We start from the raw sequence: 72,089 nt of genomic DNA, 5'->3' as shown, positions 1-72,089 counted from the left end.
TAGATTTTGGCTACGTTAGCCTAAAACAAATAAAGAAAAGTGGTTTGCTTTTTTAGAAGATGTTGGGCTCGTTTTAGATCATTAGAGTTTAATGTTAACATTTGAAACCATTCCTTGTAGTTTCGTAAAAATGAAAGTCTATCCCCATAAGAAAAGCTATGTAATAAAAGTTGTTGAATCACATCTCATTATGATTAATCATATTCTCTTCCTCTCCCTAGGGTTCATGTCATAGTGGTAGTAAAATAAATTTTGATTTGATGATAACAATGATGTGGATCAATCAATCATGAAGTTCTTTCATGAAAATAACCTAAATGTATCAATTGTATTTGTTATTATGTCGTCACAATATTATAATTGAGTATCATATGTCATCGAACAATAAGCGTTCTTGGTGCAATTGGGTGACGATATGCCCATTCCAACTTAAACATCCTCCTATGATCATTTGACAACAAAACAATATGGAGGAAAAAAACATTTTCATTGGAAAGAATTGACTCATTGAGTAAGAATATTCCAAAACAACAAGAATTGCTCAATAATTGAAGTTGCCTCCTTTCAAAGATCAACTCAAAATAGTAAAGGTGCTCCAAGGGAAGTGTTAGTTGTATTCGTTGACAAAAAAGTCCTTTTCGAAAGGCCCACTACTAATCGGTGCTTGACAAAGAAAAAGAGAAATCCAAGGACAAATAAAGAGAGCAAAACCAGTAGAAATATGACAAGAAGCCGAAGAAGACGGTGAGCTAAGGAGTGACGCGAAAAACGAAAGATGTTGGAACTTGGAATCGCTCAAACCACAATAAATGAATGCAGGTAGCACCACAATCCTAGTGATGTACTTGTGGGCATTGTTAGCACTACTAGCACTTGTTGAGAGAAATTAAATTCTCAGGTCTCAGGTTACCAAATCACGAATACACAAAACATATAAAGAACATCGAAGAAAATATCGGGGGATCGACCTGACCTCAAGCCCAGAGCAAACGAAAGAATGTCGTGTCACAACATGTGGCTCCACGAAAGAAATACATATAGAAGTCATGATTGACTGATCATCCCGACAAAAGGAACACAGCATGCGATCCGATCCGACAAAACTTGTGTGTCTGGGAGATCAAACTAGTTAGATAGACACGGGACTTCTTCTTCAAACTAGTTAGATAGACACATTTGGTGGTTGTATGTAGTAAATAAAGAAAGAGTATGGGACAACCACATTTGGTGGTTGTATGTTTTATTATGTATGGGGGACTTTCTTCTTCATTTGGCCCCACTCATTTTGTTACTACGACAAGACAGACACATTTATTTGGTTGGTGATTGTGATCAATAATAAACAAACAGTAGCTAATTCATATTATTATTAATTGTTGGATGATGTTCCTCCGTTCCTAAACTTTAACGAACATGAATGTCGATCGCCCAACATTTGAAGAGAACAGAAGAAGATTCATTCATTCATTCATTGTCATTAAATTCTTTACTGATGTCGGAACGAATTGGCGGAATGAATTGTCTTCCTTTCAATATTCGTCGTCATCATCTGAATTGGTGTGTGTATTTATTTTATTTTGATATCCAATTAGGGGGATTCGCGGTTTCATGTTAGATTTTTGTTCCAAAAAAATTAGGGTTTCGGTTTTATGGATCGATATCAATGATCCAACTCGACATGGACAGTAATGATATGACAGCAATTTTCCGAGACAAATCATGTATATATGCAGGGGGCTTGGCAACGTTATTAAATCGCAACAGAAACCCTAAAATCTACGTTCTAGCAACAGTAGATCAATTAACCTCATCACCTACTTCAAGCAAAATATAGAAGAAGAAGAAGAAGAAGAAGAATCTTTCTTTCTTGCCAATTGAATTATTTAAAAAAGAAGATCAATCATGACAATGAATGGAGAGGAAGAAGACAGTTTTTTTGGTTCGATTGCTAGAGGGGAAGCAATCTATCTGATGAACAAAGAAAGTAAGTGGCTAATGGTATGGTGCACAACATACTGAGAATCCGAATTTTCATTGACAGCTTTCATTGACAGCAAAGCAAGCATCTCGAGAATGGCTTAGCTTAGCTTTTAGTGGATTGATGATTGATTGGATGATTAAGGGAACTGGAATGGCTGGATCTGCAGGCCTCCTCCCGAAGAAGAAGAAGAAGAAGATGAGGATGATGATGAGATGGAGACCCACATGAGGGAGATAATGATTGCGAGGAGACCCGACCACACGAACACGATGGTCGGAGTCCGCCTGCGGCGTCCCATGAGGCCCTTGGCGAAAGGATAGAGATGGGCGAGGACCCAGAAGCTGAAGAACACGCCGCCCAGGAGCTTGCTCCAGTCGGGGACTCTGCTGTACAATGTCCTGCCGACGGCTATGGCGATAGCTATGATATTGGTCATGATGATCGTGAGGGGCGGGATCATGAGCGCGGACCAGCGCACCACGTACAGCTCTGCATACTCATCTATGGCATCCTCCGAAGTGGCCGCCTTGGCTGTGAGCGTGAAATTGATGTCCACCCCGGCCACTACCTTGAGCAGCCCCTGCAGGACGGCCGCCAGGTGGGCCGACGTCCCGCCCGTCAACCAAAACTGCTCATTCCTCCACCACTCGTGGAGCGTGATGCCCGACCACTTGATCTCCAGCAGGGCTAGCGAGCACATGGACACGGTGATGGCGAGCAGCAAGACCAAGAACGTGAGGCCCACGCTCTGCACGATGAACTGGCCGGTCACGAGGGAGAGCGCGGGGAGGAAGCAGTAGACGATGAGGAAGAGGCTGGTGAAGGGGTAGAGGCCGACATTGAGGTATGCCACTCTCTGGAGGGGCTTGAGCCGGCGGGATGCGAAGAGAGCATTGTTGCGGGAGAAGAAGATCTCGACCGACCCTGTGGCCCAGCGGAGGACCTGGTGGAGCCGATCGGTGAGGTTAATGGGGGCCGTGCCACGGAATGCATCCCGCTTGGTCACGCAGTACACCGACCTCCACCCGCGGTCATGCATCCGGTAGCCCGTCACCACATCCTCCGTGACCGACCCGTAGATCCACCCCACGCTCAGCCCCCACTCCGTCTTCTCCTCGTACCAACACGACACCACGTTGATGGCCTCCGCCACTGTGCCCGCATCGAGCGGCTCGTGGGGAGAGGTCAGGAGGCCCGACGGACGGCCGTTGGCAGCCCCCGCATAGTCCGCCAGAGGCTTGCCTTCCAGCTCCGCCACCGGTATGGAAGCCACCAAGGTAGCCGAGCTGCCAAACCTGCGGGGAATCAGCTGAGCTTCCATATCCTCGCTCTCGCCTTCCTCCCCCTCCATAGCCTGACCAGAAGAAGACAGACCATTGCCTCCTCCTCTCGGCAGACGCAGCCGATTCAGCCAAGACGATCTCTTGCACTGGACCTTCTTCTTCCTCCTCCCACAGCAGCCTCCGGTCTCTGTTGCCCTGGGGGGGTCGAAGCCGTAGAGCGCGATCCTTCGGAACACGCACCCTGTCCCGACATACATGGGACCCTGCAGTCCATCCAAAGCCCGCATGTTCACATCGAAGAAGACCGTGTTGTGGTTCGCATAGCGATCGTTCGGATCCACGCCTTCGAACCTCTGAGGGAACTGGACATAGCAGATGCGATCCCCGCCTCTGTCCATCATGAAGCACATGGCCTCCTTCATCGCCAGGGAATTGTAGACGTAATGGTCGCAGTCGAGGTTGAGGATGAAGGGGCCATTGGACATAATGGCAGAGGTTCGAACCAGAGCATTCATGGCGCCTGCCTTCTTGTTGTGGTCATAGCCAGGTCTCTTCTCGCGAGAGACGTAGACGAGCATCGGGAGCCTGATATCTATACCGGACGTGTCGATCAGCTGATCTTCTGAATTCCTGATGAAGACGGGATCGCTCGCAGGTGGGGTGAGCATGACCTGCAGACAGAGCCATTACCTGATGATGAGCTCACACATACATAAACCCTAAACCTAAACCCTATCTTTCCACTGTGTTTTCCTGAAACAAGGAGCTTACCTGAATCACAGGCATTCATTACCTGATGAACCAACCCACACATACCTGAACCCTCATCCCTAATCTCTAAACCCTTTCATTCTACTGTGTTTTCTTGATCTTACCTGAATTACACCGGCATGGTCTCCTCTGCTATGATCTTTCGCTGCCACGTTCCATGTTCCCGGCCAGTGGGTTCCGTCGGCCATCCACGTCGCCTTCACATACTTAGCCTGCAGAGAAGGATCGGTAGCCATCTCTATCTGCGCCCGCTTGGCTCTGATTTCCTCATGGGCATTGTAAGCATCCGATCTTCTTCTGATCGACTCTGCAAGGCCATTGATCCTCACCTTGAACTCGTCGTATTCTCTCTTCACCCTCCTCCTGTCACGTACAAAATCGGTCCTCACCTTGTTCTTGGTGGGGTCGCCTCTCAACAGGAAGTACGTCTCAGGGTTGCGAGGCTCAATGCTGTGCTTCCTGCAGAAGGGGACCCAAACCCTGGCGAAGCTGGCCGCCTCTGCAAGGGATTCGAAGCTGAGCAGGGCGCCGCCATCATCAGAGACATAGCAGGCGAGCTTCTCGACGGGGTAATCTGCAGCCAAGATGGAGAGGACGGTGTTGGCTGTGACCAAGGGGGGCTCCTTGTCGGGGTCTGCGGTGGAGACGAAGACGTCGATTCCCGGCAGATCCGACCTTCCTGCAGGGTTCGATGGCGATGGCCGCCGCTCGAACTTCTCCGCGAGAGCACTCAGATCGGTGCTCCGAGTTACAGGCGCGAGCTTGGGGAGCTGATCCAGGAGCCAGGAGAAGGCGAACCATATCTCGCAGACGATGGACATGCCCCACAGCCACATGGCTTCTCTGTTGGGATGCCGGATCCGCCATGTCAGGAATAGGCAGATTGCAGCGAGCCGGAAGAAGGCCAGCAACCTGTAGAAGAACACAGAGATGTCACATAACAGATTCTGTCTGCACCAAAACCCTACCATGTCTCTGATTCTTTACCTGTATGGGCTGATGATTCCTGCAGAGATGCCCTTCTTTCGCGACAGAGGCTGCCTTCGATGAGCTTTCCCGAAGTCCGGAGGCGCGCTCCCTCCTCCCCCCAGGTACGCCGAATCCTTGGGCCACACAGCGTTTCCATAGCCGTAGGTCCCTTTGCTCTCGAATAGCCATCGCGCATGATCGAACTCTGAGGTGTGCTTCCCCATCAGCAGAGGTGGATTGCTCGCTTTGAAAGATTTCAGCAGTGACAGCCTTCGCTCGAATGCTTGCTCTTTAGACATGGGAGGAGGTACTCTGAACGAATCAGACTCATCTTCTTCTTCTTCTTCGTCGTCGTCGTCGTCGTCTCTGCTGCGTCGGCGTAGGTCCTGTCTGTCTGGATCTGCTGCCTTGTAGAAGTGCTTGCATCCACTGCATTTCCCACCCGATCCTAACGCTTCCATGTAGCAGTCCCTGCAGATGGCGTAGCCGCATTCGCAAGGAGCCATGGCCTCGCCTGTTTCATCGCACATTACCTTCCCATCACAACCAAGAATCTCGCACACAGATGGGCATTTGGAGCACGCCATGGGCGGCTGCGCCGAGCTCCCACACTCTGTCATCTTCTCCATGACATGGCCCCTGGTCATGCTCTGGAAGCCCCCCGTGAAGATGGTGTTGGAGACGAACTCTTGCTGCCGAGAGACAGAGGTAGGCGCGGCGGCAGAAGGCTTGGATCCATCGCCATGGCCGCGCTGTTGCAGTTGAGCGACGGAAGGCGTGCAGGACATGGGCCGATTGTCGGGAGTGGGAGGGATATGGACTGTGTAATTGAGCGTCGAGGTAGCTTCATCCTCCTCGCCATGTTGATGATGATGATGATGCTCATCACTCTGAGAGACAGGGACGTAATGACCGCTGAGCGATGAGCGACGGCCCCCTGCACTGCCTGTGGGTGATGAAGCCACGCCATGGCTCTGCTGATGGAAAGGGCTGAGAAGGCCACGGGGGCTAGCTATGCTAGCGAACGATAAGCTGCCCCTCTCCCCGGCTATGGAGAGAGAGGAAGCAGGAGAAGGCGCCATGGCGTCCTCCTCTGTTTCTGTTTCTGTTTCTGTTTCTGTTTCTGTGATCCAATGGAGATTTGAAGAATTTGGAGTGCCGTTATATGAAGATCTGAGATGAAATTTAGAGGCTGAGAATGGGAGATGATCAGAGCAGGAAAGAAGGATCTCAGTAATCCAGCAAGATTGCAGAAGGAGAAGAAGAAGAAGAAGAAGAAGCAGCAGAAACCCTAACCCTAATTGGAGTGGGAGAAATGAGAAATTTGAACGTTTTAATTTCAAGTAACGGAACTCTAATCTCCACCGTCGGATCAAATCCCCTCCGATGGCGACACGTGGCCGTCCATGGAGTAACTAAAAATGTCTCTCTCTCATACATACATATTGGGAGCTTTTTAACTAACCGTTGGTTACATGATCTTCTTTGCTTTGCCATGCACACGTCGATCGATCCACATGCATGCATGCATCCATCCATCCATGCATTGATGGATGCATTAATGGATGAATGTATTAATGGATGGATCATGGATGGATGCATGGATCCCACACACACACATACACGCATCCTCCGCTCTGGACCAATGCGAAAGGCCAATGTCAATAGTTCGAATGAAGGATACTCCGAAACTAGTTATCCTATGCCTTACGATTGACCCACAAATGTGGACCTCTATTACAAAATGGGTACATGTGTTGGTTGGCCTCGGACCATAAAAAGAGTTGGGCTATATATATGTTAATGGGACCAACTACCCCTCTTTCATTACGGCCCCTTGAGATGTTGTTGAGACTCTTATCTGTCGGGCAAAGCTTTCTTCGTTTGGATTCGTTCATCAAACTTCCAAAGTAGAACATAATGTTTGGATGCAGTCATGTCTATCTACCACCAAATAGTTATTACAGGTAGCTATATGCAATTTGTGAGATGGACGGTTTAGAGTATGATTCGAGATTCGATTGCAATATGCACCATTGTATCAATGTAGACCTCTAAAAGTGTGAATCATAGGCTTCACATTTTTAACCTACATTGTTATTTCTAAACATATTGCGGAATGCGTGGTCCTCTATTTGTAGCTTGATAAATATATAGTCTAGCATTTGTGTGATTTTATGTGATTCTATATCTAACCCCACAATCATGTTTTATGCATGAATTAGATTTGGGTTGACCTTTGCAAACCAGGTAAAAATTGTGTATAATAATAGTTGGGTTAGATCATAATAATCGGGTTAGATTCATGTGATCTTGAGTTATGTGTATTAATCCACCCTCGGTTAGATGACAATATCTGGATTAGCATTAGATTTGAACTTTACTCTAACCCATCTATCATAGTCTAATCCTGGTCTAGCCCGATAAAACGCTTCTAACCTAATAAAAGTCTTCTAACTTGATAATGTAATAGTCGTTTGCAATTCGAACCCTAGGCCTAGATAATGTGTTAGTAACCAATATCTAGCTTGACCAATTTAAACCTAATCCACATGGAACCCAATGTGCTCAAAACAAACCCATGCTTAGAGTTTGACCTGGTGAGCATATTGTAAACATACAATCTAGCAACCACGTTAAGTAATGTATAACGTTGCAAAAAATTTAAAAAGTGAAGCTAGTTTCAAAATCCAACGCCTTTTTTGAAATTCTAAGGGCATTAAACACAACCCTCCATTCTACAATTTTTGCCAATGCTCGTTTCATACGTCTAGTTACCATGAATCGATCCTCTCTCTTTATAGCTCTCACTTTGCATGCTCTCTCATTTGCAACATAGATTAGTAGAACCCATGAACATTGAGTGTCAATGCGCAATTCCACACTCTACACAACAATGCTTCATTTTTTGTCTCATATGTCATATTCAACAACTTTAGGGCAATAGCTAATCTTTCTTTCTCTCTCTCGTGTTGTGTTCTCCCATGAAAACATGAGCAAAAGATTTTGAGGAATTTCATCAACGAGTGCTACAACTAAGAGTAACAATGAAATTTGAAGTATATAAGGGATGCATTAAAAGATGTTGCAACCATTTCAAAAAGCTAAAAATAAAGTATATGGCATGTACCAATTTGTTTTTGTATATACTCACTTTAATACTAAGCATTGCTTTTGTCTCCTCAATGAACAACTAGAACAGTTGTCAATCTTAAGGTTGAAGAGTTCTTACATCATCCAACCTAGAAAATAATTGTAAAGCTAAACAATCTTAAGACACTTTTCAATGTTACATCACCCATACTCAGTGTAGGACGTAGGTTGATAATGAAGTTGTTAGTGATCATCAAGGTGGGAAAGTACAAGAAAGTGGAAGAAGAAGATTGACATTGATGATGGGGTTGTTATGAATAACACAAAGTGAGCTTTTGATGATTGTCAATGGAATGAGTGGTCATGTAATATTTTGTGTGTGTAAGTTTAGTACTTTGCAAGATCACATCATATCATTTGCTCGGATAAAGACTCTTTACCGCTTTGTATTGTATGCCATTGAGGACACACAATAAAGTAGTTTTTCCTTCTCCACAATCACCCTTAATTTGCATGAAAAGTAGTTTGGTTTTATCCTTCTCCATTTCTTTGGTTTTGATACAAAAACTGGAACAATTACACCCCATCTACATTCAACAACTACACTTCATCTCATGTTACTGAGGAGATGAAAATGGAGGAGATGGTTAGATTTGTATGGATAATTTGACTAAGGGATAGTTGTGGGCAAGCCAACACGGCCCATTGCGTTCTATGTCAACATGGTTCATCATATCTCATGTGACATTACATGAGCTGCATGTTGGAGAATAGGGATAAGAATTGGAATAGGCCAATTGCTCAAAGAATTACAACATTTCAATGATGGTTCGACATATAGTTGGCTTCGTTTCATGGGGCAATGGTTTTAGGATAGATTGGCTCCAATAGTTGCACAATCTCTATAGAATGCATGGCAGGTGTAGATGTTTGAAGGTCAAATAATTTGTTGTACTTATTACATGAGAGGTATAGATTCATGATATCCTCCACAATATCAATTTGTTGTTTCTTTGTATCTCTTTGTACCCCATTCTACATGGTATCAATTTGTTGTTTCTCACACCCTATTCTATATAATACTTGGAGAATATCTCAAAATGGAAGGGCTTAATCTTTGTACATAGTGTTGAGAATCAAGCTCAACATAGTGCAACGTGTGAACACACCCTTTGAGAATCTATGATCACTCAAAGGTCAAGAGTCACACCACTACTCTCTACACATTAACTATGTGTCATAGAATCATATTCTATGACACATATTCTATGACACATAAATACAGTAACCATTCGGTTAAGTGCGCATTTTATAGAGGTCAAAATCCAGATCAAAAAAATTACATTGTTCATGACATAGAATGAACCATACGTGCATTCGCGTGCGCGAATGATTCAATCATACGTGTATGGTAAATCATCTCCAAGTTGGATTGGATTGACACATTTGATTGGATTGAATATGGCCTATATTATATATTGATTCACTCTCAATCCCAACAAGTGGACTATGTCATTATAAACTATCATCAAAGATTCAAAAACTCATAAAGCTTATATTCGAGAATACGAAGAAAATATGACACTAACAAAAAATTCTACTAGTTCAATTGACGTAGTAATTTGTTTGAGGACTCTCACTAGAATGTGCCTCATTACTACCAACAACATAACTGTCTTCAATGTCCTCATCTTGCATACTATTGAGGATATCATTTGAATTTTCAGTATGTAAAATTTCTCGCTCTTTTTGCAAGTTCAATAACCTTTCAACATCTTCCTCTTTATCAACCATTTCCATTGTAATTTCCAATGGGGTGTAACCTCTTTCTTTGATGCTCTTGAGAAGCCATAAATTAGTGTGCAAGTATGTATAGATCACATGCATCTGTCGCCATGATGATGATGATGATGATTAATCAAGCATCTTTCTTGTTCTTCTGATTATCCAATTAATCAAAATCCCAAGTGAACAAAAAAGAGACAAAACACAAAAAAGGTGTTTCTTTTCTCCCCTGTGCAGGAATGATCCTCTCTCTCTCTCTCTCTGTGCCTTTTTCTTGCTAATTCTCTTTTTTTTTGTTATAATAATACAGACATAGCCCACCCCCCACCCATTTTCTCTCTCTTCTTCCAATTGAGCTTTGCCCACACCCCACCGAAAGTCCCCCATTGGATTGGTGCAGCAGAAAAACCAATGAGAGTGTGGAGTGTCTCCTACATCCTCATTAGAGAAATGCCCCCCTTTAAGATCTCATATCGCATCAGAATTGGGAAGCCATTCATTCCTTTGTGGATCCATTCATTACTAATTAATTCGGATTACAGAGTTCATTCACCTCCCACCCAAAAAAGTATGTAGGTTGTGATTGTGTGTGTGTGTGGGGGGGGGGGGGGGGGGAGAAAGAGAGAGAGAGAGGAAGCGACAACGTATCTTTAAAAAAAAAAATACAAAAAAGGGGAAAAAAAAGGACCACGCATTTTTCCCCTTTCAAACGTGTTCGTTTCCAAACGTATTCAAACATTTGGAAGCCTCCACGAACATGAATATTACGTTCTATGGTTCATGATGAAATTACATCAAACGAAATTAAAACTATGTTTCAAACATTCACAAAATAATAAAAGAAAGGAGTTTCTACGAAAAAATAAAATTAAAAGATTTTGTTACGTGATGGTGGGTGGCAGTCTCTCCAGTCGTAACGTCTATGTCTGTGTTATGTGTTGTATGTGTATGTGTGTGTCTCCAAGTTGGGATTTTGATTCTCGATTAGAGAAAATAAACTTTCCTACTTACCAAATTATCCATTTCCTTTTTTCAATTCATTCATTCTTAATTATGTTTCTTTCTTTCTCTCCCTCCCTTCCCCCCCTCCCCTCAATTCTTCAATTCATTCATTCTTAATTTTCTCCTTTCTTTCTCTCCCTCCCTCCTCCCTCTTTTTCTCTTTCTGTTCATCTTGTTTATTTTCTTTCTGTTCCAGCCTACGCTTTCTCCATTGCTCCTCTCTCTTTTCTTGTCTCCTCCATCTCCATACGATTCCTCAAACCTGTCGCCAATAGGAAGAGAATGCAAGGAAAAATCTCATCGCATCCAAGGAAGTTCATTAGGTAGGCCTAATAGAAAGACAAAAACCGAAGGTAATATGGAATCGGGAAATAAATGATATCCAACAAGAGTATGTTGAAACCATAAACATTTCAGGTCAATTATATCACATTAATTGATCACTTTTCGAATCAAGAAACATATGGTTAGAGAGTAGAAGGAAGAAATTTCAAGAAAACCTAAAAATTTTCAAAAAACCCCTTTTTTTGGTGGAAAACCCCTAAATGCGCAGCATGGGTTAAGTGCGCACTTTACCCATGCGTTCAAAGTGCGTACTTAACCGAATGGTTACTATATTGAGTTCTATATTCCCCATGACTATGAGACTTCACATTCCCCAAGAGAGAGGAGTTGTTGTAGTGAGTTAATGAAGAGAGAGGGTGACCTTATATAAAGCACCTTTCTCCTACTTCATACTAAGTAGGTTGTGACTCCTTGTAATGCTACATTTTGTATTTGGTATTTTACTTGTCAATATATACCTTCTTCTTGAGTATTCTATTTTCCATTCTATCTAATCTATCTTGTGTTTCTCTTCTCTCTTCTCTTTCCTCTCACATATACACATAATACACATCTCTTCCGCTTCACAAGAATCATATCTGATTCTTTACACATAGCATAGACTATGTTGTTCCTTTGGAAACTTGACTTCATTGAGAATTTTATAGTTAGATTTTGTGTTGATACTAGTTTATTTTATGATCATTTGTTTTCATTAAGTTGAGTTTATCTTCGCTTTTGTGTGTGTAAGTTTAGTACCGTGCAGGATCACATCATATCATTTGCTTGGATAAAGACTCTTTGCCGCTTTGTATTGTATGCCATTGAGGACACACAACACAATAAAGTTGGAGTTTTTCCTTCTCCACAATCACCCTTAATTTGTATGAAAAGTACTTTGGTTTTATCCTTCTCTTTTCTTTTCTTTTTGATACAAAAACCGGAACAAATACACCCCATCTACATTCAACAATTACAATGCACCTCATGTGACTGAGGAGATGAAAATGGAGGAGATGGTTAAATTTGTATGGATAATTTGACTAAGGGATAGTTGTGGGCTAGCCAACGCGGCCCATCGCGTTCTACTTCAACATGGTTCATCATATCTCATGTGACATTACATGAGCTGCATGTTGGAGAAATAGGGATAAGAATTGGAATATGCCAATTGCTCAAAGAATTACAACATTGCATGATATTTATAGAATGCATGGTAAGGTGTGGATGTTTCAAGGTAAAAAAAACCATTGCTTCCATTTGGTCAGAGTTGATGAGTTCATTAAAAGTTGAATATGATAATATTCTTACACATATGGATTATGGACTACTACTAAAAACAAGTTTTAGGAAGCTTTGGAACTACATTCCAATCTTTCGATTGGTAGGTTGTAAGATAATCTGGTTGTTTTCCATTACTTTGGATGTATATAGATTCATGTCCTTACCTCATTTAAGGGAAGGATCCATGGCTAGCCATTGTCTTACACAAGACCGGCTTTGGAAGGATATTGGTTTCCTTTACGTTGTAACTAATATGCCTTTTTTAAACTAATCGAAGGATATTTTGTTTTGGAGAAAAAAACTACACGCCATCTACGTTGTGAAGCATAGTCTAGTATGAGCATAAAATAGTTAAAAGAGAGGGGGATCAAGGCTTGGCTTTATATTACATTGGAAATAATTCGGCATTTAACCATTGTCTACAAGACACAACAACCTCAAATTATTCCAACAAAAGTCAAATCTTTGGACATGCTAAACGGAACAAACACTTGATCTAATTATTCCAGCAAAATTCTATAACTCACGATTTGCTTCTCATCGTGTATCTTCGCAGTCACACTAATGACGCCATTGTTCATGAGCTTGTTGTTAAGAATTGGCAATGGTTCGGTACTGAACCGTGAAATTGTGACTTAAGGGCTTAATGGTTTAAACGATTCGATTCAAGTTCAAGTTTTTTTTAAACGGTTCCGTTTTAATGGTTTGAAACCACGATTAAAACAATTTGATGGGTTTTAAATATTTCTTTTAAACAAACTTTTCATTTTTAAGCCTAATTCTCACATTTTAGGAAAAATCCTTAAATTTTGAAATAATGAAAATTCTTTAAAATTTAAATTTTGATTTTTGACCTAAGTTGAAAACTAAAACCAAACCAGGGAAACGCGGTTTTAACGGGTTGGATTTTTTTCAAACGGTTCGGTTTAAACGCTTTCGTGGTTCGGTTCGATTCAAGTATCAAACTTCTCAGTCACTACCTTGTCCATTAGGCACTCGTGCACCAAGTATCTTGGGGTTACCCTCATGAATCATCAAGGGCACGACCACACTTTCTTCACCTCTTACCACTCTACAGGGCATCCAAATACCCACTTTCCATGTATTCATATATGAGGAGCTTGTGCATGACGATTTTCCGACATTAGAATCAAGACCTCAGCAATGAACTCTGTTTGTTACACTGTTGACCTCCATCAATGAGCTGCTTCATGGCTATGAGACAATCAATAAATGTCTCTCCTTGTAGATTCTAATTATGAGTTTCACAGCTTAAAAGCTTAATGGTTTTTACATCTTTAATGATGAAACCACAAGTTTCTGTAGATTCCTCAAACTATTTGGTTTGAGCTATAAGATTCCTTACTAGATCTGGTTTGAACAGTTTTTGACTAAAATGGTTTCAGTTTAAAAGTTTCACAGTTCAATTCGGTTTGTTTTAAGTTTGAGAAAACCGCTCCCAACCGAAATGAATTGTTGTCGATCACTATCCATAGAAAGAGTTATCATGTTACATCCCTAAGCATCAAGATGAGCATCTACAAACCATAATCTCTTCACCCAGCATAAAAGAAGAGATCGAACCTCCAACATGCAACCAAGCATCTAGTTCAATAGACATTAAGCAACTACATTCATGCTAAGAGAGACCCAATAAACATCAAGATGAGCATCTACAAACCATAATCTCTTCGCCCAGCATAAAAGGAGAGATCGAACCTCCAACATGCAACCAAGCATCTAGTTCAATAGACATTAAGCAACTACATTCATGCTAAGAGAGACCCAATAAACATCAAGATGAGCATCTACAAACCATTATCTCTTCCCCCAGCATAAAAGGAGAGATCAAACCTCCAACATGCAACCAAGCATCTAGTTCAATAGACATTAAGCAACTACATTCATGCTAAGAGAGACCCAATAAACATCAAGATGAGCATCTACAAACCATTATCTCTTCCCCCAGCATAAAAGGAGAGATCAAACCTCCAACATGCAACCAAGCATCTAGTTCAATAGACATTAAGCAACTACATTCTTGCTAAGAGAGACCCAAATAACAGATGAAATCAAAAGATTTGATGAATTACAGCAAAGAGTGAACAAAATGAATGAGATCAAAGCTACGAATGAAAATGACCGACATTGTCGGTCATTCTCAGAATAAGGGATGAAATACACCAAGCCCTTTCACATAAGCACAACAAATCTCATCATTTCAATGTAGAGATTGTATTGCAAACTCATTGATTCATTGTAAGAAATAACTGAAAGCCTTTAATATAAACCAGCCATCCAAATAATATTATACATTCAACAGAAATGCACTATGAAATATTTTCATATATTTAACAGTGAATTTACTTTCCCAATGATTTGGCTAATAGTTATTGTACATGGATGTACATGGACACACCTTCATATACAAGTCTCCATTGAGAGACATACTGTGATGTTTTGTCCCATAAACAGTTTTCCTTCCAATTGCTCTTTCACTTTTTTCTTTTTTCTTTTTTGCAGAAGGGCATTTGAACACCAGTAATATAAACGGTCATTTCTTGTAAAAACAAAATTACAAAGGTAGATAGACGAATATAATACTAAATTGGGGCGTCGATCTGGACCTTCCCAACCAAAAATCAGTCCTCGTGGAATACTGTTGAAAGAACCATCTGCTGGAGAAATTTTACTCTAAGCTCTTCATCTCTTCCCTTCTGCTCCAATTTCCTCCTACTGATTGGAGTTTCCAAACTACATCAATACAAATATGCATTAGCCCTATTCACCTTCTGTCAGTCAAACTTGTCAAACCGATATACAAGTATCATAATGATAGAAACAATGAACCTTACAGATTTTTCCACAACCAAATGCCATATATTCATATACTAGAGTTTAGAGCATGATAGTTTTACTTTCTCAGAAACTACCTTCCACAACTAAATGCAAGCTATTAATAAACTACCATCCACAACTAAATGCAAGCAATTAGTATACTATTTTGAAGACCTAATATGAGTAAAAATGTTTCATACATGTAATATTTATGTTCTTTAGTTTTTCAACAGTGAAAGAGCCGAGAATTGACCGATCTTGAATCTAGAAAATGAAAAGATTCCAGTATTTCCTTCCAATTTTATCAATATATTGTTAAGAATCCAATGAGAGAATTTTAGCATTTCCTATATTCTTGAAGCACATCCATCCATCCATCGAGTGCAACCAAAAGAGATTCATATTTTGCTTAATCATCTTCAAGCATCTTATTCTATCTGTCCGATAGCAAAAAATGCATACCTTTACTTGTCCCTTATTTTAACTTCATACATTCTTATTATCAAAACAATGCATAAGGCTGCGAACATTCAGGTACTAGTTTACAAGATGCAGCATGGTTCAGCCCAGCACGTCAATCCAGGCAACTGAGGCTTAGTAGCATGATCACTTTTCAAACACCTAATTCTGCCTCAGAGGCTATAGAAAATATCATTATTGGCTCAATATTGCCATAAAGATATTTCTATCCTTCGCATTATACATTCTTTATCATTCCTTTGCATGATCACATTCAAAAACCTTATTCCACCTCGTAGGCAACAGCACATATTATAGTCAAAGCACGACTAATGTTTTCCCAATGATATTTCCACCATCAACAATTACTTCTCATTCCCTTGCCCAATCACTTTCAAAGCACCTTACTTGGGCTTATAGCAAATATCATATACCTTCTTACTCTTACCATATTGTTAATTTCCAACATTAATACCTTCCTATCGTTCTCTTTCCTATAATTTTCATATAATATAATATGGCTTTCTTACCATAATGTTAATTTCCAGTCTTAATACATTCCTATAGTACCCATTCTTGATTACTTTCCAGCACCTGCTTCAATCACATGAGTCGCAGCAAATATTGACTGGCTTACTTAAAACCATAATCATATTTCCACCTTTAAGCCATACTTATGATTAATACACTGTACAAAGCTTATCCCCAACAAATTCTTGATATATAATCATTGCAATATACATGACACAAACCCATGCCTTCCCAGGAGCTATGTATTTAATCAGCACAAAATTGGCACACCAGTGTATAAATCCAATTAGATAGTGCTGCATTATGATATAGCCTCAACCACAGCAGAGATATCAACATCGAAGTAATGTTCATGTATCAAAAACATAAAATGATATGTTATGAATTGTAACCTTGTATCTTTTTGTCGAGAAGATAAGCTCTTCTTCTTCACAGCTTCTTCACTAGCTGCAGAGAATTGAGAAACTTTGCCAGTCTCAGAGGTTGAGAAATCACAAAGTATACTTGATATAAGAGGATCTGCCACACAATGTCACAATGACAATTATTAACTTGCTTCAGACAGGTGAAAAAGGGAAAGAAATTCCAAAAATATCCATAACTTTGGTCAGAGTGCCCTTAAGGTTCCAAATTTCAGGTAAATATCCTTCAAATGCAGAAAACTTTATAGCTACAGATAAGTATTTGGTGTTTTTTAAACTTCAAATGCCAAAATTTTATAGCTACAGAAAAGTATTTGGTGTTTTTTTCACCAAAAACGAAATATCCTTACCGAGTGAAATATATGTAGAACAAGGTTCAGATGAGGTCAATCCCTTTCTATGCACTCCTCGCTTCCTGCCGTGCATGTGTTGCGAAGTAAGGAAATCAACCATATTTTACTTTCTTGCTTATCAAAAACAAGAAAGAAGATAAGAAAAGTAAAGGAAGCAAGGAAAGATAACTTGAATAGGTTTCCATGTTGAAGTGTAATATGCCCAACCAGATCATTGTTTACTCTTGCAGTACATACAGGACACAGCTGCAAGAAAAGAAAAAAGGATGGTGATGGAGACAATGATGATCATGGCAACAATGATGGTGATTGGTGATGGTGTTGATGATGACAACAATGCTAGTAAAGACAGTGAGGGTGATGATGATGATAGAGAAGATGGTGACAGTGAATATGGTTGTATGGTGACAGTGTTCATGATGGTGGTAGCCATGACAGTGATGATCATGCTCAATTGAGCTCATGGTGAAGAATGATGGTGATAGGTGATGGCGTTGTTATCAGCGGTAGTCCAGACAGCGACGGTGACGATGACGATAATGGTAGAGAAGATGGTGACAGTAGCTATGGTGATCAAGGTAACTATTAATGATGACCATGATGATCGTCATGAAGGCAACAGTGACAAGTGATGGTGGTGGCGGTGGTGGTGAGAGTGGAGCGATGCCGACAGTGACACTGATGGTGATGATTGCTATGATGGTGATGGTGATGGTGATGGTAGTGACGGTGACAGTCAGCTACTCAGTAGAGAAGCTATTGCCTTTAAATTATATGGAGAGGAGAGAAATCTCTTACCACAGGTTTTGATTCAAAGCAGTGTTCTTCATCCAGATGTGAGCAAAGGGATGCAATGTTAAACTCAGAATAGCAGTAAGGACAGATGAACTCGAATGGAGTATCGTCATCCACATCCATGTCTTGTCCGAAGGTTCGATCTGTTAAACAAACACACACATGCAAAGATGGAGAAATCAGAATCAATCTGTAACGGCCATGGGTAGGAACAAAAATGATCATTTCGGAAAGGGAGAATGGATGTGGATGATGTTTCAGAGAGAGCTTCAGAGAGATGAACAGCTTGACACAAAGCCTCTGGAGACAAATTTAAATAAAAGTTCAGACAAAAACACAGAAGTGAAGAAGAAGATGTTGATGATGAAAAAAAAAGGGGGAAAGGTACTGAGGGGAGAGCTTGAACTGCAAGATTGAGCTGCTTCAAAACGATCTAACCCTAAGAAAACCTGAATCCTGTGAGCATCCATGCAAAGGCTAAGGAGACAACACCGCCGAAAAACGAATAGGGTTAGGGTTTAGAATTTTGATCTCTAAATGTTATCTTGGTATGGGTGTAAGTGTCTTTCTCTTGACGTGGGATTTAGGGCTTGAAGCTATCACATCTCTGTGTATGTCTGCGTCTGCGTTAGGAGTAGAAAAGATAAAGACAGAGAGAGAGAGAGAGAGAGAGAGAGAGAGAAGAGAAGAACCAAGGCTATGGTGATGACGGTGGTGGTGATGGGAGGCGGTGAAGATTCGTCTCTTAGTGGCAGACAGGAGGAGGGAGGCCCACACTTCACTACTACTACCGCTGCTGTTGCTGTTGTTGCAGTCATCCTCCATGAAAGCTAAGCTTTCTACTCTACTACCTTTCTTTCTTCCTTTCTTATCAGTTCCCTTTTCTTCTCTTTCTCCTTTTTCCTGCGAAGGCGATCGGATTCCTCTTGTCTTACGGATGAAGAAGAAGAAGAAGAAGAAGAAGAAGAAGAAGAAAAGGGGCTATGAGATCCACAGACTCTGTCTCTGTCTCCTTGTTTTTAGGGTTTGGAGGAGTGTTGAGGTACTCCTGTGTACCATGTCTCTTTCTCTTCCTGCTGCTGCTGCTCTCAATAGCCATAGCCATAGCCATAGCCATAGCCACGTGGAGATCAGATGCAAGAAGGAAAGGAGAGACTTGATTTGCCGGCCGGCCTGGACCGGGCGATCTTCTTCCGGAAACTTCTTCAGCCGTGTCGGATCTTCTTCCGGAAGCTTCTTCAGCTGGTCGCCCCAACGACAAGGTAGATGCCAAGGATGATGACTTGGTTTGCCGGGGGCCGGCAAAAGAAGTTTCCGGAAGAAGATCATGAGTGTGTGGGGTTTTCATGTCTCTAGGACCTTATATATGTATATACTACTCGATTGGTGAGAAAACGTCTCAAAGTGCCAGCCCGAGGCAGCAATTTCACACGACAATTAGTGTTGTGAATCCATGAGCAAACATCTCTAACTCCATACTGGACGAGGTTGCGATGTGGCCCCAAAATCGGCATGAATGTTAACAATCTCGTACTCATCAATAAAGCAAATTAAAGTAAAAGAAAGGTGAATAGATTGGATAGAAGAACTCAATCTCCCCGACCACCCCCAAGCTACGATTACGACATCGACAACCTACCACTGAGGTCCCATAATGACGTATGTATATTAGGATGATTCGCACCCCAGAAGAGGTAACATGACCATCGCGACAAAAGCCTTAGCCCGCACCACTAGGGCCTCAAGACGTCAACGTTGTGATGTAATATGTTTTATGAAAGTATATGGGCTTCATATGTATAATTCTTCCTGAGCCCCTTGATTAGAGGTGCTTTTCTAAAAGACTTATTGTGATAGTGCATTTCTAACATTAGTGAACACACCATTTACTTTTAATTTGTAAATATTAATGACCTATGTTGCGAGTACATAACAATGGCTCTTTGTCTATTTGCAACCAAATATTAAATAAGGGAGGTGAGAGAATCACGGTGTCGTGATGTGAGGAACGCAAACTTATGTGCATTTGGAGCAAATTTGGCAAGAAGACAAGCCCTCAAATTACTACATCCAGAAATTCACACCCCAACTAAAAGAATTTGTTGTGAGATTCATGCCAAAATCTTCAAATCATGATTCTATCCACCAGGCGAGAACTGCAAGCGAGAGGAGAGGATTAGAGTCTTCTCCTTGTTAGAACGTTCTCCACCTCCAATGTTCTCCTCCTCCAATGTCCAGATAGGAACAACAATATGACTATGTAGGCCTAACGTGCCACAAAGATGTATTCGTGGATGGCAAAATTCAAACCTTGCACTTTCAAGGCATGAACCATTAGGGTAACTAGTATTGAGTGTTCAATTTTTGATAAGTAAATTTTACTTACAATTACATAGTCAAAACCTACTAAACAAACCCCACATTCACAAATCCATGGTTTCGATGCAGGAAGCCCATGACCCATCCTCTCTAGTTCAAGTCCTTGGTGGTCCACTCACGTTCACATGCACACGCGTAACTTCATGACAATAGCAAAGAAGAGTGCAAGGATGGGTTCGACATTTGTGCAAAATATACCCCCTGGGCCCTTAGATCATTATCAAGTAAAAGTGTGTGAATCGAAAACTTACTTCTATCCCAGTTCTGTCCCTGCCCTGATTGATACATTTCTAACCTAATCGATATATTTCTAACTCGACCCAATTCTAATATGATTAATTGCATTTAATCACACTACCTACATCTAACCTAGCCCGATTTTTTAAAAGACCAAAATTTCAAATATTCATACTTCAAAAATCACACATGTTCAGAGACCAAAAATTTCATTGATCACACATATTTATAGACCAAAATGTTTAAAGATCACACATATGTATTCAAAGACCAAACCTTTAAAAATCACATATATTCATAAATTAAAATATTCAAAAATTACAAATATTGAGAGACCAGAGAAACTTCAAAGATCATACATATTCAAAGACAAAAAAGTCAGAGTTTCAGATATAAAAATTCCAACCCATCACACATAATCAGTGACTCAAATTTTCACAATTTCTAAAATAAAAAACTTGGAGTTTCAAATATTTGTAAATGCATTAGTAAGCCAAGCTTTCTTAATGTGAAACCAACACAATAAAATAAAGCACTTGGTTTATTTCTTTTCTCAAGCCACATTAACCCAAATTTGATGGTATTAAGTAATAACATTACATATAACACTATAATCATCCAAGATTTGTCAATCACAATTGCATTTAGTCGCACACTTGGCATCCTCACAAGTGTAGTTTTTAATATTAATAACATAAAAAGTTGCCATGTCTTTTTGGCCCAAAATAGTACTTCCAAGGGATAGATGTGGATACCAAAAGTCGTCTAGTTGCATGGCTCCTACTTTAACCGGACATTATCATTTTCCTATTGGTGGGAGCTCTGAATTATGTTTGCTAGGTAGGTTTGTCGTAGGGGACCCTCCATTGGGCACTGGTAAATAAGATGGTTGAGGTCTCTACAATAGAGGCATATACCATTTTCTTGTGGAAATCAATGTTGTGCATTAATAAGAAGCTTGAATTGAGCTCAAATCATCTCCATTGGTTGTGGGTATCGGTTACCTCAGAAGACGGTGAACTTGACAAGGCATGTGGGGCTGACATTAGTGTTACATATCATGGGAAAGATCGAGAACCTTGTGTCGTGTGCTCTTTTGGGAGAAGTTCAAAAAGTCAATTGTCACAGCAAACTAGCAAACTGCTTACAAAATTGCTTGAGATAAAGCTTTGGAAAGTGTAGCAAAAGATTCTTAATTTCACTTCATAGCCCCCGACGAAAGTGGTCACACAGAGCTTGGCCGTTCCATTGAACATCACATGCTAGGGCCACTATCACAATTTGCATCACCATTGTGGTGTCGATGATCACAAAAAATAACAAGTATGAAATATCATTAGGTCCAACATGTTATTGTCCTTGACCCTCTATGTATGCATTTTGTTGAAGAGTTGGCAGAACACAAACGTTTTTGAATTTACATGATAATGGCAAATTGGTGGAGAATGGCAAATTGATATATGCCTGGAAGGAGATGTTCCTCATGACATTGTAGATGAGGGGCTCTTTTCGCCCAACTCGGGGCACGCATCCAACAAGTTATAAGTCATTCATATGTGTGAAAGTTATGAACTATAATCTCTTGGAAGCCATATCCTCTATTTCTCACATTGATCGACTTCTCCCATCACTATAATGGGGATTATGATGACATCCTTTGATTTTTGTTGATGAAATCATTGTTTTTGACTATTTGTAACATGGTTTCAATTTGATTTGATGTAGCTTTGACCTAAAACAGTGAATTCAATATTCCTAATGTCACAGACAAGTATAATAGAGCAGAGTGAAGATAAGACTAGAAACAAGAGAGAGGGAAAGAACAAGAACTCAACTTATAGAATCCGTAACTGGTGTTGTTCACCTTGATTAGAATCAAGGTGCACTTGAGTATTTATACAAGAAGGTAGGGCTATGTAAGCCAACTAGAAATATAGTATACATGAGGATGCATGCAATAGAGAATGCATGAGAATGTGTGCAAGCTAGAAATGAGGATGCATGCAAGCTAGGAACTTCTAATGTTCAATCTACATTACGTGAAGTTGGATTTGGTACAAGGATGCATATGTAACTCAATTGGTAGGGTTCCCCAATAGAGACCATGAGGTCTTAGGTTCAATCCCTACCTTCCTCTGTGGCATATGTCTATGACATTATCCTCCCTCTTCTAAGGCTGCCTCCTAACACCCGCGGCCAGTAAATGTGTAATTGGTTCCCATGTGGCGTTTGAAAGAGGGTAACCTTTCCATAAGACCAAGTATTGAAGTCTTCGTCAACACAAGCGGGAGTCGAGGATACGGTCAACCTCGTACTCCTCACCTGTCGATAATTCCACGGGTGGCGATGGAGGAGGTTTGTCATAGACGTGATGGAATGTAGGGGGTTGAACCCATGACCTCCTGGTCTTATTGGGCAACCTACATCCATCTATGCATTATTGTTTTGTATAAGTTTCAACTTATTACATTCTATGTTAATCACTAGAACTCTCAAGAAACTTCTAGAGAATGCATCTTCATGCACTCTGTAGAAGTTTCCATGCACTCTCTAGATGTTTCCTAGCTTGCATGCATACCACCACATTCTATTGGGCGTAGACCGAGGCTGGACATGAGCCTTGTTGGAAAGAATAAAGCTTTGTGAGTGTTGTGCAAATTTTTTGTGTTATGGTTGGATGCAAGATATGAAAAAGTGGGTTGGTAGATGGGGTGCAACACATTTGCATCATGATGCATCACTAGATTCCTCCGTAAATGAGGCCTTTTTGCAACATGACATGGAAAAATGGTGGAGGCTCACGCTTCATACATTATACTACACATGTTGCACCTAACTACAAAACCATATTCTTCGCAGAACAGGGAAACCATGCACACAATGTTAGATCCCATTCCGTTGGCTTCCATTTGAATCATTGCTTCCATGCGACTTAGCTCATATGCATTGCGATGTGAGATGGGGCGTGGGGGCACAACTGATGAGAGTGGTTGACTATGCACACTTTGTGCTAAACAAGTTCGAGAGTCTGAGTATTACACTTCGATAAAATTCTCTGCCTTTGATCATATCCAACCATGCTTTCCGCTCATCTTCAACCAAGCTCAATCCAGTAGATTAAACATTTGACATAACTAGTCTAATTTTGCAGGTAGAGGTGGCAACTCATATCATTGGTCTCATATTTGCTTGAGAAGTTGCAACAAGCATGGAGATAGAGAGTCTTTGGTGTAAGATAGATGTTGTAACTTAGAAGCAAGGCATACAAACAAATAACATGCCTTTCCCAAGTGTGTAGGAGCGAGGTTGAATCCGAACCCAAAGAAACCTGAGCAAATCAAGGGTCTTAAGAGGAAGAGGGCACCAGGGTTCCCATGTGAACCTGAGTTGATTAAAATAGATAATGTGCTACTAATCATTGGTGTAACTTAACAAGAGTTTTAGGAATGGAAGTTGAAACCAAGGAAAGAAGAAAGAAGACCTTTGATATCGAAGCTTGATAAACTTCTTGTGAATATGCAAGCGATAAAGTCAAGGGAGGACATAGATCTGTTTTTTATGAGTTTTGCAATGGTTTGATATTTTTCTTCAGAGTGATGAACCACATACATATGATATTTGGAGGTGTGTACTTAGAGTTTTATCAAAATGGGCATTAAAATTGAAGTGTCTTTGGTCAAGGGAAAATTGTGAAAAGAAAAATTATGTAAGGTTCAAAAGCCTAGAAGAATTTTTGGCAAAGTGGCCAAAGTATAATATTGATACTACATTAATGGTGGATACACAACATTTTCATCAATACCTAAACATTCACAGATGTTGTCAAACATGGTTATGTACTCCATACCGAATTGAGTATGCAAACAACATATGTAGGGAGGTTTCACTCAATTTGAAGAGCTTGACCATTTATCACAATTTTAAACAAGAAACATAGTCTTGAATGTATTCCACTCTACCAACTGAGCTAATGGCCCATCATGTGGGCCTCCCCAACCCTATCGGGGAGGCTGCAACAACGGGAGCAAGGGAGCCCACCCCATTATTTGTCCCTCAAGATAGAATTTATACTCTCAGCCTATTCCGACTTGAGGAAGTAAGCTCATGGGTTGGGTATTGCCTCACCGTCGGGATAGAATCCCATCGGTTAGGTTATGAATTTTCCCGTTTCTAGGCTTGGCACAGTGAGTATAAGACCACAGTTTCGAAATAGCATTAACTCTCCCAAAAAAGGAGGTGATCTGGCAACACCTTGTAATTAATGAACAATTGAGAAACTTTTTTTATCAATCTTATTTCAAGAGTTGGATTGTTGAAATAATGTCATGATTATGTTAATTGATTTGTATATTATTTTTAAATTGATTCTATAGAAAACAAGGCTTATATTTGTATTTTACTAGAGTGTTATGGTAAAATAGGAAACATACCAAACATGATTATTTTGTGGAAATTAGACATGGAAACTTTCTTAACCAAAATAGGTTGTATCTTATCAAAGTGATTATGACAAGTAGGGAAAATACCAAACAACATTATTCTATGGAAACCAGACTATCAAACTTTTTAAATAAGAAAAAGTTGTGATTTACCAAAGTGTTTATCTAGAGTAGGCAAAATACTAGATGCGATCATTTTGTGAAAATTAGACATGCAAACTCTCTAAATCAGAAGTTGTATTTTACCAAAGTGATAATGACAAGTAGGAAAAATACCAAACAAGATTAATTTGTAGAAATTAGACTAGAAAAATTTCTAAATTAAAATCAGAATGCAAAATACTAGAGGGTTTAGATATATGTTCAAGATGCTAGACAAGACAACAGTGAATACCAAACAAACTCAATTTAAGGCATATTTAAATTATAAAAGAAGAGTATTCAACACACAATTGATTTTTGCATATTACAATAAAATATGGTCTAGGGGATGATACAAATTTCATGACATAATAATGTAAATACACTCGTACACATTAGCCCTGATTGTGTATAAATTTGTGTAGCTTTTAAATTGTGACATTGGTATTTTGATGCACCTCACCAAATGAGAGTACATGTATGTTATTGTTTTATTTTCTAAAAGCTTGTAAATATATCATATTTATCCACTCTTTCATAAAAAATACCTTCAATGTAGAACGCGAATCTAACAAATACAATATTTCCCCAAGTACATATCTGCAATATTGTGAGTTCCACATTGTTTAGAAAATGTACATTTTAATAAGTAAAAATCAATATTCTCGCATTTTCTATCTTCAACGTTTACAACAAAATTATCACCACCCACATATACGACATCACTAAGAGTGTCCTCAAAACCCTAAAATGTGATCTTCTATTGTTTCTCCAAGTTGTATATGTTGATCCCATTGTGGATTTGGATAAACTTTGTTGTATTCTATTTGCTAACTAATGCGAAGTAGTGGTTTTTTGGTAAAATAAAATAAAATTGCTCCCTAGTCCACCAATGTATAGTACACCCAATTATGAAATTATGCTTTGTTTGGACATTGCTGCTAACTTCCTTGTACGCAATGGTAGCAAAAACATCTAAATTCTCTAACTACATTACAACGACGATTGTTCATAGAATAACCACGAAAAGACTAGAGAGATCGTTGTTCAAAGATTCCTTGGCATTCCCATGTCTTCTTTATATTTACTTCATCTAGCCTCCCTTCCCAAAATAAGTGTTTCATATCCCAAACATGTGATGAGTTAACACCAATTGGACTAAATGACATATTTTTTCTTAGATATTTCACTACATGAGTGGCACAATTCATATGCACACCATCGACCTTTAGTTGTTCATGAGTAGGTGCATGCTTTATAACTATATCCGCTCCATCATGTTCACCTTTTCAATGGCTAGACCCAAAAAAGCTCCATGTCATCACTGTACTTGTGTCATAGGGATACTTCCCAACAAAATAGAATGGTCATTCAGCCTTAAATTGTGATGTAGTTCCATAAGACCAAACCCAATGTTGTGTAAGCTCCAAATGTTAATCTAACAACCATTTCCACCAATGAATGGATGGAATTTCATTTTGCTCCTTGAAAGCATAATTCTCTGCAAAACCTAACATTGACACAACTACATGTTTGGAAAATCATATATGCAACTCTTATACTGATTGGCTTGCCATAAGTAAATGATGTTGTGCTTAATGATCTTTTTTAGAGACACTAAAAAGAGAGGACAAATCTCTTGGTTTGAGAAACTTTTTGACTATATCCTTTCATTTACAACCTTGCCTTCGTAAGTTGTCTCAACATTTTCAAACAACTTAACATGGATTAAAATTTCACTAAACTCTTTTAGACGCCACATAAATCTAGCAAGACCACAATCTAAACATATACCCATGACACACTTGTAATGGTGGAAGATAGCCTCAAATCCTTGAGGACACAATATTGAATCGAAAAGACTAGTCATTGATGTGTAAATATGCTTTGAGGCCTTACATTATTTGGTTTGGTTAGATTGACAAATTAGACATTCACAAGTGCATACCACATCCTAAAATGAGGAGCTATGGTGATGGAGTAGATTAACTAAATCCTTGAGAAAATCCATTTGTACGTGGTCAATGCAACATGTGAATCAATTCTTCAAGCACTTCAAAAAAAGTGGTTTAATAAACTTGTTAGATGCATTTGTTAATAAAGAAATCAACCTACATAAATAAAAAAGGTTATTGTGGGGGGCCCAATAGATGATTGTTTAATTTGAACCTTAGCTAATTAGTTGTGTCTAAAATGGTATGAATAGTAAATATCTCGCTACTTATTGGTAGCTAATGTATCTAGTTGGATGTGAACAAAGCTAATGGAGTGTAATTAGTAGTTATTAATAGTTATTTAGTCATAACTATTAACTGATGTAGCAGATTAGTTGTGAATAAAAGTTTATGTAGTGTATTAGTTAAAGTTACTACTAACTAGCTTGTTAGATCTAGCTACTAACACATGTAGCTTATACATAATGAACATAGTATTTTCCTTATTAGTTATTAGTAGCTAATTAATTATGACTACTAGCTAATGCAACTAATAGGCATTGGCATATTTTCTTATTAGCTATTGGTAACTAATTACATGTAACTAAATGTTGATAGGGTAACTAGCTTCTAGTTATCAATTGCTAATTAGCTATTGAATAGAGAATTTTCCTTCTTAGTTTTTCTTAAACAAGATATCCTTCCATTAGTTTTAAAAAGCATATCTGCTACAAAATACAACCCACTTATTTTACAAAAATGAGAGATGAATTGGGAAATATATAGCCTCCAATATGCGACTTTCAACATACATGCTTGACATCAGTGCATATCCTACTATTGTATCAGGATCCAATTTCATAGCTTCATTCGAGCACAATTTCTCCCTATCTATATTGCCAAAGCATGTACATGCTATCAATAAGGTCAACCAACTACACACATTTGTTGCTCAAATGTTTCAAAGCTGAAAAACCTTCACTATTCCGCACATACCCAGAAATCATTGCGTTGTAAGACACCACATCTCGATTATGTTGCAAGCCAGTAAATGTTTCTTCTAGGTGTCCACATCTAAAATACATGCACATATCATACTTCATGGCTGTGCAAAGTTGAAAAACCTTTATTATTCCACACATACCCAGAAATCATTGCGTTGTAAGACACCACATCTCGATTATGCTCCAAGACAGTAAATGTTTCTTCCAGGTTTCCACATCTAAAATACATGCACATATAATACTTCATGGCTGTGCAAAGCTGAAAAACCTTTATTATTCCGCACATGATCTTCACCACCATATGATCTTTCCTCGATCCCCCTCTGACATGATAGCCCTCCTGTCCCCCACCTCAACAAAGTCCAGGTGGCCCTCAGTCCATAGGAGTGATTGATCTCGATTCGCTGATTGATAGCTCGTTTTCCGTCACTAGCCCTATCCAACTATCAAGGCCAACAATTCCACGGGGATGTCCTCAACGTCATTGCAACTCAACTACGTGTTTGTAGATGTTTACATCCCCACGCCATCTTCACTAAACGCCTCAACAAGACCCTCAAACACGAGATGGCTGCATAAATCAACCCTTTTTGAGCACTCTATGGCGTAACCCTCGCCTCACACTAGAATCATCCATGGATTTCCATTTGAAACCTGCCATCAGATGCTCCCCCTCCTTGGACAAGCCACTGTTCTTGTTCTTGTTCTTGTTTAGGTACTTGTCCTGTTCTTGTTCTTGTTCATGCCCCTCAATCTCTTGTTTCTCGCAAGGGGGGAATGTGGTGTGCATGTGTTCCTTTGTGCCACCCTTTTAGCTCACCCTTTTTAGGATGCACGTACCCAAGTTGACCCACCCTTTTAGCACACCCTTTTTAGGATGTGTGTGCCCAAAACGACCCACCCTTTTAGCACACACTTTTTAGCCAAGCCAACCCAAATGGGTTCCGTTGTATCAACTATAAATTGATTAAGAAGTAAGAAGCTAAGTAGACTGGTTTTGATTTCTTATGTGCATTTCACAATATGACGAGTCATGAGGAATGGCTCTCGTATTTGGAGAAACCGAAAAAGCAAGGAGTGTTCGAAACGGGAGACGACACTCGGCATACCATCGAACATGTCAGAGTAGTTCCTCTCAGCCACGTCGGGTAGAAATGGAAACTTATGAACGTGTTGCACGTTGTCGAGGAAATCCTCGCGTGTTCATGAAATGAAGTGGGATCACCGGGGTCCTGGACCGGAAGGATTCGATGTTTTTAGCAACGTAAGCGAGAAAGTATTGAAGATAAATAGATGGATGAAGAGAGAGGCATTGAGATAGAGATTGAACCCTTGATTTTAGTTTTACGAGACAAGATACATCACCATTAGGATAACTCAAATCTTTGATTAAAAGTTTCTTTTTTTACTTACATCACTTGCCCCCACACAAGCCCAACTATAGGCTTTTATAAGTCTCTCCATCCAAAAACCATGGGCTAAACCCACGGGCTGAAACCATGGGTTAAAACCACGGGCTAAAACCATGGTTTTGTGCCCACGGTTTCTATATGTTTGCTTCCTACAAAATACTGAATCTGAAAAAGAAAATACACAAATTCTAAAGCACTCAGTAGTGGCTTTAGTGGTAATATAATTTGTCTCCTATCTTGGAGGTGCAACGTTCAAGCCTTACTTCCACCCCTATGTATGCACTTAGATGTTACTAGGCTTTAGTCTTATTTTTATATTTACAATTGAGTGCACATCACACGTGCACATGTTTAACTTTACATCTAGCTTTTCTTTTACAATTCTCATTTCAATCCTATTTACAACATGCTAGCATATGCGTGTGGCCTTCACCCCTTTCACATGTGCACATTGCACCTTCTCAATTTCGTTCGTTGCACACAAATTTCATACCGTTGCCAAAAATCTTCACGACATCCACCCCCACCAAACCGCATGTCCTCCGGTACGTGCCAAGAAGAGAGAGTGAGGGATTTTGGCTACGATGATTAGTTTGATTCCTCCATTTTGAGTACCCCGTGTAGTATCGTCAAGTGTATGCCCACGTCGAGATCCTTACGCGACCATTTTTCATGCTTCCCACTTTGTCCATCGTTGTGGTTTCTTCTTATGTTAGAGTTCTCCATCGATTCCTCGATCTTAATGATAGTGTCTGCCTTCAAGTTGAATGTTACATCAATATCTTGAGGAATACCCTTCAAATCTTCTTGGCCCACTTGGCCCTCATCTTTTTTTGTTGTGCTTTGCTTGGCCTCTTTTCCCCACACATCAGCTTCGACCCTTGCTTCCTCGTCGTCATTGTCCTTCTCTTGGGTCTTACATCGGTTAATGCCCAAGTCTCCAGAACGAGTGTGGAGAGATCCATATGTGTTTGTTGGCCACTATTTGCGTCGGCTATCACCTTTGCTTCCCCGCCATCACCTTCTGTCTCTTGGGTCTCACGTTGGCTTTGAACCACAACTGCCTAAGTCTCTAGAACGTGTGTGAAGGAATCCATTTGTCTTTGGTCAATCGCCTTCGACACCTTTGTCTTGATGTCATCATTCACATTAGATTGGAACTCCCCCTTGTTGCCACCTTCCATCTCTTGGGTCTTCTATTGGTTCTCGGACGCAACTGCCCAAGTCTCTGGAACCAGTGAGGGGAAAGTCTTGTCATTGTCATCATTCACCATCGACTCGTCAATATCTATCTTCGCCTCGATGTTGTGCACACCATCTTAGTCCTTCTCCTTAATACCACCTTCCATCTCTTGGGTCTCACGTTGGCTCTCTACAACTACCCAAGTCTCCGGAACTTGCGTGAAGGAATCCTCGATGTGGCCATCTGCCATTAATTCTTTCAAAGCCACCTCTGACTTGATGTCATTTCTTATCTCTTTCATCACCCTATCACTATCATATAAGAGTGGGTTTGTTGTTGGGCGAACTTTCCACTCCATTGTCATGTACTTTGATTTAATTTGAACTTTTGTATATTGGTTCAAGTTAATAGGATATTTTTGAATTATGAATTAACTTAGGGCTTAATGGTTCAGGTAACTTAAGCACATTTTTGAATTATTAATTAACTTTATGAAATCAAAAGTTGTAGCATATTAACATAATATGGTATACCATTTCCAATCCAATATTCTGTCCTTTCCGTGCTTTAAAAAATAACAACTTTCTGTTAGAGAATTATTAGGAAACTTCTTATTGAAGAATTTAAGACTTCTAGTTAGAAAACTGTTACTTGAAGGATTGTGGACGCATTAACGCAAGATATTTGTTAACACCGTTTGCCAATCTCTTAAAGCCATTTCGATTTGATACCCTAAAAGGTTTTGGTTTAAACAACTTCATGGTTGGGTTGAAGTGTCAAGTTTCTTAAATGGTTTGAGTTTAGGCTGAAGTGACCCAAACCTATTGCATGAGCACTTGCAAATAATGCATACATGGGCTTGTGCATAAAGAGAAACAGAGAGAAGCTCATATCTCAATTTAGTCGTTTATTTCAATTGGGGGTTGTAGACTTGGGGGATATGGTTGATAGTGAATCTCAAAAGTTGTCAGAATAGAAGATGCTAAATGATAGTTACGTATTCCCCCAAATTATGGATTTATTTGGGAGAAATTACAAGTTATACCATTATCGCGTGGATTTTTGCCAATGAAAACAAACGATGCACCTTGGGTGGATTGCCAGTTAAAGGATTATACACGCTTGTTATAGGTCACTACAAATATATCGTATCATCACGTAACGACATCATTATCTTAATTGTTACCTAAAGCAAAAAAGTTGTAGAATGTACGTCAAATGCAAGGTGGTGACAAATATTGCAACGTGATTAGCATTCCCATTTGCCATTTTGTGCAAAGGCAATTCATATGGAGAGTCATGATTGGTGGGGGGTTGGTCCAGTTAGGTTCAACCTTAAGGAGACAAAGGACTAGGGTTACCCACGTGCTTCTTTTGCACCATTCCATTGGAGGATTTGTACACATTGGGTTCATTAAATGCCCTATATATAGCACGCATCATTTGGAAGTACTTATCGTATATATGACATGTTTTGACCCGTTGTTATTTGAGTTCTCCACAATGGGTTTCTGCTCGGTATGTTCAAAATGCTCCAAATGAAGAGCTACAGATATTGTTCTAAATTTCACAATACTGGAGAGCTGCGACACAACCGCGTGTTTTCACCAAAGAGAGAGAGAGAGAGAGAGAGAGAGAGAGAGAGAGAGAGAGAGATGGTAAAATTGCATGAGTAAACAAAAAGAGAGAGAGGAGGTATTATTATTATTATTGCTATTATTATTATTATTATTATTATTATTATTAAAAAGCTTAATGAATGAATGGAAAATTGTTTGTTGCATGAGAGAGAGAGGGAGAGAGGGGTCCAAATTTTAAATACAGAAGAGAAGGCTTGACACAGAGAGACAGAGAGAGAGAGGTATCGAAGACATAGCGGCAGATACAGAAGCTTTTGGGTATGCAAATCTCCATCTCCATATCCGTCTTCCTCCTCTTCTTCTTCTTCCTGTGCCCTGTTAAGCTTGAGGCATATGGACGGCTTCGTCAGATTGGGCGCCCGGATCCAGATGATGCTTGGGCCATGGCCAGATGGTTGGTTCGATCCAACGATTGGGGTGTTATCAGGTTCCAAATCCATCTCTGCTTTATTTCTCGTTTTTCCAGTGGAACTTAATTTCAGCTCATAATGACCTAATTCCATCTGTCAGCTAAACGAAAACCCTTTTGAGTTCTCGGTTCAAATAAAGACTAAATTCAGTTCTCGGATCAAAGAAACCCACCCTGATTTTCTGAAAATCTCATTGTTTTATTCAGCATGTTCTTGCAGTGAATTCCTCTCGCTACACTGAAATCTTATTGATCAGTTTTCTTAAAGTCCCTTAAGCTGACTGAGCAACATAAGTTTGTGAAATAAAGCCCTAATATGATATGAAGCATGTGAACCTTATGCAGAGATTAAAAAGATATGTTGTAAAGCTTAATCAAGCGATTTCGTTGATATTTTGTATAGATTAGTACACCATTCAGATTAGAATATGGAGTTTGGAGAAGATTAAATTTATCTTTATATACCCTATTGCTGAAGAACATGACTTAGAGCTAATAAGATATCCTTCTATTAAAGGCCACTAGGATTGAACTGAATATCCTTTTAGTAATCCTAGTGCAAAATTTAACTAGACTTTTTCAGTACTTTCAAGAGATTAGAACATTCATAGTACAAGGTAATGATAGGTTTACTGCCAAGAAGAGTATTATCATTATCTTAAACTAGATCACTGTTGTTTGTGTTGAGAAAGCAGAAACTTTTATATTGCTTTGAATCATTGTGCATAATGAATTCCTATTTAAATTCAGTATCCATGAAATTGAGTTCAACTCTTCGTTGTGTTTAATTTGCAGCACTGTGTCAGTTCATCTCAATGGTATTCCATTTGGGTATGATTCTAATACCTTTGTGTCAAAGGACTTGTATTGTTTAGGAGTGAAGGGCTTTATTCATTCATGTGTTTTGAATTGTTTCACAAAATTTCAGGAATGTAGCTTCCTACAGTGATGGTCCTGTGGAGAACTCAACTGGCATACCTTACTTTTATCTATCGAGTCTTGATCCTACACCACGAGATTTGGCTATCATTCCATATTCATCATTGACCATCAGTGAGGCCCCTTTAGGAACTTGTGGCAACAAGGATACTGAGAACCCAGTTTGTGCTAAGATCACCCTCTCAGGACAGGTCTTGTAAACTACTGCTGTTTTTCTATGATTCTGGCTGTTTTTTCAACATTATATAATGTAGGTGTGATTTTTTACTGTTGTAAAAACTGCAATCTCCAATTGTCTGCATTGATATGCATATGCAGAAAGTGGCATATGGGTGCATCCATATCCATGTTTTGAAACTGGGTGAGTGAATCTCCTATTGTATGCAGGGGTGTTAATACATTGCATATTTGCGTGGATGTTATACATATACCTAATTGTATCAGTATGTGTAGAAGTATGCATGATAGATGTACGTTGATGCACATATTGATATACCTCTCAGAAATCTATATTTATATATAATATATATACACACACACACAAGTTGTGATTCTCTTTTTTTAAGTTATTTTTCATCCACACAGATGCGTGTCATAGACGGAAGCATGCAAGAAGCAAGCTTTGCAAAACTGGCTCTGTTCTCAAGGCATCCTGAGATGAAAGGTACCAATTTCAAAACCTGTGGTTATGTTTTTAAAGAATCGAGTCTATTTTCCTCCTGTTTTATGTATGTTGGTGGTCTCTTACACATGGAAAATACTAAGAATTGATAGACATGTTGCTGCAGCCTGGCCAAAGGATCATAATTTCAACTTCTACGCTCTGAAAATACAGGACATATACCTCATAGACTGGTATGGTGGTGCAAACACCATACCAGTGAATGAATATCTCACAACTAATCTTAATAGTATGTAATTATCAGAGTTTGCATTGGGTATTGTTTATATAGATTCTTTTAGATATATGTTATATGTTTGAAGGTGTAGTAGGAAAAAATGGTCCTTCTATCGACAAATATGAGAATTGATTACTTGATTGCATTGCAAATGTACAGCAATTATGTATATAGATTTATGTCAGGCATTAATAGTTGGATCAGATGAATAGAATGCCTGACAAAATGTATAGAATGTCTATTTCGGGAAGAAAAATAATATGGATGATTGCAGCATTGCCAAAGTTGATTATTTAGTGCAGTGACTACAATGATTAATCATATGTAATAATGGCATACTGATTATGGACTGGAAAGTGATCGGAAGAAGATAATTGAAAAAGTTTGTATTATGGAATATAGAGCTTATTTATTTTTTGGACTATAAATTATAATGATTCTTGAAAATTATCAAAGAAAAAAATTGGAAATGCCCATATTATTGACTATACAGTAGTGTTCAATTTCTCTATGATATCAGAGTATGCAGTTGGTTTGCTCTCTTGGGGATATTTTATTCTTTCTTTTTGGAGTATGTTCACTGTCTCCTCCTACACATGGCAAATGCTGAGAATTGGTAGATAATTTGCTGCAACGTGGCTGAAGGATCATATTTTAACTCTTATGCAATTAGTAGCATCCCACTCTAAACTTCAGGTTATTATGCAATCATCCAGGTTTGGGTGTAGAAAAAAATTGTCTTTGCTTGACAGGCACAGCAATATTTATTGATTATCTCAGGTATGAATATCAGATGAATAAAATAACTGATAACATGTACAAATTTGCTGTGCTGGGAATAAAAATAATGTGGAGGAATTGCCAAGTTAAGTTATTTATTGTGGTGATGATAGTGATCAATTATGAACAGGAAAGTATTAGAAGGTATTTAATTGGAATAATTTAGCTATGATGTGCTTCCCAAAATGGTAGAAGAAGATTATTGTAATTTTGTAAACACGCCCATATTATTGAATATAGAATATATAATATTTGTTCATTCATACTCGTCCAGCAGACGTTTGATAATTGATTATAGACTTAATGTCATTGTTGGTGTTTAAAATATTGTACTGTCATATCTAGAGTCAAAAGGGTGGGCATTATTTTAAGTGATGGAAAAAATGGCATCCTCCACTTGGATTGAGTATTTATATTCATGAATCTCTAGGATCAAATATGGGGTATAACAACCTTCCTTGCAACAATCATTTTTCTTATTAAGAAACTTAGGATAATCAACCAAAAATTATTTATTTTTCTTAACAAAATTCTCATTAATTTACTTTCAAATGAGGTTTAGTTGGGTTTCCATCGACATGATTAGATAATAATTGTGGCTATTGTCCTACATCAAAAACATGTATGGATTCTACCTTACAGCTCAGCTTATCAATTGCCCGTCCTATATTTTGAAATATTATTGACACACATGACTAGCAAAATGGACAATGTTGCTAGGATTTTTTATATCGGTCATCTTCAGTTGAGCTTTATTGGTTTGCTCAAGGCCTGTGTAAAATACCAGAACCACATCATTATCAACTCATATCATCACTCTTGAGACTTCATGCTTTCATATTTAAGACTTCACTCAGGACCTGATGCCTGGCAATTATTGGTTTGCTTGAGGCTTGTGTTGAAGACCAGAATGAATGAAGTTGCATTATTATCAACTCAGCATTAAACTCCTGCAGAGACTTTTGGCTTCAATGTTTCAAGCCTTTTCTCTTGCTATACTCGGTGTCAATGGAACAATATAGGGGCACCAAAAATGCACTTATCATTTACAAATCAGCCAGATAAAAGGCCGCATGCAATGCAAATATGAACTTCTTTCCTTCATTACTTTCATATATGCACCAGGTGAGATACAAGCACATTATTGCATGTTTTGTATATATATAAAATATAACATGCAATAAATTGAGAACAGAAATATTATGGATATGAATGGATAAGCTTGGCATGTATACTGCCCCAATTATAAAAAATCATAATCAGAATGGATTCCTGGATTTGAGGGTTTATAGACATAGCAATAAAAGCCAAATCTCAAAATAGGTAATACAAAACACAAAGGTGTAAACTGTGAATCAACACTCAAGATGTCAACTAGTGAGCTTAGACTTACAAAAAATTCATTATAACGCCTAAATAATCCATGTTTCATAATGTGTACTTCAGAAATTGAACACCTTACACAAAATGCCTCTCGTAAAATATCTCTTCAGCTGTATTACTAGTCTTTGGGTTCATTTAGGGGAACTGTAAGAATGATCATATATGATAAGATGTGTACTAAGATTAAACACAATAGACCCATGAGTCAGAACCCTCAAAAGCTCTATTTATCCAGCCAGAGCTGCTCCTACAATTTTGCCCTATTATGAAAGAACTAAGAATATACTGTTTCTTTTCATAACCATCTGGCTCCTGCAACACTATATTTGTAAAACAGCCAATTAAAAATCAAAACATTCATATTAACTGCAAATGAGCTATTTGACATTTCCCTCAAAATCCAAGACAACCCAAAATAATCGTTCATGGCGCCATTTGTGAACTTTCCATAAAACACCACGACAGAGTTCACTACAAAGAATTGATTTTATCAACTTCACCTCAGATAACTTACAAGCCAGGTGCTGAATCAAGCCTGCATAAACAAGTCGATGTATTAGTACAAGGTTTAAAAATTGTCAGCTCCTAACCTTATGGGTTTAAAATTTGAGAACTCCTAATCTTACATTTGCCATGAAACTAGTACTAAAAACCTGATGCACAGCTCATTGCCAGAAGCAGAACCCAACATAACATTTACTGCCATCTATAGACAGACCCCAAAAAACTCACACAGAAAGAAATAAGGAACACAACAAATTATTCAAAATACCTGAGAATTATGGACTCGCCACGAAACATAGCTCGGCACAAACTTTAGCGTATATTATCCACGTTGCACAGATGCCCACTTTATACAAACGAAGTGTAACAATACCACTGTGACATGACTTTTGAACTTCACAAACACTCACAGTAAATTCAGAATTCACATCACGAACTCAACAAAAAAGACACTTAAAACAAACAAAATCACATAACCCTCACAAGAAAACATAGATAGTTGGCAAACATGTCATATTGACTGACATATATCAATCAATGCACGTTCACTGCTAACAACATTTAGTGTCTAATGCAAGAACATTATGCTCCACAAAAAAGTGTTGTCTGGTTACATGGAAAAATCTGAAAGATTTTTACTTCAGAAGGACCTAAAGCCCCACACCTTCAGAATCAGCTGCTACCGGAATGAGTCTCTGTTATAGGAATTCATTCAGCAGCTGGTACAGTTCAGCGGCCACCAGAGTCCAGGGTAAGCAATCATATGTGGATTTGTGCTCAGGAAGACTAATTGCACACGTGGTGAGAAGACTGTCTGACTCAACATGTGCCTACACTCTGAATTCTTTAGTGATGATAGCACCATTAATATGGTTTATTCTGTCTGCTATCCTTTTTCAGCTGCACCTTTAGTCTTTTCCCTCCCAGCGGAGCACCATTCATAGCAGCAATTGCAGATTGTGCAGCACCAGATGTATCATAACTAACAAAACCTGATATCAATTAAGATTTTGAGACACATTCAAATAATAGTTTTAAAACAGTTTTTAAGAGAAATGTGGAAAAATACTTACCAAAACATTTACTTAGACCAGTGTTCTTATCAATAAAGACCTTAGCGCTAACAACCTTGCCAAATGGTTGGAATGTTGTTGTTAGATCATAATCACCAAAATCAGCGGGGAGATGATAAATGAACAGATTGGCACCAGGTGGACCTAAAGGGTGCAAATGCTCATACATTTCAAAAATAAATGTCAAAAAATAATAATAGGACAGTAACATTCTTCCTTACAATACCTTCAACCTGTGGAGAAACTGGAGTCTTTGCAGAAGGAAGCATGCTCATAGATGATCCCATGCCAACATTAGGCAATCCAGTACTTTGATATAAACTAGGGGTGCTTACTTGTGCCGGATAACTGGCTTGTTGTGCTGTTGGATACTGAATACCAGGAAAGCTGTTGTAACCATAGCTAGATGGTTGAGATTGCCCATAATTTGATGGTTGAGTTTGTCCATAGTTTGATGGTTGAGATTGCCCATAGTTGGGTGGTTGAGATTGTCCATAGTTTGATGCCAGAAGGGGATTAGATGTGGTCATATCATAGTTAGCAGCAGAAACAGGTCCAGTCGTGGGTGCTCCTAGCATGGCTCCAGGAACAGCAGACTGACCAATCAAGGGAGCAGCAGAGTATGATGATAGGCCATATGGATTTTGTGCCTGAACAACACAAACATGGAGAGGCTGCTTTCAAAAATTATTTAATAGTGACATAACTACGAATTACAAATTAAGGCCTGGGGGGAACATATCCTAATTTATACTATATACCAACATTTGTCTCCCAATTTATTACATTCATTTCCTAAGAGAGATGGTCAAGTATCAGTTTTGAAAGGAACTTGCACAATATATTTTACAGAGATAAACATCATACATCAAAATTTAAGACACTAATCAGCAATGTTTTAGGAGTACAATTTATATTTCAAGCACACTACTTTGGCCACATATGTAAGAAAAATTTAAGCATGATACTCAAAGGGAAAGTAGCTCATCAATTACCCCATTCAGAGTTAATAACTAAAAATAATTCTGGCACAGACTCACTCAATCTTTTTTCACGGTAGTTGACGACCTTACCTAAACAAATAGTTGTACGACCACTATCGTGCTTACTTTGAAAGTCATTATCCATACAGCTGAGCTATTTTGGACAAATGTTTACACATTGATATGCTACAACTCATAAATACATAGCCGGAGGATTGAGTATGTGGCAAAGAATGTGAGCAATGAAGTTATCATTTCTCTTTCTGGCAGCAATTGCTATTGTAAATAAGTAGCCCACTTAATATGCATGAAATAATTCATTTCCCAGTAACCCTGTATGATGTACATTACTATATCAGCGTATTTACAGAATCTCCATAAGTACATCATCACGAATCGTCGAATCACTAGAATACAACTTACATAAAGGACTGAATTAAAAATCCACATCACTTCTGCTTGTCATCGGTATTGAAAGGAAACTTCCCATTGACTACATCTATAATATAAACACTGAACTGCATGCATCTACAAAAGGAACAATCAAACCCCCTGGAATCTACTTTATAGATTGTAAGTGATAATAGGATTGACTACCTTGTATGTTACATAATCCTTTGTTCTTCCAACTAAAAATACTTAACAGTTTACACAAAATAGTACGCTGGTTAGTTTACAGCTTATGACTGAGACAGGCAATTTCAGGATTAATTAATTTGAATTTCGGATAGTCCATTTTCTGTCCATAAAATACCATTTCCTACTTACTCTCTCTATTTTCACATTTTCAAGAAATCATAGTTCTAAATATCGTTTACCCATTATGAATGAACGATAACTAAATCTTATAAATGCACTGAAGAAGATCTGCATCCTTTAAAAGTTACATCACCTGATATCCATACCCATTTACAGGAGCTGGGACAGGATATGATCCTGGAACAAATCCATATGATGGTGCAGGCTGAGCTGGCACTGCTGTGGAAACTTGAGGCTTTTGTTGTTTGCGAGCTTGTTTTTCTTTCTCAGTATCCGCCCATTTCACTACTAATGCAGTCGAGGAACCCTGGAGGATTCTTCAACAGAGTCATGTGATTCCCTCTCAGAGTAAACAGTAAACAAAAGCCAAAAGCAAGAAATGCACAATTTTGGCAAACATGAAGGCCAAAGACTATTTTCTTATCAGATGATAAGGATTTTCATGTAACTAAAAGGTGCTTGGAAAGTTTATTGCAAAACTAGAAACGTACAAATGAAAGAAAATTATAAGAAATCTAAACACACCTCCATTTTGTAAGTCTCATTCAAAGCCTTAATAGCAGCAACTGCCTGATCCTTATTTTCGTATTTAACAAATGCACATCCTGGGCAGACATGTGGAATGTGGTGTTATGAGGCGCATATTAAAATAACTATAACCAAGAAAATATTTCTCTGGGAAACATAATCTACCAAATTATCAAAATAAAGCAGAGTAATAATAACAATGAAATACCATCAGTGATCCAACTTTAATTTTTAACAAACAAGACTTTAACTCTGCATGTCTAAACACCAATTATAGAATCATAAACCGGGAACACCTTAGTCTTGTTTCTTACCTTTGCTTGCTTGTGAGCCCTTGATCACAGTAAGCTCCTTAATAACCCCAAAAGGAGAGAATGCCATAGTTAAGTCCTCTTCCGTAACACTCTTTGGAAGCATCCCAACAAATAGCTTATGCTCTGCAACTCCCACAATTATACTCAATGAGTTTGCATTTATAAGTATAATTGTAATATAAAGAGTAAAGATAAGAACAAACAAAACAAGATATACTGACCAAGTTTCTCAAGTTCACCTTCAGCATATTTCACTTGCAAAGGGGTCGAAAGCTATAAGGGCGGCCAAGAGACGTGATCAAAAAAAGCTTTACCTTTGAAAAAATTTATACAACAATTGCAAGTATAAAAATTCATACAGGAGGTAGTTTGCGTTTGTTATTGAATATTTCAATCGCATTATCTGCCACTTCTTTGCTTTCATAGATGACGAAGCAGCATCCTAAACATTTAGGCATACAATCAGTCTGCATGTTAACAGTAATAAGAAACTAAACTTTTAGTAACATGCTTAAATTTGACTTCTTTGAATCTGATACACAACTACATCAAATTGTTCGTTTCAGTTTAACACCTCATAGAATAGCGAACAGTAAAGCCACTTTAGTGCCAAAATTCCATCATTGTATGGATCTTAAAATATAGTTCCAGATGTCTGATGTAGAAAATTCAGAGGTCTTAGTAGACCATTGCCCTTAAAAAGAATTTCATTCATCTTTCTCAGTGACTACTCTATAGTAGAATAGCAATAGAATTCAGTATCTAGACGACCATTAGCCTTTTCAAGCAGCAGCAGCCCAGTTATTGATGATACATAGATTGTTCATCATCCTTTCACTGGCAGATTTTCTTACTCTTTGATGGCATTGTGTACTTTTACGTGTTACACCAGTCATAGCCAGAAGAGCATGGAGAGTTGATGCTGCCAACAGGATGTGTCAACTTTAATGTTTAGGCGCATATCTATGTATGATGTGAGATTAAAATTTCAGTGAGTCTGCAAACTTACAGAGATTTCTTTTTATTTTTTCTAGGATATTTCCTGGTAGTGAAAATTAGTTTAAACAGTGTACAAAGCATAATTTCTCAAATGTACATAATGTTTCTGTATCCAGTCCGCTTAGAAAAGACAAGTAGATAGAAAGGAGGAAGAACATCGTTATGCTAAAATTCTTCGAGAGAAAGGAAACACGGTTATGCTGAAGACTGCAAAATGCTGTCTGTCTAGAGAAAGGGGACGTCTTCTCAAAACAGACGTTATTGAAACATACATACAAATTCAAAAAAAGTTCTGTTTCGTAAGGACATATGCCTAACAACAGAAAGAGACAGACAGACAGACAGAAAAAACAAAGAAACAATGCAACCTGAAGAGATTCTTGGGAAGCTTACCCCGAGAAGCTTTGGTGGTTTTATCCTTGATGATGATGACCTCTTGCACAGGTCCGGCTTCTTTGAACATCGGGAGAAGCTCTTCTTCTGTCATGTGGCGAGGCACCTGGCCCACGAAAAGCTTCACTGCTTCACCCGAGATGTCCTCCATCTTGTTGACAGGTGAAGAGAACGACGATGGCAGAAGAAAACAAAAGCCGAGCGAAGCAGAAATCCAAACCAAAGAAGGCGTCGAGACACACGAACAGAAAGAGAGAGAGAGAGAGAGAGAGAGAGAGAGAGAGAGAGAAGCAGACAGACACCAGGCAGAAGGAAGACGGCAGAGAGAAGGAAGAAATCCCTGACAGATTGCCGAAACCCTAGAATTCTTTTTACCTTCTGTCTGTCTGTCTGTCTGTCTGTCTGTCTTTCTGCAAACCAACCCTAACCCTAAAATTCGGGATGTCGTTCTTAGAATGAAATTTACAAAATTACCCCTTTCTTCTTCATTAATAATCTCTTCTTCTTCTTCTTCTTCTTCTTCTTCTTCTTAATATGTATGTATGTAAGAAGGGCCCTTAATAATCTCTTCTTCTTCTTCTTAATATGTATGTATGTATGTATGTAAGAATGGTGGTCATTCATGATGGGTTCAAACCTCTTCATCACATGGTAACTATGATATTATATTGTGGGATCGCTTGCTAAAACCACATGGGCCAAACCCCTCACTTAACCCAAGAAACTATACCTAGGTTTAGGAGAGTTATACCTTAGTTTAGTTAGGGGTTTCGTTAGAGCCTAGAGGTAACTAGAGTAGTAATTATAAGTGTGCCAAGATAACATAAGGTATCTTGGAATGTACTAAGAGACTCTATAAAAGAGTTGAGATGTAATGGAAGAAAGGAAGAGAGTTTGAGGCATTTCACAAACTTTGGTGAAGGCAGGCCGCACTCAAACACCACATCAAGAAAGAACCGCAACAAAACAAGACGTTGCTACTCCAACAGATCAGACACCACCACAACAACAACAAGAATCCCCAACACAACAAGACGTAGGCACAAGCAAGTCAAAACTAGCATACATCATATGGCATCCCCAATATAGAACAACAGTGTAACAAAAATCACCGACATGAATCCAGAATTCTTGCAACAGCACCAAGAAAACCGTCAAACTTTCCAGATAGATCAACTAATACAATCGGTATCTAACATCGCAATACAATCAAATCTGACTAATCGGGCCATGCTATCTTTTGTCTCTTCATAGACAGATATGCATGCTAATTGCCCAGATCCACGAGTACGACCTAAATCCTTCTATGGTCTACCGTCTGAGGACATCCTTTCTTGGCTCGATCATTTTGAAATGGTGGCACGCTATCATCAGTGGCCCGAAAACAGAAAGCACTAGAAATGTGAACGTTATTGGAGGGCATCGTAGCAACATGGTTCATACAGCAAACAGAGGAGGCCAAGAACAATTGGTCGATACTTAAATCCCTCATGATCGGGAATTTCGCTCACCATGACTCAACTCAAATGGCCTTGTAGCAACTAGAGACAATCAAACAACAACAACATGAACCAGTAACACAATTTGCAATACGATTACAACAATTACTTACCCGCGCAAATCCGACAATGCCAAAATCAATGAAGCTATTCTTCTTATGGCCACGTCTACGCCCGGATATATATCGTCGAGTGCGCGACCATAGCCCTAAGACATTTCAAGAAGCCATCCTCATTGCACAACACATTGAAGCAATAACACAAAATGAGCTCCTGATGACTTGGTCATCCAGCTGCACTCCCGAGAAGTAGTACAATAGCAACGCCACACCAATGGAAGTCGATGTCCCAAACGCTCAACTGCAATCAAGAAGGACTCTGCCAACGCATGATGCACAAGGAAGACCTAAGTGTTTTTTCAACAATAACTATGGACACGTGAAGCAACACTATCGAAAATGGAACAATCAAACACAGAAACAAAATGTGCAAAAGTACAATTGGTTGACCATAGTTACCAGGACGACCTGTCGAAAAACTAAGTCGCGGGGTGTTGAAGGGAGCACAACCCCCACATATACAAGCATCCACATCCTCAAGTTTGTTAGGAATATGTCCCTCCTATGGGAGGAGCTGACTAGTCAGGCCGAAAGCCGACAATCGATGACAAGGGGGAGTTGTTGAGAATCAAGCTCAGCATAGTGCAACGTGTGAACACACCTTTTGAGAAACCATGATTACTCAAAGGTGAAGAGTCACACCACTACTCTCTACACATTAACTATTTGTCATAGAATCATATTCTATGACACATAACTAATGAGTTACATATTCCCCATGACTATAAGTCTTCATGTTCCCCAAGAGAGAGAGTGGTTGTTGTAAAGTTAATGAAGAGAGAGGGTGACTCTATATAAAGCACTCTCCTCATACTTCATACTAAGTTGGTTGTGATTCCTTGTAATGCTACATTTTCATTTATCATATTCTCCTTGTTAATATACATCTCCTACTTCTTGAGTACTTCATTTTGTCTCTTATCCATCTTGTGTTTCTCTCCTCTCCTCTTTCCTCTCACACATACACATAACACACATCTCTTCCGCTACACAAGAACCACCATCGATTCTTTACATGGTATCAGAGCGATTTGGTAGCTCGATCTAGCCCACTCGCCTCATCGTGATCGTGTGTTGTGCTCTACACCGACGTTCAAGAAGAACCAGCTCATCGCTATCGTAGTACTACTACATAGCTCGTGTTCAAGAGAGAAGGAAAAGAAGAAAGGAAGCTTAATCGACAATAAATACTCAAATGAGGAGCGCTCTCCCTAGCGAGAAGTGGGAGCACAAGAAAACCGACCCAAGCTGGAAGACGTCGACAATGCAACGTGGGAGCAAGCGGCAAGCCGAGTGATGTATTGCTTGGCGACATGTGTTCACAACCACATGCTCGGGTATATTCAAGAAGCCGAGACGCTGAAAGAAGCGTGGGAGAATCTATGAAATATTTTCGCCGCCAACACTACCGCGAGAAAGCTTCAACTCCTCCAAGAGTTGAACAACATTCAACAAAGGGATATGTCCATCACAAGATACACCTTGAAGATCAAGGATCTTTGCGACTCTCTTGGCTCGATAAGCATCAATGTGGACGATGATGTGATGGTGCAAATATGCCTTGGCGGCCTTGCACCACGATTCGGCGCGATGCAGACCGTCGTACTAGCACGGGAGAATCCACCCTCCTATGATCTTCAATTTGTGTTGTTGGTCGAAGAAAACCATGTTTGAACGAGGAGCAACGCCTTAGAAGGCCACATGCTCTACACACATTCGGATGGAGGAAGAGGACATGGTCGTGCAAGAAGAGGCTGATTCGGCCAAGGACGAGGCGGACGAGGTCCGACTTACGAAAACAACTCGCAATTTCGGCATCAAGACAGAAGCCATTGAGGGACCTTCAGAAGAAGGGGGAGCTTCCATTCCGGTCTGAACCGACAAAGCTCGGTTGAATGCGGATATTGCGGAAAAATCAGTCACCACGAAGAAGAATGTCATAAGAAGATACGCGAGTCGGCTTCCACTAGCTGACAACTCACCAACTACACCCTCAACTCCGACTATGACGATCGCGACGGAATGTTCGTGATGAGACATAGAGCGAATTCTATGTCGGCCTCTACTTCTACTAATGCCTTCGGTCCGGAAGACGTATGGTTCGTCAATTCCGGTGCCTCGAACCATATGACGTCACATCAAGAATGGTTCCAAGAACTTCAAGAGCCGGACCGACCCGGCTTTGTCGAAACCGGAGACGACACTATGCACCCGATTCGGCACATCAGCAATGTTCCGTTCGGAGAAGAAGGTAAGCAAACTTATATTAAAAATGTCTTGCATGTACCAACTATCACGAAGAATTTGGTCTCCGTCGGCCAAATTGTAGAGCAAGGAATGCAAGTACGATTTAATCAAGGTGGTTGCTTCATCGAAAAAGAGGGCCGACTCATCGCTCGCGGATGAAGAGAGGGCCGAATATTCATTCTCGACTCACACGAGATGAAATTGGCCATGTTCGCAAAGGGCATGAAAGCCGATTTTGACATAGAGTTATGGCACAAGCAGATTGGCCATATCAACCTCCAAAAGCTCAAGGCAATGCAATCGAAAGGAGTCGTCATCGGGCTCCCGACATTCACGGAGAAAGAGATTGAAGGCGTGTGTGCCACTTGCCAATTCGGCAAGCAACATCGGCACCCATTTCCAAAGGAGCGGAACGTGAGCAAAGGCGTACTTGACGTAATTCATTCCGATGTATGGGGTCCGGCTCAGACGGCTACATTCGGCGGATGCCGATACTACGTGGCCTTCATCGATGACTTCTCCAGGAATACCTGGATCTACCCCATGCAACAAAAGAGCGAAGTGTTCGGACACTTCCAAAAATTTAAGAATGACTCTGAGAAAGCCACGGGCCGACATGTATGATGTCTTTGGTCGGATGGAGGCAAGGAGTACTTCTCCGACAAATTTTCGGCGTTTCTACAGAAAGAAGGAATACGGCGAGAGTTTTCGTGTCGACATATGCCACAACAAAACGGAGTGGCCGAACGCAAGAATCAGCACATCCTCGAAGTGGCACGGGCTATGCTTAACAAAAAGCACATGCCGAAATCGTATTGGGTGGAAGCAGCTAACACGACCGTCTATCTCATGAATCGGTGTACGACATCGGGTGTGCACGAACTTACTCCGCACGAGAAGTTCTTCAGAAAGAAGCCGGACCTATCGCATGTTCGAATATTCGGCTCCATTGCGTACATGCACATCCCCGACGAGAAGCGTCAAAAGCTCGACTCGAAGTCGGAGAAATGTATCCTCGTAGGATACTCACTAGAGCAAAAGGGTACAAGTGCTACAACCCCTCAACTCGAAAATCTCGAGTAAGTTGAGACGTCGTTTTTGTTACCAGCCGGCAAAGAAGGCTTAAGGAGGTCCAAGCCAGAGTGTGAAAGGAATAGTTATTCGGGAACTGTTGTAATTAGTAGTCTTAATATATACATATTATTATATAAGAAGATGTGGATGGACGGACCGGAATCGGTATGCCGATCCGGATCCGGAACGATTCCGTAAAGGTGCCGGTTGGCACCGTTTTGTATTTCGCACTGGAGACCTATATAAAGGCCTGATTACAATGTAATGAGGAGCGGATAATTAATAAAGCTTATTGTCTTAATCTTCAAGTGTTGATTACCGTTCTGTATTTATTGTTATATCTTACACGTGTTAATTACAGATGGCTAAGTAATCGATTAAGGTCTAATTAAACGTTGTGCCATAAGTCATTCTGCCGTACCACCCTTTGGTGACGTGTCTTAAGTGGACACCCTGTGTTAGGCTGTTGTCCGGCCCTAGCAATAACACAGTTTTTGGCGACCACTAAGGTGACCCCCTTTTGCAGACGAAGTCAAAGAATGATACGCGGATGTGCAAGCCATAGCGACTAAGTGCAAGAAATGGCGAAACACGAAAATGACGGTGAAGATGTTGGAGGAAGTCTATGGAGGAATGCATGAATGGCAACAATGTTTGTGCGAGGTTGCGATTAGTGTCCATTTGCGTGTTTCCGAAAGCGGTTAGCGACAATGTGCGTGTTCTCAAAAGCGTGGTGCAAGATGCACGGCTGGATAAATAACAACGCAAAGGGAACCGGTGCCAACACAACCGGAAAGAGAAGCCCACCAGGAGACTGCGGAGAAAGTCGCAGTGTGTGGAGCGGAGACCGGCAGGATGTGCTGAGAATGCATGGGCAATGGTTCCAGAAGAAACAACGTGGAGAGAGTTGGAACCAAAATCGGAACAAGAACCAGAGTTGGTTAACACTGAAGGACCATAGAAGACAGAGAAGAGATGCAAACACAAACCAGACATCGACGACCAGAGAAACCAACAACACCGGAAGTCGAGCCGGCAACACCAAAGGAAGACCGGACCTCAGACGCCGGCGGAACAACAGGAAAGACCGGCTGAAGGAGGAAAAAGAGAAAGTGCTGCAGGAAAAAGACAAGCTGCGACGGATGGCGGAGACGGAAATAGAGAGGCTGAAGGAAGAGCTCCGTCAACAGAAGGACAGGGAGGACCGCGCGCGCCGTCAGATCAACCAACGACTGAAGCAGAAGACCGATGATTTCGATCATCTGCATCGGGACTACAAGCAGTTGGAGACAGAGCATAAGCAACAACAGGAACGGATGGCCGAGCTCCGGCAAGAGGTTGATAGCGCCACAACGGCACTCGCCGAAGAACGAGCGGAAAGTTCCAGGCTATTGGAGGAAGCGGCGAATGACTGGATGGAGCTCCACAAACAGAACCATGAAGACAAGGAAAGAGCGTCAATGGTACTACAGAGGTTGCAAACAACCTATCAAACTCAATTGTCGCATTATAGGGAGCAGGAGGCGGACACGGTTCGGATCATCAAGTAGTTGAAGGAAGAGCGATAAGCCGCAGAAAATAAATCACAGATGGGAGCCGAACGGATCCAGTGCATCCTCCGGTCATGGCTCACTAAAACCAAAAGCTTGATTGATGACAACTCTGTGCGTTGGTGGGCAAAATGGGCACAAAATACTGCGGAACTCCAATTGCTTAGGGCGGACGTTGAAAACCGGCGAAAGGAGGGCGACGACTGCTATATGCTGACCTCGGAGGACTTCACCACCATTAGGGATGAGCTAGCGGAAGATTTCACAGCCCTGGCGGATGAACAATTGGTGCAGGTCCGACAGCTCGTAGCTCAACTGGACGATGATCGGTTGGAGGCTCAAATCCAGTTCGAAAGCTATGAGCGGTCCCGGCTCCGGGAAGAAAAAGCGCGAAAGGTGGCAACGGTCAACCTTAGTGATGAGGAACCGTCGCCGGTGCAAAGACCGGAGGGGGAACAGGCCGGGGTCAGTCAGCCACAGACAACTCCGACAGAGGAACCAACGATGGAAACGCTGGTGCTAGAGCGACAAACGGAGCCACAGCCACAAACGGAGCAACAGCCACAACCACAAACGGAACAACAGCAACAACCACAACAACAACAACAGATTCCCGACGAGCTATTGGAAATTTTGGAGCAAAACATTCTGGACATTTTGGACGAAGCGTAAAAGGGCTGGACAGTGGGTTCGACGTACAAGGTATTGTCCCACGGGCATGCCATGTGTTACCGGCCGGCAAAGAAGGCTTAAGGAGGTCCAAACCAGAGTGTGAAAGGAATAGTTATTCGGGAACTGTTGTAATTAGTAGTCTTAATATATACATATTATTATATAAGAAAGATGTGGATGGACGGACCGGAATCGGTATGCCGATCCGGATCCGGACGATTCTGTAAAGGTGCCGGTTGGCATCGTTTTGTATTTCGCACCGGAGACCTATATAAAGGCCTGGTTACAATGTAATGAGGAGCGGATAATTAATAAAGCTTATTGTCTTAATCTTCAAGTGTTGATTACCGTTCTGTATTTATTGTTATATCTTACACGTGTTAATTACGGATGGCTAAGTAATCGATTAAGGTCTAATTAAGCGTTGTGCCGTAAGTCATTCTGCCGTACCACCCTTTGGTGACGTGTCTTAAGTGGACACCTTGTGTTAGGCTGTTGTCCGGCCCTAGCAATAACACAGAAAGAAGGAATACAGCGAGAGTTTCCGTGTCGACATATGCCACAACAAAACGGAGTGGCCGAACGCAAGAATCAACACATTCTCGAAGTAGCACGGGCTATGCTTAACGAAAAGCACATGCCGAAATCGTATTGGGTGGAAGCAGCTAACACGACCGTCTATCTCATGAATCGGTGTACGACATCAAGTGTGCACGAACTTACTCCGCACGAGAAGTTCTTCGGAAAGAAGCCAGACCTATCGCATGTTCGAATATTCGGCTCCATTGCGTACATGCACATCCCCGACGAGAAGCGTCAAAAGCTCGACCCGAAGTCGGAGAAATGTATCCTCGTAGGATACTCACTAGAGCAAAAGGGTACAAGTGCTACAACCCCTCAACTCGAAAATCTCGAGTAAGTCGAGATGTCGTTTTCGACGAGTCCACATCCTAGTACGCACCAAAGACAACTTCAACTTCGATTCCGCTCGACCCGGATTCTGCCGAAATAGAGATAGAAGCCGAAGATCGACTCACGCGCATGTTCGAAGAAAGCCCAATTACGACAAGGCTTAGTGGGCCACAAGAGCCCCGGAGCGATCAAAGCACATCTCGGCCGAGTCTGAAGATGGACAAAGGGAAGGAGAAAATGCGGGAGTATGAAGACGATCACTTTGACGGCAACGAATCGACTCACTCCCTCAATAGTGAGTTCGAAGGCCTTGAGATCCGGACAAATGGGGTGGAGAAAGCCGTAGTATCCCCAAACGAGAAGCTCCACCGATCCACCCGTGAAAAGAATCTCGTAAGCCGATTTGGCTACAACGATTATATGGCGTACCATTACTCTTTTATGATGAAGGTCGCAATAGTATGGGAGCTGGAAACCTTTTCTGAAGCCGCGAAGGACCCGTTGGATCGAAGCAATGAATGAGGAGATGCGTGCACTACGCAAGAACGACACATGGGATCTTGTTCCCCACTCACCGCACAGGAAGGCGATCGGATGTAGATGGATCTACAATGTGAAGTATAATGCTGACAGCTCCGTCAACCGCTACAAAGCTCGACTCGTAGCGAAAGGATACGCACAAACACATGGCGTCGACTACGAAGAAACATTTGCCCCGGTGGCAAAGATGACGACGATGCGGACCGTAATTGCACTCGCAGCGACGAAAGGGTGGCACCTCCACCAAATGGATGTCAAGAATGCTTTCCTCCAAGGCGAATTAGAAGAGGTGTATGTCGAGAATCAATGCTCCGATTGTCCTTCGCCGCTCGGCCACAACCGAGTATTCGCGAATCAATGCAGCAGAAAATAGGAAACACAGAGAAAGACACGATGACACAGGGATTAACGTGGAAACCCTATATGGGAAAAACCACGGGAGTCCTCAAACTCCAACTATCACTATGAACAGAGATGTACAATGGTGAAGCTTCAAGGCAACAACCTTGAGCTCACTATCTTCGCCACAGGCGGCGGTAATACACAGAGGCAACGACCTCCTCGTTTCTCTCTTTCTCTCTCTCGGCTGCTCTCACTTCGCTCCCTCTAAGAAGAAAACAGAAAATGAGCAACAACATAAACTGTTTGCCCTAAGTCATATTTATACACATATGACTTTCGGGCTATTTACAAATATAGCCTCGAGGGCCCTTGGCAAACATATTCACAAATATGTCCCCGCATCCGGATCTCTCTCCGGGTACACTCATCATCCGGCTCCGATACCGGGGTCTTCATCATCCGGATCCGTATCCGGGTACTCTTCATCCGGTCTTCATGCCGGGTACTCTTCATCATCCGGATCCGTATCCGGGTACTCTTCATCCGGCTTCATGCCGGGTACTCTTCATCATCCGGATCCGTATCCGGGTACTCTTCATCCGGCTTCATGCCGGGTACTCTTCATCATCCGGATCCGTATCCGGGTACTCTTCATCCGGCTTCATGCCGGGTACTCTTCATCATCCGGATCCGTATCCGGGTACTCTTCATCATCCGGTTCCGTAACCGCAACCGGGCTTGCCGTCATTCATCTCCGGACATCCCATCCGGAGGGACCGATATCCCAACAAACTCCCCCTTCACTTCGGCATGGGATGTCTCTCCAATCCGATCCTCTTTCGGCATGCTTCCAGTTTGTCGGGTGTGAGCACCTTGGTCAGCATATCCGACCCGTTCTCGTCCGTGTGGATCTTCGTCAGCACGAACTCCTTGTCTTCTATCCTTTCCCGGATCCAGTGATATCTCCGCTGGATGTGCTTCGTCCGGGAGTGATAGGCCGCGTTCTTCGCAAGGTGGATGGCACTCTGACTGTCGCAGTAGAGTCGGTACTCCTCCTGCCGGATACCGAGCTCTCTAATGAAGTCCTTCATCCATATTACTTCCTTGCCGGCTTCAACGGCCGCCATGTACTCCGCCTCCGTGGTTGACAACGCAACCGTCTTCTGCAGCCTCGACTGCCACGAAACAGCTCCCCCTGCATACGTCATCACATACCCTGATGTGGACCGGCTGGTATCTGCATCAGCCGACATATCCGAATCAGTGAAACCGTCGAGTTCGGGTTTACCGGAGCCGAATCGGAGGCACACATTTGCTGTGCCCTTCAGGTATCGGAGTATCCACTTGACCGCGTTCCAATGCTCTTTGCCGGGATTGCTCATGTACCGGCTCACCACTCCGACTGCATATCCTATGTCCGGTCTCGTACACACCATGGCGTACATCAAGCTCCCGACGGCTGAGGCATACGGCACTTTCATCATATCCTCCTTTTCAGCCTTTGTCTTGGGACTTTGCTTGCTGGACAGCTTGCAGTTTGCCGGAAGGGTCGATCCGACCGGTCTTGCTTCCGACATGTTGAACCGGTGAAGCACCTTTGTCACGTACTTCTCCTGTGACAGCCACAACTGCTTCTTCTTCCGGTCCCGGATGATGTGCATCCCTAGTATTTGCCTCGCCGGACCCAGGTCCTTCATTGAGAAGGTTCGGTAAAGTGCTTTCTTCAGCGCCCGTATCTTGACCTGGTCCCGTCCGACGATCAACATGTCGTCCACGTACAGGAGGAGTATTAGAGAGTCTCCTCCTTCGAACTTCTTCACAAACACGCAGTGATCAGACTGCGTTTTGTGGTACCCTTCGTCGGTCATGAAGGAGTCGAACTTCCGGTACCATTGCCGGGGAGCCTGCTTCAGTCCGTAAAGGCTCTTCTTCAACCGGCATACCAGGTGCTCCTTCCCTTTCTTCTCGAATCCTTCTGGTTGCTGCATGTAGATTTCTTCTTCGAGGTCACCGTGAAGGAATGCCGTCTTCACGTCCATCTGTTCTACCTCGAGGTCCATGCTTGCCGCTATGCTCAGCACCGTCCGGATGGAGGTCATCTTCACTACCGGGGCAAATATCTCGTCGAAGTCGACGCCCTTCTTTTGCTGAAACCCCTTCACCACGATCCTGGCTTTGTATCTCGGGGGGTTTCCGGCATCTCCCGGTTTCAGCTTGAACACCCACTTGTTTCGAAGTGCCCGCTTTCCTTTTGGCAACTCCACAAGTTCATATGTGTGGTTCTCATGCAGGGAATCCATCTCGTCCTGCATGGCACTCAACCACCTGCGGCTCTGGGTGTCACGTTTTGCTTCTTCAAAGCTCTCCGGCTCCCCCTCGTCGGTTAACAGCACGTGCTCTGGATCCGGAAATCTCCGGGGGGCCCTCCTCTCTCTTAGAGGATATCTCCGTTCGGGAGCTTCGGTAACCGGTTCTTCCGATTCTTCTTCATCCGAATCCATTTCGGGATCGGGGCCGGTTCCGGTATCATTTTCATCTTCTTCGGCCGGTTCTGTTTCTTCACCGTCTTCGGCCGGATCCTCGAGTGCTAACCGGTCCCTTGCCGGTCGGGACTGCTCCTCGTAGAGTTGATCCTCACCGGTCGACTTGGAGCTCTTCATCTTCTTCTCCGACTCCCAGTCGGCGAGTGTCTTGTCCTCCATGAAGATGATGTCTCGACTCCTGAATATCTTCTTGTCGACCGGGTCCCATACTCGGTAGCCGAACTCGTCGTCGCCGTAACCGAGGAATATGCATGGCCGGGTCTTTGGATCTAACTTTCCTCTCCGGTCCTTTGCCACATGCACGTATGCGAGACACCCGAACACCTTCAGATGCCGGTAGGACACTTCCTTACCGGTCCACACTTTCTGCGGCGTGTCTCCGTCCAAAGGTACTGAGGGTGATCTGTTTATCACGTATGTCGCCGTCGACATTGCCTCAGCCCAAAACCCCTTGGGTAATTTCGCATGCGCCAGCATACTCCGGACCCTCTCCATTATGGTCCGGTTCATCCTCTCGGCCAGCCCGTTCAGTTCCGGCGTCTTCGGCACAGTAAACTCGAGCCGGATTCCCTTCGAGCGACAGTACTCCTGGAACTGTCCCCGGTATTCCCCTCCGTTATCCGCTCGTATCGCTTTCAGCTTCTTGCCGGATTCCCTTTCCACTCTCGCGTGGAGTTCTTTGAAGACGGACAGTACTTGGTCCTTTGTCTTCAACGGTGCCGTCCACAGCTTCCGGCTGTGGTCATCAATGAATGTCACGAAGTACTGGGCTCCGCCATGTGACTTCGTTTCTACCTGACACACGTCAGTGTGCACCAACTCCAATGGTGCGCCACGTCTCATCGGTGGCCTTGAGTGGAAGGAGGTCCGGTTTTGCTTACCGGCCAGACAGTCGGTGCACTTCTCTAGGTGCACATGCTTCACTGGAATAAGGTTGTCTTCTGCAAGCCTCTTCATCCCCTTCTCACTCATGTGGCACAGCCTCTTGTGCCACAGCTCACCGGCAGTGTCGGCTGCCACGTTCAACTCTTCCGGACACAACCGGGCATTCATCAGGTACAGTGTGTTGACTTTCCAGGCCCGAGCCACTATCAGGCTCCCTTTGCTGAACTTCATGACACCGTTCCGGATGCTACCCGTGTAGCCTTCATCGTCTAGCCTCCCGGCCGAGATCAGGTTCAATCGAACCTCCGGAACGTGTCGCACATCCTTCAGCAGCATCTTGCATCCGGTTGATGTCATCAGCCACACGTCTCCTATGCCGGCAATCCGGCACGTACCTTCATTTCCCATCCGGACACAACCATGTTCACCGGCTGTGTAGGATGAGAAGTAATTCTTCTCCGGGGTCAGGTGGAACGACGCTCCGGAATCGACCACCCAGGTCATCTCCTCTCCGGCAAGGTTCAGCTCCCTCTCTTCGGTAATGAGCATGATCTCCTCTTCACTTGCCGCGAGTGCCGTCGTTCCTTTCCGGTCCTGCCCTCGCCGATCCGAACCTCTCCGGTCCGTGGCTCCCCGGTATGCACCGTTTCTCTCCGGTGACTTCTTCGAATCGGTGTCGTCGGCTCCGTTGTCTTTTCGGTAATGCCGACAATTCTTCCGGAAGTGCCCCGGCTTCCCACAGTGGAAGCATGTGGGTCTTCCTCTTGACTGCGACCGGGTCCCCGACTTCTCCCGTCTTTGCGGACTCCGGTTCCATTGTCTTCCCCGTTCCGATTCGGTAAGCAGCGCCTTCGAGTCGGAGGCCGGTTCTTTATCTCTCCGACGCGCTTCTTCGTTCAAAATACTTGTCTTTACCGTTTGTAAAGACAAGTTATCTTCGGTGCAGGAGGTGCTGAGAGTCACCACCAAGTTCTCCCAACTTTCCGGCAATGTACACATCAGAATGATGGCTTGCATTGCATCCTCCAGCGGGAACTTGATCGCCGCAAGCTGGTTCACGAATCCCATGAACGTGCTTACGTGTTCCACCATACTCTCGCCGTCCCGGTACTTGAGGTTCACTATCTTCCTCATCAGGGAGGTCCGGTTCAACGCATTCTTCCTCTCGTAGAGGCCCGACAGCTTCTTCCACATCTCGTATGCGTTGGTGTCGTTCGCCACATGCTGTAGGACGCTTACATCGACATATTGCCGGATCGTCGCTACGGCTTTCCGGTTCAGAAGCCTCCATTCCGTCTCAAGTACCCCTTTCGGTATTTCCGACCTGTCAATCGGTTCGTACAGGTCCCGAACAATCAGAAGATCCTCCATCTTGATCTTCCAGTCGGCGTAGTTCTGTGCATTCAGCACCATCATCCCCGGCTGCCCGCTGCTGCCGCCTTCCATTCTCTGCACTGCCGTCGCTCTGATACCACTTTGTCGAGAATCAATGCTCCGATTGTCCTTCGCCGCTCGGCCACAACCGAGTATTCGCGAATCAATGCAGCAGAAAATAGGAAACACAGAGAAAGACACGATGACACAGGGATTAACGTGGAAACCCTATATGGGAAAAACCACGGGAGTCCTCAAACTCCAACTATCACTATGAACAGAGATGTACAATGGTGAAGCTTCAAGGCAACAACCTTGAGCTCACTATCTTCGCCACAGGCGGCGGTAATACACAGAGGCAACGACCTCCTCGTTTCTCTCTTTCTCTCTCTCGGCTGCTCTCACTTCGCTCCCTCTAAGAAGAAAACAGAAAATGAGCAACAACATAAACTGTTTGCCCTAAGTCATATTTATACACATATGACTTTCGGGCTATTTACAAATATAGCCTCGAGGGCCCTTGGCAAACATATTCACAAATATGTCCCCGCATCCGGATCTCTCTCCGGGTACACTCATCATCCGGCTCCGATACCGGGGTCTTCATCATCCGGATCCGTATCCGGGTACTCTTCATCCGGTCTTCATGCCGGGTACTCTTCATCATCCGGATCCGTATCCGGGTACTCTTCATCCGGCTTCATGCCGGGTACTCTTCATCATCCGGATCCGTATCCGGGTACTCTTCATCCGGCTTCATGCCGGGTACTCTTCATCATCCGGATCCGTATCCGGGTACTCTTCATCCGGCTTCATGCCGGGTACTCTTCATCATCCGGATCCGTATCCGGGTACTCTTCATCATCCGGATCCGTATCCGGGTACTCTTCATCATCCGGTTCCGTAACCGCAACCGGGCTTGCCGTCATTCATCTCCGGACATCCCATCCGGAGGGACCGATATCCCAACAGTGTACATGGTACAACCTCCTAGCTTCGAATCGTGCATTCATCCGAAAGCCACGTGCCGACTCAAGAAGCCACTCTACGAACTTAAGCAAGCACCGCGTGCTTGGCATTCGAAGATTACACACTATCTTCATCAAATCGGCTTTCGAATGTCGAAATCCAACAACTCCCTCTACGTATGACATAACTCTAGAAGCCTAATTGTCATCATCCTATACGTGGATGATCTGGTCATTGGAGGTGAAAGTCTAGTCGACATCAACAAGGTCAAGTCCCTCTCCGGAAAATTCGAGATGACGGACATGAAGGAGCTCCATTACTTCCTTAGCATCAAAGTAATACGGATTTCGGCCGGCATTATGATCTCTCAACGACACTACATTCTCAACTTGTTATACAAGTTTTGGATGACTGAGTGCAAATCAGTCGCTACGCCTCTTGATCGAAACCTCAAACTAGATGCTGACTCCAACACAAACGAGTGCGAGCCGACCCAATATTGTGAACTGATTGGGAGCCTCATCTATCTCATGATCACTCGACCCGACCTTAGCTATCTAGTCAGACTCCTCAGCCAAATCATGCAAAAACCACGTGACATTCACTTGGATTGCGCTAAGCGAGTATTATGATATGTGAGTGGCACAATGGATTATGACGTTCTCTACGCATCGGCCACACCAATATGACTCGAAGGGTACACATACGCGTACTGGGCAGGCTACAAAGGTAATCGACGATAGACCTCCGGATTTGTCTTCTCGCTCGATAGCGGAGCAATATCTTGGAGTAGTAAGAAGAAGCCTACCGTCGCACTTTCAAGTACAGAGGCCGAATACAGGGGCGCAACCGTAGCTGCATGTGAAGCCGTATGGCTCAAGAGGATTTTGAAGGATCTGGGCATCCCCATCAAGGATCTGACTCCCATTTACTGTGACAACATGAGCAATACATATCTGGCTTGGAACCCGGTGTTCCACGCATGCACAAAGCATATCGAAGTGCACTATCACTTCATTCGAGAGCGCGTACAAGCCGGAGATGTCGACCTTCAACACATCAACACGAATCTTCAGACGACCAACATCTTCACCAAAGCCTTAGGAGTCGACAAGCTTCAGCAATTCATGTCAGACCTCGGATTGACGATTCCTGACTTGCCAAGCTTGAGGGGGAGTACAAGAGAGAACCGGATACCGTCCGAACCGGATACCAGCCGAAGCGGACATCAATCAAAAGGAACCGACCTGAGTTGAGCTTGAGGGGGCATGTTGAGAATCAAGCTCAACATAGTGCAACATGTGAACACACCTTTTGAGAAACCATGATTACTCAAAGGTCAAGAGTCACACCACTACTCTCTACACATTAACTATGTGTCATAGAATCATATTCTATTACACATAACTAATGGGTTACATATTCCCCATGACTATGAGTCTTCACATTCCGCAAGAGAGAGAGTGGTTGTTGTAAAGTTAATGAAGAGAGAGGGTGACTATATATAAATCACCCTCCTCATACTTCATACTAAGTCGGTTGTGACTCATTGTAATGCTACATTTTCATTTATCATATTCTCCTTGTTAATATACATCTCCTGCTTCTTGAGTACTTCATTTTGTCTCTTATCCATCTTGTGTTTCTCTCCTCTCCTCTTTCCTCTCACACATACACATAACACACATCTCTTCTGCTACACAAGAATCACCATCGATGCTTTACAGGAGTTGACAGTATAAAAGGTGATCCAAGTCGAAGACACAACCGACTAGTCGGGTGACCAGATGGTCAAAGATGAGGCTGAATAGTCAAGCCGATTGGACAATCAACAATGGAGTCAAATAGTCGATTCGAACAGTCGATTGATTAACTAATACTGTTATTAGTATAATAATAGGAGTGAACGTAGTAGAGGCTACATTTGTAAATAGCCCATTTAGTGTATAAGTATAAATACACTTAGGGCAAAGCAACAAAGTGTAAAACAGAACTATAGAACTGAGCAGGCTAGAGACATAGTGAGGGAGAGAGAGCAAGAGCGGCGGCATAGCCAAGTGAGGTTAGACGCCAAGAGTTGTGTGTGGCTTATACACTCTGTGTGAAGAGTGTTGTATTATGATCTCATCTTGTATTCTCTGTTGTATAGTGGAATCTTTGTCCCCCGTGATTTTTTGAATTCAGGGTTTCCACGTAAAACCATGTGTATCATTGTGTACTTTGATGTTTTGCAATCTTCGTTTGTTCGATTCAACATGTCTTGTTTGTAGATCTAAGATCCAAGTCCAACAAACTGGTATCAGAGCTTGAGGTGCAAGCATGGAAGGAGGAGTGAGTGACTTCCCAGGTATGATAGTTCAAAACTCTCAGAACTATGTAGACTGGAAGATAGTCTATACGAGCCCATCAATAGAGCAGAAATACCCACAAGGGTATTAAAGTCTGAGTGGAAACTTTTGAATAGGAAGGCGGTGGCCACCATAAGATAGTGCGTCGATGTAAGTGTCCTTCAACATGTGGCGAATGACACAAATGTCCACGAGATGTGGCAAAAGCTGTCAGGCCTATATGTGAGGAAGAATGCCCTCAACAAAACATCCTTGATGAGAAAGATTGTGAGGCTGAAATACAGGGATGGGGACAGCATAGTCGAGCATGTAAGCAAAATCATGGGGTATGCAAACCAACTTGTGGCAACCAAGTTTCCCCTTTGAGGATGCAATGCAAGCCATCCTACTATTGTGTACCTTGCCAGACAGCTGGGAGAACCTGGTGGCAACTCTCAGTACCTCGTGTCAAGAAGAGAAATTGTCTCTACAAGTGGTAAAGACAAGCATCTTGAACAAGGAGACAAGAAGGAAGGACAAGGGTTTCCTATCCTAGTCAAAGTCAAATCTGACTCAACATATCGGTTGAGGAAGAAATCGGCAAAGGAGTCCACCAAGGAGAGAAAAGTCTCAAGCCAGGTCCAAGTCCAAAGGTAAGCTAACATGCTTCTATTATGGAAATCCTAGACACTTCCAAAAGGATCGTCGACACCTCAAGAAGGACAAGAGTGTCGGCAATAATGTCGAACCCAGGAAGATTCCTAATGAAAAGGGCATATCGGCCATAGCTATGAGTGCAAATGAGATCTTGTTCATATGTGAGCAAGCAAACACAAATCTTGCAAGTCAAGAGTGCATTTGGGTGATCAACTCTGGTGCTTCCTTCCATATCACTCTATCAAGAGAGTGCTTCTCGACTTACATAGCCGAGGATCATGGCTATGTAAAGATGGGAGATGATGGTGAGTGCAAGATAGCTAGTATAGGACTTGTATGCCTGATGACGTCGATAGGTTGTCGACTGACCCTGAGGGAAGTTCGACATGTCCCCGATATCATATTGAACCTGATATCGACCGGAAGGTTGGATGATGAAGGCTATAATGGTAGTTTTCAAAACAACAAGTGGAAGTTCTGTTGAGGAAACCTCATTGTGGCCCAAGCACAGAAAGAGGGCACACTGTATATGATGCATGCTCGATTGTACAAGTCGAAAGGAAATGTGGCACCTGACTTAAGTGGAGAGTTTGTTAGGATTTTGGTCCCTCCGGATGGGATGATGAAGGCCCGGTGAGAACCTCTCACCGGATGAAGGGACATATATGTAAATATGTTCCAGAAAGCCCACTGGGGCTATATTTGTAAATAGCCCGAAAGTCATATTAATATAAATATGACCTAGGGCAAACTCTTGATTGTGTGTTGTCATTATTTGTTGTATAGAGTTATTCAGTGTAACTGCTATACAAATCGTAGCAAAGAGAGAGAGAGAGAGATACAGAGTGATTCTCTGTTGTAATCGCCGCCAAGCAAAGATTGTGAGCAGGAGGTTGTTGCCTCTGTGTTCACCTATTGTATTCCTCTTGACATAGTGATAGTTGGAGTTCGTGGACTCCCGTGGTTTTTCCCATTTAGGGTTTTCCACGTTAACATACTATGTACCCTCTCTCATATTGTTTGTGTGTACGTGTATTCACCTCCATTCCCATTCTCGGTGTTCGATTCTAAACGACATGATCTGAGACTCGGTTGTGGCTGAGTAATATTCCGCATATTTCGCGTCAGAGTTATGGCACAAAAGACTAGGCCACATGAGTGAGAAGAGAATGCATATGCTAGCCGACCAAGAACTTCTCCCATAAGTGAAAGGAGTACACTTGGAGAAGTGTGTCAACTGCTTAGTCGGAAAGCAGAACAGAGCAACATTCCACACAAGACCACCAAGGAGGAGAGAAGCTGCACTGGAACTAGTGCACATCGACGTGTGCTATGTGGATGCTCCATCACATCGAGGTGGACAATACTTCGTAACGTTTATTGACGACTATAGTAAGAAGACATGGGCCATCATACTAAAGTTGAAGGATCAAGTACTGTCAATGTTCAAGGAGTTCCAGGCAAGGACCAAGAGAGAGTCGGGTCGGATGTTGAAGGTTGTCGGAACTGACAACGGTGGCGAATATAGAGGGTAGTTCGAGGAATACTGCAAGGCCCAAGGTATTCGAATCGAATACAATACACAATGCCAAAGACCCTTGAGTTGAACGGGCTTGTAGAGAGGATGAATTGAAAGATCATGGAGAGAGTAAGGAGCATGCTCTCTGATGCAAAAGTACCGAAATCGTATTGGGTTGAGGCGATCTATACAAATGTTTATCTTATCAACAGGTCTCCCTCAGTACCATTGAAAGGTGATGTCCCACAAAGAGTGTGGACAGGAAAGGATGTCTCCTATCGGCACCTGAGGCTGTTTGGATGTTTAGTGTATACGCATGTGGCTAAGGATCAGACGTCAAAACTCGACAACAAGGTGAAACCATGCATATTCATGGGATACTTGGAGGACGAGTTCAGCTACAGACTGTGGGACTTAATCGATAAGAAGGTAGTGAAGAGAGGGGTTAGAAGATTAAGGATTGGAAGCAATAGGTGTCAGAATTGACTTCCCAGTCACCTCCCACTACTACGAACTTAAGGCCAAGTGAACCAACACAGTCGGCTATTCGGAGACAACTAGTCGGCACAGCTGAATCCGAGCCAGTCGACTCGAAGCAACGGACTAACATAGATGAGTCGGAATCGAGGACATACTGAAGTTGATCGAGGAATACGACTTGGAATAAGATAACTCTCAATGACCAATCGATACATATGAACCCGAACCAAGAGAAGAGTCGGCAGAGACATCCGAACTGAAGCCGACAACGAGCGGAAGGAGATACATACTCTGAGAAAGGAGAGCACCAACGACATATGCTAGTCAATACATCCTCTTGATTGATGAAGGTGAGCTTCAGTGCTATGATGAAGCCATTGACGACGAGCACGAGGAGAAATGGTAGAGTGCAGTGCAAGACGAGATGGACTCCTTGCACGAAAACTATATTTACGACTTGGTGGAGCTACCAGAAGGTAAGAGAGCACTCAGAAATAAGTGGTTCTACAAGGTGAAGACTGGAGAAGTCGACAGGGCACCCAGATATAAAGCCCGCATTGTGGTGAAGGGATTTCAATAGAAAAAGAGTGTCAACTTCGACGAAATATTTGCACTAGTCGTGAAGATAACATCAATTCGAACTATTCTGAGCATAACAACCACTATGGACTTGGAGATCGAACAATTAGATGTCAAAACAACATTCTTGCACGGGGAGCTAGATTAAGAAATCTATATGGAGCAGCCCGAAGGCTTTGTGGAGAAAGGGAAAGAGAACCTGGTGTGTCGACTGAAGAATAACTTGTATGGTCTGAAACAAGCTCCATGCAAATGGTACAAGAAGTTTGAGTCCTTCATGTAGGAACATGGGTTCCAAAAAACACAAGCATATCCCAACATGTTCGTAAAAAGGTATGATGAATGCGGCTTCTTAATTCTTTTATTATATGTGGATGACATGTTGACACGAAAAAGATTGGAAGCTTGAAGAAAGCTTTAGGCAAGTCGTTTGCCATGAAAGATCTTAGACCGGCAAAACATGTCTTGGGGATACACATAGTTCGGGACAGGACTAAGAAAGTGGTGGGGTTGTCACAAGAGAAATATGTTACGAAGATCCTAGAAAAGTTCAACATGTCGGAAGCAAAGCCAGTCGGCTCTGTCTTGCCGACAAATTGCAAGTTGAATGCAAAGCAATGCCCAAGGAGCGAGAAAGAAAAGGTTGAGATGAGGAAAGTACCATATGCCTCGGCTGACAGTAGTTTAATGTATGCCATGGTTTGTACGAGGCCAGACAAAGAAATTGTTGTGGGGGTAGTAATCTGATATATGGGTAATCCAAGACGAGAACACTAGGCAACCGTCAAATGGATACTTAGGTACTTGAAAGGCACCTCGAGGGTATGCCTAAGGTATGGTGTCGGAAAACCTACGTTCGATGGTTTTACCGATTCGGACATGTCGAGGGATGTAGATTCAAGTCGATCCACTTCAGGGTACGTGATGACCTATGCAAGGGGCAGTGTCATGGCATTCAAGACTGCAGAAATCTGTGATGTTGTCGACCACAAAGGTAGAGTACATGGCAGTGGTAGAGGCCGGTAAGGAGTTGATTGGATGAGAAATTTTCTCAGCGAGTTGGGAATGAAGCAAAGGGAGTTCCTTCTTCGTTGTGATAGCTAGAGTTCCATACATTTAGCCAAGAATGTTGCGTTCTAGTGTGAATCTTCACACACTATGAAAAAAATAATGAAATAATTATTTTAGATTAGATTAGTAGCTTGTTATAGAAAGATGGATGTACTCAAGAGCTTCAAAACGAATTTTACTAGATACAAAATGGACAACTACATATCAAGTTATGAGAACATGAAGTTTGAGAAGATAGGGAAAATAGAACTATGATTTATTCCACATAGATAGGAAACTTAAGGCCCTGGCTATATAAGCACATTGAGATCCCACATTTTTCATTTGTGCTAAGAGCACTTTGGCCACTTTGTCTAGATGGATGAATGTGACCAAGTTCCCAAAAACTGACTGGCAATAAAATCGAACCGGAATCGGCCGGAAACCAATCCGGAATCGGCCAGAAATCAATTTGGAACCGGCCGGTAAACCGGAAACCAAATTGGAACCAGTTGGAAACCAAACCAGAATCGGTCGGTAAGCAAACCGGAATTGGTCGGAAAGCAAACTGGAACCGACCGTTAATCAAATTGGAACTGGTGAAATCGGCAATCGGATGGAGTCGGAAACTAGGCGGATCCGACATTTGGCGACCGGACGGAACCGGTGATCGGGCGGAACCAACGACCGAATGAGGTTGGACGCGGACCGGATGGATTGGATGGGCGGTGATCGAGACGGACGAATTGGATGGGCGACGATCGAGACGGACAGATGATAGGATGATGTGGTAAAGTAAAGTAAAAGAGACTAAAGTAAAGGCCATGTGGACGCATGCATCTAAAGTTGGAGGGCATGCATAAAGTAAAGATCATATGGAAGGCATGAAAAGAAAAAGTGGAGAGATCATGCAACTAAAATAAAAACGCCATGTGGAACGCATGCAAAGGGATGGGTGAGAGACAAAAAGGAAGAATCCAAATTTTCTTAGGGGATCTATCACTCATAATTCCAAATTTCCATACGGAAGCTATTCAACTCATAAACCATAATCTCTTATGAAAGCCAAAAAACCCTAATTTTCTATGGAATCCATATCTCAAATTCTTCTAATCTATTACTCTAGTAATCTCCATAAACTAAAACTTTTGTAATCCCAATCTTGGGATTGATTGTAATCTTTCTTTCCCTTTATAAATGAAATTTGTGGATCTTTCTCATTTTGCATTAATTCTTTAATATAAACATACAAATCTGATATCCTCCGGTCGGAGGCCCCGGGGTCTTGCCTCAAGTTCACGTATCCTCGTCGTATTTTTGCGACAGTGTACCACTCCAGGACCAAACATATACATAAGAGTATCTGTTAGGATTTCGGTCCCTCCGGATGGGATATAAGTACCCGACAACAGAAGACCTGATGAGAACCAGATGATAAGTACTTGACAAGGAAGGCCCGATGAGAACTGGATGATGTGTACCCGACAAGGAAGACCCGGTGAGAACCGGATGATGCAGGCCCGATGAGAACCTCTCACCGGATGAAGGGACACATATGTAAATATGTTTCTGAGAGCCCATTGGGGCTATATTTGGAAATAGCCCAAAAGTCATATTAGTATAAATATGACCTAGGGCAAACAGAGTTTGTTGTTGTTTTCATATTTTCTGTAACTGTTGTTCAGAACGTAACAGAGAGTGAGAGAGAGAGAAACAGAGCAAGTCTCTGTTGTAACCACTGCCAGGCGAAGAGTGTGAGCACGAGGTCGTTGCCTCCGTGCCCCCCCTTGTTGTATCCTTTGAAATAGTGATAGTTTGGAGCCTGTGGGCTCTCGTGGTTTTGGTATTCCAGAAGCTAGTGAGGCTCCGGTACGAAGATGGCTCCAGTATGGCGAAGCACATGAATGCCATCCAGGGGCTGATTCACCAGGCAACATCGTTGGAAGTACCTCTTGCCGATGAGGTACTAGCACTACTCCTGCTCGGTTCCCTCCCGGATAGCTAGGAGACGTTGGTTGTCACTTTGGGCAATGCCGGGCCGGAAGGGAAGCAATTGTCCCTAGCAAGAGTCAAGTTGAGCTTGCTAGATGAGGAGGCGCATCGGAAAGACAAGGATATGAGCTCCGACTCCAAAGCGCTCCCTACCGAATCGGAACGTGGAAGACAAAGGAATCGGAGTCCCCAGAACCGGGAAAAGTCGAGGACACGGTCAAAGTCAAGGGGGAGGCCCACATGCTTCTATTGCGGCAAGCCGGGACACTTCCAGAAGAACTATCGGCATTTCCGGAAAGACAAGGGAACCGATAGTACCGATTCGAAGAAGTCACCGGACCGAAATGATTCGGATTGGAGAGGACCGGACCAGAAGGGAACGACGACAATCACGGCAAGTGAAGAGGAGTTGATGCTCATCACCAAGGAGAGTGAGCTAAACCTTGCCGGCGACGAGACAACATGGGTTGTCGATTTCGGAGCGTCGTTCCACCTGACCCTGGACGGGAAATGTTTCTCATCCTACACAACCAGTGAGCACGACTGTGTCTAGATGGGGAATGAAGGGACATGCCGAATTGTCGGCATAGGAGACGTGTGGCTGACAATACCAACCGGATGCAAGTTGTTGTTGAAGGATGTCCAACACGTTCCGGAGGTTCAACTAGACCTGATATCAGCCGGTCGGCTAGATGATGAAGGCTACACGGGTACCATCTGGAACAGAGTCATGAAGTTCAACAAAGCGAGCCTAATAGTGGCTCGTGCCTGGATAGTCAACACGTTGTACCTAATGAATGCTCGGTTACGCCGAGAAGAAGTGAACGTTGCATCCGATATTGCCAGTGAGCTGTGGCACAAGAGATTGTGTCACATGAACGAGAAGGGGATGAAGAGGCTTGTCGATGACAACCTCATTCCGGTGAAGGATGTGCATCTTGAGAGGTGCACCGACTGCCTGGTTGGCAAGCAAAACCGCACCTCCTTTCGGTCAAGACCACCGATGAGACGTAATGCACCACTGGAGCTTGTGTGTCAAGTGGACATGAAGTCACATGCCGGATCGCAGTACTTTGTGACGTTCATAGACGACCACATCCGGAAGCTGTGGGCCACACCGTTGAAGACGAAGGATCAGGTGTTATCCGTCTAGGAGCTCCACACAAGAGTGGAAAGAGAAACAGGCCGGAAGCTGAAGGCAGTTCGAGCAGATAACGGAGGAGAATACCGTGGGCAGTTCGAGGAGTACTGTCGCGTGAAGGGAATCCGACTTGAATTTACCGTGTCGAAGACTCTGGAACTCAATGGGCTGGCCGAGAGGATGAACCGGACCATAATGGAGAGGGTCCGGAGTATGTTAGCACATGCCAAGTTACCCAAGATGTTTTGGGCTGAGGCGCTGTCGACAACGACGTATGTGATAAACAGATCACCCTCAGTGCCCTTGGATGGAGACACGCCACAGAGAGTATGGACTGGTAAGGAAGTGTCTTATCGGCACCTGAAGGTGTTCGGGTGTCTCTCTTACGTGCATGAGGCAAAGGACCGGAGAGCAAAGTTGGATTCAAAGTCTTGGCCTTGCATATTCCTCGGATATGGCGATGATGAGTTCGGCTACCGAGTGTGGGGCCCTGTCGACAAGAAGGTGTTCCGGAGTCGAGATATTATCTTCATGGAGGACAAGACCCTTGCCGACTGGGAGTCGGAGAAGAAGATAATGAACCTCGAGTCGACTGGTAAGGACCAAACCGATGAGATTCAGACCTACCCGGCTAAGAGCCGGTTGACACTCGAAGAACCGGCCGGTTACGGTGAGGATACCGAACCGGCAGAAGAAGGAGAGGAAGCTGAAACCAGAACCGGACAAGACCCCAAATTGGATTCGGATGAAGAATAGACATAGGAGCCAGTTACCGAAAACCGAGGACAGAGATATCCTCTCTGAGAAAGAAGAGCCTCTCGGAGATTTCCAGATGCAGATCATGTGTTGCTGACTGATGAGGGGGAGCCGGAAAGCTTCGAAGAAGCGAGAGATGACACCCATAGCCGGAAATGGTTAAGTGCCATGTAGGACGAGATGGATTCCTTGCATGAGAACCACACGTATGAATTCGTGGAGTTGCTGAAAGGGAAGCGGGCACTCCGGAACAAGTGGGTGTACAAGCTGAAACCGGGAGATGCTGGTAACCCCTCGAGATAGAAAGCGAGGATCGTGGTGAAGGGGTTCCAACAGAAGAGGGGTGGGCTTCAATGAGATATTTGCCCCGGTAGTAAAGATGACTTCCATCCAGACGGTTCTGAGCATAGTAGCAAGCATGGACCTCGAGGTAGAGCTGTTAGACGTGAAGATGATGTTCCTCCACAATGACCTCGAAGAGAAGATCTACATGCAGCAACTGGAGGGATTTGTGAACAAAGGGAAGGAGCACCTGGTGTCCCAGCAGAAGAAGAACTTATATGGATTGAAGGAAGCTCCCTGGAAATGGTACCAGAAGTTTGACTCCTTCATGACCGATCAAGGGTACCACAAGATGCAGGCCGATCACTGCATATTTGTGAAGAAATTCGATGGAGGAGACTTCCTGATATTGCTCCTATATGTGGACGACATGTTGATCGTCGGACAGGACCAAGAGAAGATTCGGATGCTGAAGAAGGCCCTTAACCAGACATCCTCAATGAAAGACTTGGGTATGGCAAGACAGATACTAGGGATGCATATCATCCGGGACCAGTCAAAGAAGCAATTGTGGCTGTCACAAGAGAAATACGTGACAAAGGTGCTTCAGCGGTTCAACATGTCAGATGCGAAACTAATCGGATCGACACTCCCGGCAAACTGTAGGCTATCCTGTAAGCAAAGCCCGAAGACGAAGGCAGAGAAGGCAGATATGATGAAGATACCCTATGCCTCTGCCGTCAGGAGCTTAATGTACGCAATGGTGTGTACTCGACCGGATATTGGATACACAATCGGAGTGGTGTGCCGGTTCATGAGCAATCCCGGTAAGGAGCACTAGAATGTAGTAAAATGGATACTCTGGTACTTGAAAGGCACCTCAACTATGTGTCTCCGATAAACCCCAAGTTGACAGTTTCACCGATTCGGATATGCCGGCTGATGCGGATACTAGTCGGTCAACATCGGGATATGTTAGGACATATGCAAGGGGAGCTGTTTCGTGGCAGTTGAGGCTGCAGAAGCGCTATCAACCACGAAAGTGCAGTACATGGCAGCCGTGGAAGCCGGCAAGGAAATATTATGGATGAAGGAATTCATCGGAGAGCTAGGGATCCGGCAAGAGGAATACCGGATCGATTGCGACAATCAAAGTGCCACCCACCTTACGAAGAACGCGGCATATCATTCCAGGACGAAGCACACTCAGCGGAGGTACCACTGGATTCGGGAGCGAGTGGAAGATCGAGAGTTCGTGCTGACGAAAATCCACACGGGGGAGAACGGGTCAAATATGCTGAGCAAAGTGCTAACACCCGACAAACTAGATGCTTGCAGGAAGAGGATCGGATTGACAAGGCATCCCATGTTGGAGTGAAGGGGGAGTTTTTTAGGATTTCGGTCCCTCCGGATGGGATATAAGTACCCGACAACGGAAGACCTGGTGAGAACCGGATGATAATTACCCGACAAGGAAGGCCCGGTGAGAATCGGATGATGCAGGCTCGGTGAGAACCTCTCACCGGATGAAGGGACACATATGTAAATATGTTTCTGAGAGCCCATTGGGGCTATATTTGTAAATAGCCCAAAAGTCATATTAGTATAAATATGACCTAGGGCAAACAGAGTTTGTTGTTGTTGTTGTCATATTTTGTGTATCTGCTGTATAGAGCATAATAGAGAGCGAGCGAGAGAGAAAAAGAGCAAGTCTCTGCTGTAACCGTGCCAGGCAAAGAGTGTGAGCACGAGGTCGTTGCCTCTGTGCCCCCCCCTTGTTGTATTCTTTGACATAGTGATAGTTTGGAGTCTGTGGGCTCCCGTGGTTTTTCCCTCTCAGGGTTGTCCATGTTAACATACTGTGTACTCTCTCTCACTTATGTGTGTTCGTGCATTTATCTTTATTGCCCATTTCTTTTGTGTTTAATTATCATTAAGTGATCTAAGTCTCGGTTGTGGCCGAAGATTATTACGCATTTTTCACATCAGTATCACTGGTTGCAGGTGAAAGTGGAACAAGGAGAGTTTACCCTGGTGAAGATCCATACTGACAACAATGGATCCAACATGCTTACGAAGAACCTGCCGATGGACAAACTCAAAGTCTGTCGACAAAGGACAGGACTAACCGACACCACCCATAGGAGTGAAGGGGGAGTTTGTTAGGAACATGTCCCTCCGGAGGAGTGAACTGGTCGGGCTGAGAGCTGACAATCGATGACAAGGGGGAGTCGACAATATAAAAGATGATCCAAGTTAAAGACACGACCGACTAGTCGGGTTGACGGGATGGTCGAAGATGAGGCTGACTAGTCGGGCCGACTGGACAGTCGACATTGGAGTCAGCTAGTTGATTTGACTAGTCAACTGATTAACTAATACTGTTATTAGTATAATAATAGGAATGAACGTAGTAGAGGCTACATTTTGTAAATAGCCCATTTAGTGTAATAAGTATAAATACACTTAGGGCAAAGCAACAAAGTGTAGAACAAAATTGTAGAACTGAGTAGGCTAGAGATGTAGTGAGGGAGAGAGAGAGCGAGAGCGAGAGCGGCGCCATAGCCAAGTGAGGTTAGATGCTAAGAGCCATGCGTGGCTAATACAGTCTATGTGAAAAGTGTTGTATTGTGATCTAGTCTTGTATTCTCTGTTGTATAGTGGAATCTCTGTTCCCCGTGGTTTTCCCAGTTTAGGGTTTCCATGTAAAACCATGTGTATCATTGTGTACTTTGTTGTTTTGCAATCTTCATCAGTCCGATTCAATGTGTCTTGTTTGTAGGTCTACGATCCAAGTCCAACAAAGTTCTCCCATGTGCACAACCATCGCCACAATCCTCCATAGCCCACACGAACTTCGATTCCAGTGGTAGCATATTTTCCATCAGCCAAGATTTCGTTGATCGTCTCAATCTTGCAACCTCCAAAGTCCCCCCCATCAAGGTGTTGTTCGGCGACCACCAATGCCTATATTAGTCCAACACCATAGCTGTCTGCACACTCAAGCTTGGCCCAACCACAATCACGCACACCTTCTATGTACTTCCGCATCAATTGTTCCCACTCACATTCGGATGTGGTTGGTTGATGCAAAGCAGGGCCCAACTATATTTTGATACATGTCACCTCACATTATTGCAAGCAAGGTCAGTTCCCCTGTTCATAAGCAAACGTGACCACCAAATCAACAATGCCCAAGTCACCTTGAGCAAGGAGGTTCGACTAAATGATTTGCAGAAGGTTTTAGCTCAATATCCCGAGCTAATCACCTCACTTGACAAGCCCACTACACTCTCATTCCCAGTCCAACATGTCATCAACATAGGGAGTGCAACACCTGTCTGAACAACAACAAGGCAACGTTCCTCTTTAGATAATGCACGCATTGACCAGGCAGTGAATGAGATGCTTCAAATGGTGATCATCTCACCCTCACATAGTGATTGGGTATCAGAGCCACACATGGTCAAGAAGGATGATGACACATACAAATTTTGTGTTGACTTTCGCAAGCTCAATCAAGTCACCATCCACGACCTTTACCATCTGTTGTGAATTGATGATCTCTTAGACCAGTTGGGATGCTTGATGTACTTCACCTCTATCGATCTTGCGACAGAATATTGGCAAGTCTCCAATGGACTTAAAAGACACACATAAGACAACTTTCAGAACACGAAGATGCCTATTCCAATTCAATTGGATGCCATTTGGCTTATCCGATGCAGGCAACACGTTCCGATGGATGGCAAATTCAATATTCGCAGACCTTATCTTTGACGGTACAATGCTCGTTTACCTAGATGACATTTTAATTCATACTTCCACATGGCTGCAACACATTTAGGCATTACAAGCAGTTCTACAACGAATATTGTTGTTCTATTGACTGACAACCGACTACTGTAATTGACAGGCACAATAGGTTGAACGTTTTGTCAAGATGATTGTGGTAGGAAATTGGATTACAACTACTATTCTATACTCGGGCTTGATCTATAGAGAACACTCCTCTGATTGCTAAGTACTTGATGATCGACTATTTAGCTTAATAAGGTAATTCGCAGGTGTAATAACCAAAAGTTCGACACAGACACAGAACAATCAAGCATAAAATAAGATATAGTCGACACAACACATCACTAACTACTAACTTATATTAAATCAAAATAGAACGATAAAATTACAATGCTCTCGATCCCTTTTTATAGGTAATTTGAGAGTCTCTCTTCCAAGATTTACATTTGTCTTATTCGGCAATAACTATAACAAAACTATTTTAACTAATTCTATTTTTCCTACATGGCAAAAAGTCATTTTATATTTCTTTCTATGTTCCGACTCTGACTCTTTGACAT

The 72,089-nt window shown here is 42.4% G+C and overlaps 4 protein-coding genes across 8 annotated transcripts; 1 reads left to right on the top strand and 3 right to left on the bottom strand.

Moving 5' to 3' along the window:
- Window positions 1-2,070: 2,070 nt before the first annotated feature.
- On the bottom strand, window positions 2,071-6,243 carry LOC147854006 (cellulose synthase-like protein D3). Its single transcript, XM_087332276.1, has 3 exons — window positions 5,023-6,243; window positions 4,140-4,947; window positions 2,071-3,935 (listed from the first exon to the last, which is right to left on the bottom strand). Exons 1-3 carry the CDS (start codon window positions 6,084-6,086, stop codon window positions 2,118-2,120), a joined length of 3,690 nt encoding a protein of 1,229 aa, XP_087188402.1. The 5' UTR covers window positions 6,087-6,243; the 3' UTR covers window positions 2,071-2,117.
- Window positions 6,244-14,818: 8,575 nt separating this feature from the next.
- LOC147854005 (protein DEHYDRATION-INDUCED 19-like) lies at window positions 14,819-18,730 on the bottom strand. 4 transcript variants are annotated; one of them, XM_087332478.1, is made up of 6 exons: window positions 18,583-18,730; window positions 17,894-18,033; window positions 17,265-17,341; window positions 17,093-17,160; window positions 16,713-16,839; window positions 14,819-15,246 (listed from the first exon to the last, which is right to left on the bottom strand). In XM_087332478.1, exons 1-6 carry the CDS (start codon window positions 18,713-18,715, stop codon window positions 15,135-15,137), a joined length of 657 nt encoding a protein of 218 aa, XP_087188604.1. In that variant the 5' UTR covers window positions 18,716-18,730; the 3' UTR covers window positions 14,819-15,134. The 4 variants fall into 4 exon arrangements, with proteins under 4 accessions (XP_087188604.1, XP_087188605.1, XP_087188607.1 ...); XM_087332479.1 differs by having other exon boundaries at window positions 17,093-17,157; XM_087332481.1 differs by lacking the exon at window positions 18,583-18,730 and adding an exon at window positions 18,279-18,445.
- A 13,716-nt stretch (window positions 18,731-32,446) lies between these two features.
- Window positions 32,447-34,905, top strand: LOC147854004 (Pyridoxamine 5'-phosphate oxidase family protein). The gene is made up of 5 exons (XM_087331856.1): window positions 32,447-32,686; window positions 33,464-33,499; window positions 33,597-33,798; window positions 34,193-34,271; window positions 34,396-34,905. Exons 1-5 carry the CDS (start codon window positions 32,520-32,522, stop codon window positions 34,524-34,526), a joined length of 615 nt encoding a protein of 204 aa, XP_087187982.1. The 5' UTR covers window positions 32,447-32,519; the 3' UTR covers window positions 34,527-34,905.
- A 1,853-nt stretch (window positions 34,906-36,758) lies between these two features.
- LOC147854003 (RNA-binding (RRM/RBD/RNP motifs) family protein) lies at window positions 36,759-42,437 on the bottom strand. Of its 2 annotated transcripts, XR_015531171.1 has the most exons (10): window positions 42,223-42,437; window positions 41,190-41,272; window positions 41,052-41,103; window positions 40,831-40,953; window positions 40,514-40,593; window positions 40,122-40,295; window positions 38,473-38,896; window positions 38,247-38,390; window positions 37,838-38,165; window positions 36,759-37,204 (listed from the first exon to the last, which is right to left on the bottom strand). XR_015531171.1 is itself a non-coding variant. In XM_087332184.1 (9 exons), exons 1-9 carry the CDS (start codon window positions 42,371-42,373, stop codon window positions 38,038-38,040), a joined length of 1,359 nt encoding a protein of 452 aa, XP_087188310.1. In that variant the 5' UTR covers window positions 42,374-42,436; the 3' UTR covers window positions 37,642-38,037. The 2 variants fall into 2 exon arrangements, 1 of the variants encoding a protein (XP_087188310.1); XM_087332184.1 differs by lacking the exon at window positions 36,759-37,204 and having other exon boundaries at window positions 37,642-38,165; window positions 42,223-42,436.
- Window positions 42,438-72,089: the final 29,652 nt, after the last annotated feature.

The sequence above is a fragment of the Azolla caroliniana genome, unplaced genomic scaffold (genome assembly GCF_043228905.1).
Source record: "Azolla caroliniana isolate FFs.n. ecotype wild unplaced genomic scaffold, voAzoCaro1.0.p SCAF_16, whole genome shotgun sequence".
NCBI classification, from domain to species: domain Eukaryota; kingdom Viridiplantae; phylum Streptophyta; class Polypodiopsida; order Salviniales; family Salviniaceae; genus Azolla; species Azolla caroliniana.
Note: the sequence above shows the minus strand (reverse complement) of the source record. Positions and strands in the feature narration are given on the sequence as shown.

Excerpts from the sequence above, each read along its gene's own strand:
- LOC147854006 (XM_087332276.1), bottom strand. The coding sequence starts at position 6,086 with ATGGCGCCTTCTCCTGCTTCCTCTCTCTCCATAGCCGGGGAGAGGGGC. Across the intron at positions 4,948-5,022 it reads GGAATCATCAGCCCATACAG|GTTGCTGGCCTTCTTCCGGC; the intron begins GTAAAGAATCAG and ends GTTCTTCTACAG. Across the intron at positions 3,936-4,139 it reads ACCATGCCGGTGTAATTCAG|GTCATGCTCACCCCACCTGC; the intron begins GTAAGATCAAGA and ends CTCTGTCTGCAG.
- LOC147854005 (XM_087332478.1), bottom strand. The coding sequence starts at position 18,715 with ATGGAGGATGACTGCAACAACAGCAACAGCAGCGGTAGTAGTAGTGAA. Across the intron at positions 16,840-17,092 it reads TTCTACATATATTTCACTCG|ATCCTCTTATATCAAGTATA; the intron begins GTAAGGATATTT and ends ATTGTGTGGCAG. Across the intron at positions 15,247-16,712 it reads TCTCGACAAAAAGATACAAG|TTTGGAAACTCCAATCAGTA; the intron begins GTTACAATTCAT and ends GTATTGATGTAG.
- LOC147854003 (XM_087332184.1), bottom strand. The coding sequence starts at position 42,373 with ATGGAGGACATCTCGGGTGAAGCAGTGAAGCTTTTCGTGGGCCAGGTG. Across the intron at positions 41,273-42,222 it reads AACCACCAAAGCTTCTCGGG|GATGCTGCTTCGTCATCTAT; the intron begins GTAAGCTTCCCA and ends CTAAATGTTTAG. Across the intron at positions 38,897-40,121 it reads TAAATGGGTATGGATATCAG|GCACAAAATCCATATGGCCT; the intron begins GTGATGTAACTT and ends TGTGTTGTTCAG.
- LOC147854004 (XM_087331856.1), top strand. The coding sequence starts at position 32,520 with ATGCAAATCTCCATCTCCATATCCGTCTTCCTCCTCTTCTTCTTCTTC. Across the intron at positions 33,500-33,596 it reads CTCAATGGTATTCCATTTGG|GAATGTAGCTTCCTACAGTG; the intron begins GTATGATTCTAA and ends ACAAAATTTCAG. Across the intron at positions 33,799-34,192 it reads AGATCACCCTCTCAGGACAG|ATGCGTGTCATAGACGGAAG; the intron begins GTCTTGTAAACT and ends TCATCCACACAG.